The 72089-nt window shown below is 40.2% G+C and overlaps 2 protein-coding genes across 2 annotated transcripts in view; one reads left to right on the forward strand and one right to left on the reverse strand.

Annotated features, from left to right (window-relative positions):
* Nucleotides 1-564: 564 nt before the first annotated feature.
* Nucleotides 565-33701, reverse strand: RpL37A (ribosomal protein L37A). Its single transcript, XM_053776821.2, has 3 exons — nt 33646-33701; nt 33304-33432; nt 565-761 (listed from the first exon to the last, which is right to left on the reverse strand). The coding sequence occupies exons 1-3, from the start codon at nt 33646-33648 to the stop codon at nt 606-608; spliced, it is 288 nt and encodes a 95-aa protein (XP_053632796.2). The 5' UTR covers nt 33649-33701; the 3' UTR covers nt 565-605.
* Nucleotides 33702-66383: 32682 nt separating this feature from the next.
* Nucleotides 66384-72089, forward strand: part of LOC128688848 (zinc finger protein 585B) — a 96458-nt gene continuing 90752 nt past the window's right edge. Inside the window, exon 1 of the mRNA XM_070085648.1 lies at nt 66384-66567. The gene's annotated coding sequence lies outside the window, so the exon portion shown is untranslated. The remainder of the gene's footprint in view (nt 66568-72089) is intronic.

Raw genomic sequence — 72089 nt, forward strand, 5'->3', positions numbered from 1 at the left:
AGTGTAGAACAGCTTCAATTCCTGCACTCAGGATATTTTATCACACCATCTCCCTTGAAGTTGCAATATGGATAACATTACAGATGTATAAATATCACGATTTAATGGAAAGTTTAGAAAAAGAATATGCAAATTCATTTGAAAGATCAGATAAAATTCCTTGGATCAAGAGTCCCCTCACAGGTGAGACTACGTACTTGCACGCATTATTATAATAAAATAGAAGCACTAAACCCCTTGATCAGCATAACGTTGAAGGGAAAGCACTAAACCCATAGGGCTTATACAGAAACTTGGAATTAAGTGGCATTAAAGTTTAGTGTAAAGGAAGCATAGGTCCAATTCCTTTTGCCCCTCACCAGCACTGAGGAACTTGAGGGGCTTAGCCAGCATCAAGGTATTTCATGTAAATGAGTCTGCACTCTAAAAGACAACTGAATTTTTTCCATCAATGGTAGTAATTGTCACTATTTGTAATCTACAGCTACTAAACATGAAGTTTAAACTAGACTGCAAGAATGGCATGCCTAGAATAACCTAAAGGTAAGCTATTCAAGGAAAGAGTTGTCGTCATTGACATTTTATTTAAATACTCAACTTTTTATTTAAGAACCCTCCTTTTCCTTCAGATCCTTGTTTCTCCTAATAAAGGATCGTACACCAGCAGCTGCAACAGTTGAGTAGGTGTAGGCACCACCTGCAACTGTGCGACGGCAAGGCTTGCATGACCAAATACCTGTTGCTATACGCCTCATTGACTCCTGGAAAGAACAAGAAACCATGTTTAACTGCTGAACATAATTTTACATTTCCATGTCTATGTTATAACAAGAATTAAGTGTGAAATAACAAGGCTCATGCTAGTCAGTGTATCAATTTTATTAAGAGCTGGCAGATCACCAAGTCTCTACCGTTCCCTTATTAACAAAAGATCCCATGTATCTCCATTGTCTAGTGTGGTAGTAACAGAACAAAATATTATCAGAGCATCCGATGTACCATCACATGGCTTAGTTATAGCTTCAAGAAGTCATTTTACCAATCTACTACTAAAAATCAACAGCATCAAACCCACAATCAACGTTATGCTAGAGGAAGAACAGGATGCGACACCTCTGCTTTTTGTCCTAATTTGCAAATCTGGGGGACTGACTGACATAAATTAACCACAAACCAGTGAACAATGATGATCCAAAACATTTTTACCAAGACTATGACAAAACAACAAAACGTGAGGGTAGTCATCAAGTTTTTTCTTAGAGCATTTAGGATTTATAGCCCAGAACATCATGAGAAAGGCAGTTATATCCAACTGCAGGTGTTTGTGGTTTGGTCGAGTAGCGCCTCAGCTCTAGCTATTGATCTCGGCAAGGCAAGTTCCCTTATACCTGCTGCCCCCGTTCACCTAGCAGTAAATAGGTATGTGGGTGTTAACCGACTATTGTGAGTTGTAGCCTGAAAAACAAGATGAACATAAGTTGCCTGAAATGCTCTGCATAACCAGGGGGTTTCTATATAGCATGTCAATATCAGTTAGGTCTATAATAGCTGTATCATGTACTACTTGTAGAAATAAAGATTATATACAGGTATATCTCACTAATATAATGGGTTAGGCTCCAAACCACCACTGAAAAGTGAGTCATAGCCCTTTTCTTTCACTTGTCAGTGCACATTAAAACCTAAAAATGTGTTTCAACTATAATTTATCATCATTTATTAACCCTTTGAGGGTTTCGGACGTACTAGTATGGCTTACGACCCAGGGTTTTTGACGTACTAGTACGCCTAAATTCTAGCGCCCTCAAATCTAGTGGGAGAAAGCTGGTAGGCCTTCATATGAAAGAATGGGTCTATGTGGTCAGTGTGCACAGTCTAAAAAAAATCCTGCAGCACACAGTGCATAATGAGAAAAAAAAAAACTTTGACCATTTTTTTGGAATAAATCAGCGACTTTGCAGTGTATTTTCGTATGGTATTTATTGTTGTATTCTAGTTTTCTTGGTCTCATTTTATAGAATGGAAGACATATTACAGAAATTGAGATGATTTTGACTGGTTTTACAATGAAAGGTGCCTTGAAATTGAGCTCCAAGTAGCAGAAATGTTCGATTTTTACCAAATTTCAAAAGTAAACAAATCGTGCCAAGCGTGCAATACACGTCAACTGGTGAGTCTAATATTCTTTCACAAGTGCACCAATAATATTTATACCATTTTTTACACTAATGCAGTAGTCTGCATAACAGTAAATCTTATATTTTTTGTGAGAATAAAAATTCAAAGTGGAAAGCAAAAGAATATAAGAGGGGCCTTGAGACGTGACTAATGAACAGAGGAAATGTCATTTTAGAGCCAGGAATGTCTTTCTTTTTTATTCTGGACCCTATACGGAAATTGGCATCTTTTGAAATTTGTGTGAAATTGGCAAAATTGCTAAATTCTGACCACTGTACTGGATAGTTGAATTTCATAAATGGGTGGTTTCTTGCACCCATTCGATAGAAAAAATGGAGTTCTAGCGAAATATTCATGTTTTTTGTCGACTAGTACAGTCGAATTGGCCGAAAATGGGGCTCAAAGTGGGCAAAATCGCCGATGCGTAAACATCGCCAAGACCGCTAACTTTGCGAGAGCATAATTCCGTAAGTTTTTCATCAAATTTCAAACTTTTGGCGTCTTTATGATCGGGAAAAGATTCTCTATCTTTCCATAAGAGAATTTTTTTTTTTTTTTTAAATTTGGCCGACCCTGAGAACGAGTTTCGGAGAGGGCCTGTCGACCCTTTCAGGGTCCGTCCCGTAGATCTACGGCTTTACGTTCAGGGTCCAAACCGTAGATCTACGCCATGAGCTCAGCTCACTCTGATAAACTGTGAGTGGTACATTTGGGCCTAGATATGAGAGAATACATCTATATGGTATGTGTACACCACATAAAACAGATCCTGCAGCACACTGTGTATAATGAGAGAAAAAAAATGAAATCATGATTTTTCGATTAAAACAGCAAATTTGCAGTGTTTTTTCTTATGTTTTTTATAGTTGTATTTGCGATTTCTTGGTCTCATTTGATAGAATGGAAGACATATTACAGAAATAGAGATGATTTTGATTAGTTTTAGCATTGGAAATGGCTTGAAACTGAGCTCAAAGTAGCGGAAATGTTAAATTTTTGCCGATATTCAAGAGTAAACAAACGACCTCACACGTCTAACACACGTCAGCTGGTGGGTCTAATATACATTCACAAATATGGTGATGATATTTATACAATTATTACAGTATTGCATAACAGTAAATCTTCTATTTTTTGGTGTGAATAAAAATTCATTATGTGAATAAAAAATCAAAATGGAATTTATTTGTAAAGCCTCAAAACATAACTAATGAACAGAGGAAATGTTAGTTTAGTGCCAGGAATGCCTACATTGTTCATTCTGGACCCTATTTTGAAATTGGAATATTTTGAACTTTGTGTTAAATTGGCCAAATTAACAATTTCCGATCACTTTATTTTGTAGTTGAAACAGTTGAATTGGCGATTTCTTGTGCTCAATCGATAGAATAGAAGTAATACTAGTGAAATAGCTAAGAATTTGGTTGATTGGAATAATGTAATTGGCCTAAAATGGGAGTCAAAGTCGGCAAAATCGCCGATTCGTAAATATCGCTGACACATCAAAATTCGCGAGAGCATAATTTCGTCAATTTTCCACCAAATTTCGTACTTTTTGTTTTATTACCTTCACAAAAAGATTCTCTACGATTTCATAAGAAAAAATAACATTTTTTTTTTTAAAATTCTTGGACACTGGTGTGTGACTCCAGATTTGGGCCTTGGACCCTGAAAGGGTTAAGGGTGCAACTGCATTAAGCCTAAAAAGAAAATGCAAAGCAAAAATAATACGAGATTGTATTAACCTCAAAATATTTTCATCCTTTGCTTATGGTGACCAACAAAGGAACACTTTTAGAAGTAATTTTCAAAGGAAGGCTGAGGGGGATAGTGGGGCTTCATGGTGGCTGGTTTGATCTGCCCAGACCACTAAAACTCTCCATAGTAGCAACAAGGCTGTCTCACATTCTTATCCCTTTCAAGTTCACTGGAGTAGCACTTTTAATTTCTTTCAAGAGCTTCTTTGAGTTCACTACTGTGCTAACTCTTTGGAGAACCAAGCCTAGCTTATGGCCTATCTCAGAATTCAACACGCCTTTCTCATTTAGCTTGATCACTCCTAGCTTTTGAATTAAAACAAGAGGCTTGCAACTCCTCTTTTCACCAGCAATAATCTTAGAGGTCATTGTACTGTAGTAATTAAAATAACACCAATAACATGAATAAAAAGTTTGAATATTGCCAGAATACGACAAGACACCCAGCTCACAACTGTTATCAACAGATTGAGGGCAGGTTACAAAATGACGTTGGTCAGCTGCGAGTGTCACCACAAAAAAAAAAAAAAAAAAAAAAAAAAAAAAAAAAAAAAAAAAAAAAAAAAAAAAAAAAAAAAAAAAACCATTGAAAAGTGCAGTACACCTATCATCCGACTTACGACCTGCTCGACATACGACCATTCGACTTACAACCTTGTTATCTATGCCAAATTTCTGGGAAATAAACAACTGTGTTGTACACAGTGTTTATCCTAAACCTTACAGTATAAAATACAGTACTAACAGCATAAAAAGTAAAGTAAAAAATGAAATACTAAAATAAAACAATAAAATAAAGTCATTACAAAAATGTGATATTGATATTCAGTAGTAAGGTTCGACTTACGACCAGTTTCTCAGAACCGAACTCGGTCGTAAGTCGGATGGTACCTGTATTAGCAAAACACTTTAAAATGAGTGCCATATTTAACCCGTAAACGGTCCAAACGTATATATACGTTTTTACCGCTAATGCCCCAAACGTATATATACATTTTATTTGTCATACATTTAACATTGCCACGATAAGCCTGAGTCACCTAGACATGAGAGAATGGGTGTGTGCACTCACTGTGTGCCGTATTAAAATAATTGGGGATGCCTGGGTACCATATGCACTTTTTTCCTATTAAAAAAAAAAAAATTCTCAAAAAAGTTGGGGCACTACGGTAGAGAACGTGTATATACGTTTGGACCGTTTACGGGTTAAGAAGTACACGTGTGTGTGTGTTAGTTACCATTTGGTCCTAGGCACATGTCGATTAGACACCAGGCGGTGTGTGTGTGTGTGTGTGTTAGTTACCATTTGGTCCTAGGCACATGTCGATTAGACACTAAGCCTGTTGTATGTGCATGCGCGTGCGTGTGTGTGTGTGTGTGTAATTTTTTTTTTAACATGGTGGCCATCTTCCACCAGGAAGAGTGACCCAAAATATGAAATAACCACTTTCAACAATATACAGTGGACCCTTGACTAACAGCGGCATCCTCCAACGCCAACATCGACTAACGGCTCTCTTTGACGTCAAAATATTGGCTCTACCAACGCCGTCTAAAGGCTTTCGTCCTGAGCGGGTCCACTCACTCCAAGACTCCATGTATAGCCAGTGTCCTATTGTGTACAAGCCGATGTGGTCGATTCCATGTGTACATGTGATATATTTTGTATTATTCCATTGTTTTTTTGTGCTTGTAATTGCTAAATAAGCCACCATGGGCCCAAAGAAAGTTACTAGTGCCAGCCCTGTGATAAAGAAGGAAAGAAACACAATAAAATTCAAGAAAAAGGTCGTAGCAAAGTACCAAAGTGGAGGAGGAAGAGAGAGGGACAATGTGCCTTCTGCAGTGATTCTACGATATGTACGATACTAAAGCAGCAGGTATCGATAAAGGCTCTAGTGCCAGCCAGCGATAAAGTGTAGAATTAACAATGTAGCAAGTAAGTTAAGCGAGTAAGCAATAGAAAAACGATACCAAAGTAACTCTCCATTGTTGTTGGATGTTACCTGGAGGTTACCTGGAGGTTATTCCGGGGATCAACGCCCCCGCGGCCCGGTCCATGACCAGGCCTCCCGATGGATCAGGGCCTGATCAACTAGGCTGTTACTGCTGGCTGCACACAGTCCGACGTACGAGCCACAGCCCGGCTGATCCGGCACCGACTTTAGGTATCTGTCCAGCTCTCTCTTGAAGGCAGCCAGGGGTTTATTGGCAATTCCCCTAATGCTTGATGGGAGGCTGTTGAACAGTTTTGGGCCCCGGACACTTATGGTGTTTTCTCTTAGTGTACCAATGGCGCCCCTACTTTTTATTGGCGGCATTTTGCATCGCCTGCCCAGTCTTTTACTTTCGTAGGGAGTGATTTCTGTGTGCAGATTTGGGACCATTCCTTCCAAGATTTTCCAAGTGTAGATTATGATATATCTCCCCCTCCTGCGTTCCAACGAGTACAAGTCAAGTGCTTCCAAGCGTTCCCAGTAGTTAAGGTGCTTGACAGAACTTATACGTGCAGTAAAGGATCTCTGTACACTCTCTAGATCTGTGATTTCACCTGCTTTGTATGGAGATGTTAATGTACAGCAGTATTCCAGCCTAGAGAGAACAAGTGATTTGAAAAGGATCATCATGGGCTTGGCATCTCTCGTTTTGAAAGTTCTCATTATGTGTGTATATCTGCTGAACATATGCCGGCCTGCTATCCTCAACTACCCTAAACCTCTGCCAGCATCTCCTCCATCAAACTAACTAATTAAACTAACATCTCCTCCAAGGTAAGTGTAAATATAGAAGGACCCCAATGGAAATACATAAGTCACTCTTGACTTTTTTTGGGTTATCCTAGGTACTTTACACATATGCTGCTATGTATGATAATCTATATAACTATTTGTGTATACCTGAAAAAACTTACTTATTTATAAATTAAAATGTAAATATTTCTTATTTATAAATTAAAATGTAAATACTTTTTATTTATAAATTAAAATGTAAATATTTCTTCTTTATAAATTACATACATTGTTTAACTATTTAACTGTCACAGGCCCCTTTCTGAAACTGCCATTCTATGTCAAAAAAATTTTTTTGGAAAAAAAAAAAAAAAAAAAAAAATATGAAGTGGTAGAGAATCTTTTCCCAATGGTAATGACACCAAAAGTATGAAATTTGGTCGAAAACTCATGGAATTACGCTCCCACAAAGTTAGCGGTCTCAGCGACATATACGCATCAGCGATTTCACCGACTTTGAGCCCTGTTTTTGGCCAATTCCGTTGTTGTAGTTGACCAAACTCATAGCTATTTCTTTAGAACTCCATTTTTTCTACCAGTCGAGTACAAGAAACTGCACATTTACCAATTTGAACTACCCAATAAAGTAGTCAGAAATTGGCAATTTGACCAATTTCATGCAAATTAAAAGAGATGCCAATTTCAAAACAGGGTCCAGAATAAACAATGTAGATATTGTTGGCACTAAAATAACATATCCTCTGTTCATTAGTCACATCTCTAGGCCCCGCTTATATTACTATTGCTTTCTATTTTGATTTTTTTATTCATACAAAAAAAAATACGAAAATTACTGTTATGCAGACTACAGTGGACCCCTGCCTTACGATGGCATCGCATTAAGTTAAATCCTCCATACAATAGATTTTAACACAAAAATTTTGCCTCGCCTCACGCGATTCGTCCGGGACGCGTCCCATGTGTGGCCTCAGCTGCCCCATGCGTGCCAGTGTTTACAAGCCAGCCAGTGAGGTCGCATCCACGCATACATTCGGTACATTTCATATTATCGCAGTGTTTTTAGTGATTGTAGCTGCAAAATAAGTCACCATGGGCCCCAAGAAAGCTTCTAGTGCCAACCCTGCAGGAAAAAGGGTGAAAATTACTATGGAAATGAAGAAAGAGACAATTGCTAAGTACGAAAGTGGAGTGCATGTCTTGGAGCTGGCCAGGCTGTATACCAAACCCCGATCAACCATCGCTACTATTGTGGCCAACAAAATGGCAATCAAGGAAGCTGTTCTTGCAAAAGGTGCAAGTTTGTTTTCAGAACAGAGATCACAAGTGATAGATGTTATTGGTGTGGATAAACGAAAAACAGATAGCGGGAGATAGCCTCTCTCAAGCGATCATATGTGAAAAGGCTAGGAAGTTGCACGAGGATTTAATTAGAAAAATGCCTGCAACTATTGGTGATGTGAATGAAAATAAGGCCAGCAAAGGTTGATTTGAGAGATTTAAGAATTGTAGCGGCATACGTAGTGTGATAAGGCATGGTGAGGCTGCCAGTTCGGACCAAGAAGCGGCTGAAAAATATGTTAAGGAATTCAAGGATTACATAGACAGTGAAGAACTGCAACCTGAACAAGTGTTTAATTGCGACGAAACAGGCCTGTTTTGGAAGAAAATGCCAAGCAGAACCTACATTACTCAGGAGGAAAAGGCACTCCCAGGCCATAAGCCTATGAAAGACAGGCTTACTCTTCTGATGTGTGCTAATGCTAGTGGTGATTGCAAAGTGAAGCCTTTATTGGTGTATCACTCAAACTCCCAGAGCATTGAGGCAAAACAATGTCGTCAAGGCTAATTTGTGTGTGATGTGGAGGGCAAACAGTAAGGCATGGGTCACTTGGGACCTTTTCTATGACTCGTTACACCATGCATTTGCCCCCCACTGTGAAAAATTACCTAATGGAAAATAAATTGGACCTTAACCCTTTCAGGGTCCGTCCCGTAGATCTACGGCTTCACGTTGAGTGTCCAAACCGTAGATCTACGCCAAAATTCTAGCGCCGTCAAATTTAGCGCGAAAACGCTCATAGGCCTACATGTGAGAGAACGGGTCTGCGTGGTGGGTGTGCACCATAAACAAAAAATCTAGGCGCCCGCATAGCATTGTGGGAAGGCCGGCTCAGTTACCCTTGTTCACCATGCCTCGTCGCAAGTCACCTCTCACTCCCCGGAAAATTGGGACTCCTCTTCCTATCTGATAATTCTGACACTGATGGAAGTGGAAATGAAGACGAATTCTACGGCTTTGATCAGTTAGTGACCAAAAAGAATGACCAGGATATCGATAATAGTGCAGAAAACCCTGACGATCCTCAACCTTCTACCTCTGGTGTGGGCACTCGTGACTCACGGTCGGTTGTTCCTCAACGCAAGATAAAACTAATATTTTCGCGTGGCCAGGCCTCTGACTTCAGTAATGATGATGATAGTGACGTGGATTGTGATTTTATTGCGCTCGACGATCATTCGAGTAGCGATAGTGAGGAATAATATTCACCAGTGAAGCGTCGGTATGTTCGCCGCCGCATGCGCTCGGGTAGTGTACCCTATGCTGTGCCCTGGGGACGGAGTACATCCCGGAGTACATCCTGTGGCCCTACACCAGTTTTAGGTAGTGATAGTGAGGATGATGTGGCTACACTTGGCATGGATAGACCACAGGCATCAGTGGATGGTGGTAGTGGTGATGGTAGTGGCACCGCCATGCGTGACTCACCAGCCCATGCTGGGACCCATGCTGCTGACTCGTCAGTTCAAGGACAAAGCGGAGCGTCAGCCACCAGCCCACCACAACCACAACCACCCGCACAACCAGCCTATGATGTCCAGTATCCACCAGCAAACCGTATGTGGGACTGGCAGCAAAATCCCAATTTTGTTCCCAAGCCTCACCACTTTGATGACTCTCAAAGTGGAATTCTACCTACTTGTCCCCTTGGAACCACGGCCAATGAACTGGAATTCTTTGAATTATTCTTGGACCAGCCATTGATGGAAACTATTGTCAGGGAAAGTAATAAGTATTTTGAGTACACCATGGCAAATACGATCTTATCACCACAGTTGAGACTACACAGGTGGAAAGAGACGACTGTTGCAGAAATGTATTTGCTTTTTGCAACAATAATGCTTATGCCTCATGTGTATAAGCATAATATAAAAGCATACTGGTCCACAGATCGGCTAATTTCTACCCGTCTTCAGTGAAATCATACCAGTGAACAGGTTTATCTTACTCTTACGTATGTTGCACTTCTCTGACAAAACCAGGCCTGACAGAAGTGACAGGTTATACAAGATTAGAAATGTTTTCATGTATCTCAAACAAAAGTTCAGCATATACTTTCATCCATTCAAGAATCTTGTAATTGACGAGTCTTTGATTTTGTTCAAAGGTAGACTGTCATTCAAGCAGTATATACCGAGCAAGAGGAAACGCTTTGGTATAAAACTGTTTGTACTCTGTGATTGTGACAGTGGCCTGGTGTTGGATATTGTTGTATACATGGGTAGTAAAACATTGAAAGATACCAAGATGTTATTGGGTATCTCAGGTGACGTAGTGAGAAACATGATGGCACCTTATCTTGGTAAGGGGCATACATTGTATACCGATAACTGGCACACAAGCCCATTACTCAGTGATTTCATGCGAGTGAACAAGACAGATGTGTGTGGCACAGTGCGTTCTAATCGTAAACATATGCCCAGGCTCAACGCAGGTGCTCGTGGTGATGACATGCAGGTGTTTACTGCCAATGACATCATGGCATTACGGTGGCTTGACAAACGAGATGTCACATTGTTGACAACCATTCACCGTAATGAAATGCAAGACAGTGGCAAAGTTGATCAAGTGACTAATGAACGTATTCGAAAACCAGTGACAGTGATTGATTATACACAAAACATGAGCTTGGTTGACAAATGTGACATGCACATTGGTTTTGTTGACTGTGTTCGTAAGAGTTACAAGTGGTACATGAAATTTTTCTTCCATCTAATGTACATTTCAATGCTCAATGCATATAATATGTACCAAATAAAGACTGGCAACAGACCACCGTATGGTGAATTTTGTTTGTCTGTTGTCAGACAACTCATAATGAAGTACCAGGTAAGAACACCTGCTATACAACAAGGTCCTCGAATTACTCAGGATATACCCAAGCGTTTGAGGAGGGAAGGTGATCATTTCATAATACAACTTCCTTCAACTCAGAAGAAATGCATCGTCTGTGCACAAACAAAACGACGGCAACAAAGACGCAAAGACACTCGGTTTATGTGTGAGGAATGTAAGGCGCCTCTGTGCATGGTGCCTTGTTTCAAGGAGTTCCACAAGCTCCAGCAGTTCTAAAACCATGTCCAGTGATTGTAAATATATGATAGAACATTAGTATTATACAAGATTTGTGCATGTTTATTGTAATAAACAACAGTGGTAAACAATAATATGATAATAACTTTAGTGCGGTTATTGTGTTCAATACAGTGAGTTTATATATATACATTATATACAGTATTGGTCTCTCAGGCCCCAAATGTTAGTAGGAATAGAAAAAAATTGGAAAAGAAAAGAAAAAAATGTAAAAACCGCAAAATAATGTAATGCGCGTATGTGGAATTCGTCGATGTTGCCGCCACCACATCATTTTGGACAAACTTCTTGGCACTGTATCTCAGTAAGTACTGATCAGAATTTTTTTTTTTGTCTTATTACCTTCACAAAAATATGCTCTTTAATTCTGTAAGAAAAAATTATTTTTTTTTTTTTTTTCAAAATTTCTTGGACACTGGAGCACCACTTCAGATTTTGGCCTTGGACCCTGAAGGGGTTAAGTGCCTCCTGGTATTAGACAATGCTGCTGGTCATCCTTCAGACTTGGCAGAGCGACTTTCTAGGGACATAAGCTTCATTAAGGTCAAGTTTTTGCCTCCTAATACCACTCCTCTCCTGCAGCCCATGGACCAGCAGGTCATTTCAAACTTCAAAAAACTCTACACAAAAGCTATGTTTCAAAAGTGCTTTGAAGTGACCTCAGACACTTGATTGACTAAGAGAGTTTTGGAAAGATCACTTTAGCATCCTCAGTTGTGTAAACCTTATAGGTAAGGCTTGGGAGGGAGTGGCTAAGAGGACCTTGAACTCTGCTTGGAAGAAACTGTGGCCACAATGTGTAGAAGAAAGGGATTCTGAAGGGTGTGGGGCTAACCCTCAGGAGCCTATGCCAGTTGTGGAATCTATTGTGGCATTGGGAAAGTTCATGGGGTTGGAGGTTAGTGGGGAGGATGTGGAAGAGTTGGTGGAGGAGGACAATGAAGAACTAACCACTGAAGAGCTGCAAGATCATCTTCAACAGCAAGAGCCAGACCTGAGGAAACTGCTTCAGAGGAGGGGAGAGAGAAATTGAGGAAGTTGTCTACTTCAAAGATTAAGGAAATGTGTGCAAAGTGGGTTGAACTGCAAACCTTTGCGGATGAAAATCACCCTGACACAGCTACTGCAAGCCGTGCTGGTGACTTACAATGACACTGTTATGGCCCATTTTAGGAAAGTCTTAAAGGAACAAGAGGTACAAACCTCTATGGACAGATTTGTTGTGCGACAGAGGTCCAGTGACTCTCAAGCTGGTCCTAGTGGCATTAAAAGAAGTGAAGTAACTCCGGAAAAGGACTTGATAACTCAAGTCCTAATGGAAAGAGAATCCCCTTCTAAACAATAACAACTTCCACACTCTCCCCTCCTCCCATCCCATCAATCATCACCAGATCTTCAATAAAGGTGTCATGTATTCTATTCTTAGTAGAGTAGTAATTGTGCATGTCTTCTTCAGTTTGTATTAAAATTAATATTTCACGTGTAAAAATTTTTTTTTTCATACTTTGGGGTCAGGAACGGATTAATTTGATTTCCATTATTTATGGGGAAAATTAATTTGCCTTACGATAATTTCGGCTTATGATGAGCTCTCGGGAACGGATTAATATCGTAAGGCAGGGGCCCACTGTACTGCATTATTGTAAAAATGGTATAAATAATATCAGTGCACTAGTGAAAGAATATTAGACCCCCCAGTTGAGGTGTATTGGACGTGTGGTGTAATTTGCTTACCCCTGAACATTGGTAAAAATCGAACATTTCTGCTACAGTGGACCCTCAACCAGCGATGGCATCGATTAACGATAAATCTGACTAGCAATACATTTTAACGCAAAAATTTTGCCTCAACTAGCGCTTAAAAACCCGACCAGCGCTATTCGTTCCATACAAGACGCGTTCACTTTGGCCTGAGCGCGCCTCACTTGTCCCATGGGTGCCAGTGTTTACAAGCCAGCAGCCAGCCACCGTGGTCGCTTCCATACATACAACTGGAACATTTCATATTATCACAGCCTTTGTAGTGATTGCACCTGCAAAATAAGTCACCATGGGCCCCAAGAAAGCTTCTAGTGCCAACCCTACAGCAAAAAGGGTGAGAATTACTATGGAGATGAAGAAAGAGATCATTGCTATGAAAGTGGAGTGCGTGTCTCTGAGCTGGTCAGGTTGTATAATAAACCCCAATCAACCATCGCTACTATTGCGGGCAAGAAAACGGCAATCAAGGAAGCTGTTCTTGCCAAAGGTGCAACTATGTTTTTTAAACTGAGATCGCAAGCGGTAGAAGATGTTGAGAGACTCTTATTGGTGTGGATAAACGAGAAACAGATAGCAGGTGATAGCATCTCTCAAGCGATCATGTGTGAAAAGGCTAGGAAGTTGCATGACGATTTAATTAAAAAAATGCCAGCTATTAGTGATGTGAGTGAATTTAAGGCCAGCAAAGGTTGGTTTGAGAGAATTGAGAAGCCTAGTGGCATTCATAGTGTGATAAGGCATGGTGAGGCTGCCAATTCGGACCACAAAGCGGCTGAAAAATATGTGCAGGAATTCAAGGAGTACATAGACAGTGAAGGACTGAAACCTGAAAAAGTGTTTAATTGTGACGAAACAGGCCTGTTTTGGAAGAAAATGCCAAGCAGGACGTACATTACTCAGGAGGAAAAGGCACTCCCAGGACATAAGCCTATGAAAGACAGGCTTACTCTGTTGATGTGTGCCAATGCTAGTGGTGATTGCAAAGTGAAGCCTTTATTGGTGTATCACTCTGAAACTCCCAGAGTGTTCAGGAAAAACAATGTCGTCAAGGCTAATTTGTGTGTGCTGTGGAGGGCAAACAGTAAGGCATGGGTCACTAGGGACTTTTTCTATGACTGGTTACACCAAGCATTTGCCCCCAATGTGAAAAATTACCTAATTGAAAAGAAATTAGACCTTAAGGCCTAACCAACAATATACATACATACAGAGTCGAAGAATAACCTGAGGACTCCTGTTATTTATAATTCTTGATATGATCCCAAGAATTCTATTCACTTTATTTCGAACATTTATGCACCGTTGTCTTGGTTTTAGATTACTGCTAACCAGAACTCCTAAATATTTTTAGCAATCAGTGATATTAAGATCTCCATTATTTAACCCTTAAACTGTCCAAACGTAGATCTACGTTCGCTTGTGTAGCACTCCGAACATAGATCTATGTTTTTTTTTACACGCTTTCTTATGGAGAAAATCAAGGTTGGAGTGCTACGCGCACAAACATAGATCTACATTTGGACAATTTAAGGGTTAATTTGCAAGAGTCATGGTTATTTTTCTTTCCAATGCTTAGAATTTTGCATTTATCTCTGACCATCAGATCAGTTCATTCAGATCTTCCTGCAAGGCTCTAGTGTCCTCATCAGAATTAATCTGACAGCATATTTTGGTCTCACTGGCAAACTTGCTTATGCTGCTATTTATTCCTTAATCTATGTCATGTAAATTTCGAACAAAGGGCCCAACGCTGACCCCTCTGGAGCACCATTTGTTATGCGTCCCCACTCTTGATTTCTCCCAGTATGTGCAAACTCTGTTGCCTGTCAACCATGCCTCTATCCAGGACAAAATTTCTTCTATTCTATGAGCCTCTACTTTCCTCAACAATTTCTGATGTGGAACTAACATATTCATTACCCTGATCTACCTCTTTAAATTTGTTAATTCAGGAATGCCCCTCTGTAAAACAGTATATTCATTAATCAATTTATGCCTTTCAAGATGACTTCAAATAGCCACAGCAATCATTGATTCTATTAGTTTTCCCCACAATGGAGGTTAGCCTTATTAGCCTATAGTTTGCAGCTAAGGACCTGTCTCCTGCTTTGCAGACATGTATCGCATTTGCCATTTTCCACTTATCTGGCACTATGCCAGTTTGAAGTGCCGAATAGACGAACCAAAGGTTTGCTAAGTTTCTCCTTGCACATCATTCATTGGATTCCAGGGTTTACTTTGGTTTTAATTTACTTATTTGTTTGAAAACCACATCACTAGTGACTCCAAATGTGCACAGTTTATTTTTATCCTCTTCTACATAATTTATTATTTCTGGAATTTCACTAGTATCTTCCTGCATAAAAACTAAGAGGAAATAAGTGTTAACCCTTTCAGGGTTTCCAACTTACTAGTACGGATTACGCACCAGGGTTATTGACATACTAGAACGCCTAAATCCTAGCGCCTTCAAATCTAGCGAGAGAAAGCTGGTAGGCCTACATATGAAAGAATGGGTCTATGTGGTCAGTGTGCGCAGTATAAAAAAAAATCCTGCAGCACACAGTGCATGAGAAAAAAAAAAACTCAGTGTTTTTGGTTTAAAACAGCGACTTTGCACTGTATTTTCGTATGGTATATATGGCTGCATTCTAGTTTTCCTGGTCTCATTTTATAGAATGGAAGACATATTACAGAAAGTGAGATGATTTTGATTGGTTTCATAATGAAAAGTACCTTGAAATTGAGCTCAAAGTAGCATAAATGTTCGATTTTTACCAAGGTTCAAGAGTAAACAAATCATGCCAAGCATCCAATACACGTCAACTAGCGAGTCTAATATTCTTCCACAAGTGTACTGACATTATACCATTTCTATACTAATGCAGTAGTCTGCATAACAGTAAATCTTCTATTTTTTGCGAGAATAAAAATTCGAAGTGGAAAGCAAGAGAGATGTAAGAGGGGCCTGGGGACGTGACTAATGAACAGAGAAAATGTTATTTTAGTGCCAGGAATGTCCGTGTTGCTTATTCTGGACCCTATTCGGAAATTGGCATCTTCTGAAATTTGTGTGAAATTGGCAAAATTGCCAATTTCTGACCACTTTATTGGATACTTGAAACAGGTAAATGGGTGGCTTCTTGTACTCGCTCGATAGAAAAAATGGAATTCTAACGAAATATACAGCAGGGCCCCGCTTTACGGCGTTTCGCTTTACGGCGTTCCGCTAATACGGACATTTCAAATTATGACCAAAACTCGCTATACGGCTCCCCCCACCTGTCTTTCTAATACGGTCACAGCGGCCCACCGAGTTCGTTTACATTCTCCCTGAGCACATCTCCTTATTATGTCCGGAAACTTTCCAAAATTTCAAGTGTTTTAAAGTTATTGTATAACTTTGTATAACTTTGGGTAGTTTCAAATTTAAGTTGGATAAGTACATGAGTGGGAGGGGTTGGATTTGAGTGGGACTTGCACATCAGAGCTTATTTCTTGGGTAGCATTGAAAATTGGGTTCGTCAAATGTTTGTTAGAGGGATGAATTGTAAAGGACCTGCCTAGTATGGGCCAACAGGCCTGCTGCAGTGTTCCTCCTTTCTTATGTTCTTATGTTCTTATATGTATTGTACTTGATAATTAAACTTGTGTACACCTGTACCTAAATAAACTTACACACTGTGCTGGCATGTAGGTACACATTAAAATCACTAAAAGTCTCTCTACTCTTGATGCAATAATAATAATAATAATAATAATAATAATAATAATAATAATAATAATAATAATAATCCCTTGGGCGCATTAATGTCGCATATTACGTTAATATAGACATTTCCCTTAATCTATCTATGATATTTTTTTCAAAATTATATAAGAAACACATTATGTAACACACAAACATGATACATGCACCCACAGTATAAAAATTTATACAAATATATATGAGATGTTTACCAAACAGTTTGTAGAAGTGTCGGAAGAATTACGTTTTCTCTAGCCCGTCACCTGTTACTAGGGATAACTGTAGAAAAATATTCCTTTCATATGCCTTCACTTTATAGCTATAATTCTGTACTAACCTGTACACAGTGTAAGAGTGTATTTGTTTCGTGATTTAATTATTATAATAATAATATTAAAAATATTATAAGGTAAAAGTTTCACAAATTCTTACAAATGTACATGAATGAACTAAAACTGGACACGTATTAATACCGTCTATTTCGCCTGACCGAGTGATCGGCCACAACCTGTTCAGTTTGTTTGTTTACGCTGTCTGAGCTCGGTGTATCATTAAATGTTGTATATTACGTTAATATACACATTTTCATTAATCCATCCGTGATATTTTTTTCAAAATTATATAATAAACACGATACATAACATAAATACATAACATATGTGTAGAGAACCTAGGATAACCCAAAAAAGCCAGAGTGACTTACTTCCATTGCCTTCACTCAGAGCATCATTTCTTCTCAAAATGATGTTACATGAGAATGGGAGTGTTCTTCTTTATTTATTCTACCGTATCAATGTAGAGACAACCTGTACACAATGTAACTTGTACACAAACCAGACGTGTACACTTTGTTTACAAAACTTACCTTCGCCTGGTTTGTTTACATAACTCTGCGCCTGTCCTCTCTCATGCACTCATTCTTTCTCTCTGGTATGGTAGCCCGGCTGACTACCATACATACCACACTTGATTTTTTAAAATAAATACTACTCATCTCACCCTATATTTTAAGGTAAGTAATGAGTGAACTGTATATACATTTTATTGCTCTGGGATGCTTAAATATCATAGAATAGTATGTGTGGGTGGGGTGGCCTGGTATGGTAGCCTGGCTGACTACCATACATACCACACTTGATTTCTTACAATAAATACTACTTGTCTCACCCTAGATTAAGACTATAAATATTTTAAGGTAAGTAATGAGTGCACTATGTGTGTATTGTACTTTTTTATTGTTTTTTGATGCCTGGTTCTATTGCTAACATAATATATGTTAGTGTAAACTTGTTATCTAGTGTTTGTATGCATTTGTAAGTGGAAAAAAAGGGTGTTCCACTTTACGGCGGTTTCCGCTTTACGGCGGTAGCCTGGAACCTAACCCGCCGTATAAGTGGGGCCCTCCTGTATATGATTTTTGTCCACTAGTACACTGAAATTGGCTGAAAATAGGGCTCAAAGTCAGCGAAATCGCTGATGCGTGAATATCGTCGAGACCGCTAACTTCGCGAGAGCATAACTCCATAAGTTTTCCATCAAATGTCATACTTTTGGTGTCATTATGATCAGAAAAAGATTCTCTATCATTTCATAAGAAAAAAAAAAAATTCCGAAAAATTTGCGCCCGAGAAAAATTTTAGGAGAGGGCCTCTCGACCCTGAAAGGGGTAAAGGTTCTACACATTTCTTTGCCACTGTCAGTGAGCTGGCCTGAGGAGCTTTCGAGTGGGCCTATCTTATCTCTAATCTTGCTTCTATACACCTGAAAAAAACCTTTTGGGTTAATGTTCAAATTTTTGCAACTAGCTTGATTCTTTTTGCTTTTCTTATTCCGTTTTTAATTACTCTTTCTAATTGAATATACTGATTTCTTAACTGGCCCATCTCCCTTTCTGATTCATCTGTAAATGTCTCTCTCTTGTCCTATTAGATGCTTTAACCTACTGTTTATCGAATGAACATAAGAACATAAGAAAGGAGGAACACTGCAGCAGTCCTGTTGGCCCATACGAGGCAAGTCCTTTACAATTCATTCCACTAACAAAACATTTGCCGAACCCAATTTTCAATGCTACCCAAGAAATAAGCTCTGATGTGCAAGTCCCACTCAAATCCAACCCCTCCCACTCATGTACTTACCCAACCTAAATTTGAAACTACCCAAAGTCCTAGCCTCAATAACCCAACTAGGTACACTGTTCCACTCATCAACTACCCTATTTCCAAACCAATACTTTCCTGTGTCCTTTCTAAATCTAAACCTATCTAATTTAAATCCATTACTGCAGGCTCTGTCTTGGAGAGAGAGAGTGTGACGTGTACTTAGCTCTGTGAAGACCTGTTTGCGCGCTCTCTATGAATTGAAGCAAGATGCCCTCCATCGAGCAACTTTACCAACAGCTTAAGGAAGAATTGAGGATGGCGAAGATGGAGATTCGGCGACTGACCGAGGAAAACAAGAAGATTCGTAGTAGTCCTCCTGTTTTGAGTCCTCAGGTCAAGAAAGGAAACTGGTCAGTGGCTGGACAGCAGGGAACAAAGTTGATGATCAAGAAGACGAATGGAAAGGTAGGAACAATGAAGAAGAAAGAGACTGCCGTGGAAACTGTTGTGGAAACATCTAATACATTCTCAGTGCTACCCGACGAATGTGAGTCGACTACTGGGAACATCACGACGAACGACACCAAGGAAGGTAAGAATATTGTTGTGGTTGGGGATAGCCAAGTTAGGTATATGGATAGGGCGTTCTGCTTGAAGGAAAGGAGTAGGAGACAGAGGGTTTGCTTTCCTGGGGCTGGGATGGAGGATATTGTTAGCCGTCTGGATGACATCATGAGAGGTCATGGGAGCAATCCTATTATCTGTCTCAGTGCTGGAGGCAACGATGTTGGCAGACGTAGGAGTGAAGACCTGATAAGCAGGTATAGGTCAGCAATAGAAATAATTAGGAGGAAGGGTGGGAACCCTGTCATATGTGGTATTTTGCCAAGGAGAGGAGTTGGAAATGAATGGTTGTCCAGGGCAATTGGTGTCAATTGCTGGCTGGACAAATACTGTAAGGAAAATGCGGTAACATTCACTGACAACTGGGACCTCTTCTATGGCAGAAATGACATGTATGCCAGGGATGGGGTTCACTTATCTAGGTCTGGGGTGGGAGCACTGGCAACTGCAGTGGAGGGAGCTGTTAGGACTTTAAACTAGGAATAGTTAGTGGTATGGGTTTTGGCAGGAAAACAGTGAAGTCCCAGTGTAGTAATATTATGAGTTCTAGGGGAACTAGTAATAAGCAGAACGAGGTAGATATTGAAAAGCCAGTGACACTGAGTGATAAGGGCAGTAATAGGTTTAGTAGAAAAACAGAAATGAGCAGGAAGGGTAAAGAGAAAGGAGAGTCTTTCAATGTTTATTATGCTAATAGCCGTAGTGCTAGGAATAAGATGGACGAGTTGAGATTAGTTGCTATTGCAGGTAACATTGATGTATTTGCCTTAACTGAGACGTGGTTTAATTCAAAAAGTCGGGATATGCCTGCGGAATGTCACATTCAGGGTTTTAAATTGTTCCAAGTAGATAGAAGTGTCGGGGAGGGGGGTGGGGTGACATTGTATGTCCGAGATCGCTTGAACTGTTGCATAAAAACGGGTATTAAGTCTGAAGTAACACATACAGAGTCTGTTTGGATAGAATTTTCAGAGGGGCATGAAAAACTGATTTTAGGAGTGATATACCGTCCCCCAAACTTATATAGGGACCAAGGGAGACTACTATGGGAGGAAATTGTTAAGGCCACAAGGCACGATAATGTAGTAATTCTAGGAGACTAACTTTAGTCATATTGATTGGAATTTCTTGAATGGGAATTTAGAATCATACGACTTCTTAGTAGTAGTTTAGGATTGTTTTTTGAAGCAGTTTGTGACAGAACCTACAAGGGGAAATAACCTGCTTGACTTAGTTCTGGCAAACAATGAATCCCTTGTTAATAATTTAGAAATTTCGGAGGAACTGGGTGCTAGCGACCACAAATCAATTACATTCAGCATTGAATGGAAGTACGATAGTAGCGATAACTCAGTAACAGTCCCAGATTTTCGCTTAGCAGATTACGATAGGCTTAGATAACACTTATCATCTGTTGACTGGGGTAACGAAGAGAGATATCAATATGACAGTTTTCTGAACACTATACATGCTGCTCAAAGTACGTTTATCCCATATAAAGAAATTAGATCAAATAGAAATGACCCAAAATGGATGAATAATAGGCTCAAATATCTACTAGGGCATAAGAAAGGAATTTATAGGCGTATCAAAAGAGGTGAGGGTCATCTTATGAATCAGTATATTGACATTAAGAGGGACCTTAAAAAGGGGATAAGAAAAGCTAAAAGGGACTATGAAATTAAAGTTGCTAGGGATTCTAAAACTAACCCAAAAAGTTTTTTCCAGGTCTACAGAACAAAAGTTAGAGATAAGATAGGTCCCCTTAAAAATAACTATGGGCATCTTACTGACAAGAGAATGAAATGTGCTCAATTTTAAATAATTATTTTCTCTCGGTTTTTACACAGGAAGACACTAACAATATTCCAGTAATTAATTTTTATAGTGGGCTAGAAGAAGATAAATTATGTAACATCACAGTCACTAGTGAAATGGTTGTGAAGCAGATAGACTGAAACAAAATAAGTCGCCGGGTCCTGATGAGGTTTTTTCAAGGGTTCTTAAGGAATGCAAAATGGAACTCTGTGAACCATTAACTAATATTTTTAATTTATCGCTTCAAACAGGTGTAGTGTCTGGTATGTGGAAGATGGCTAATGTAATTCCTATTTTTAAAACAGGGGACAAGCCGTTACCATCAAATTACCGCCCAATAAGCCTGACCTCAATTGTAGGCAAATTACTAGTCAATTATAGCTCAGATTATAAGAAGCCATCTCGATAAGCATAGCTTGATTAACGATACTCAGCATGGATTCACAAGAGGCCGGTCTTGTCTAACTAATTTATTAACTTTCTTCAGTAAAGCTTTTGAGGCTGTTGACCACGATAAAGAGTTTGATATTATTTACTTAGATTTTAGTAAGGCTTTTGATAGAGTTCCGCACCAAAGACTGTTAAAGAAAGTGGTAGCTCATGGCATTGAGGGAAAAGTGCTCTCATGGATCGAGTCATGGCTCACAGACAGAAAGCAGAGTGTGTCCATAAATGGGGTTAAATCCGAGTGGGGATCTGTTTACCTGTTTACCTGGAGAGAGTTCCGGGGGTCAATGCCCCCGCGGCCCGGTCTGTGACCAGGCCTCCTGGTGGATCAGAGCCTGATCAACCAGGCTGTTGCTGCTGGCTGCACGCAAACCAACGTACGAGCCACAGCCCGGCTGATCAGAAACTGACTTAACAAGTGGCGTTCCACAGGGATCAGTCTTGGGCCCGTTGTTGTTTATAATATATACCAATGACCTTGATGAGGGAATTACTAGTGATATGAGCAAATTCGCCGATGACACAAAGATAGGGAGGATAATTGATTCAAACGTAGACGTTAGGGAACTTCAGGAGGATTTAAACAAACTATATTCTTGGTCAGAAAAGTGGCAGATGCAGTTCAATGTAGATAAATGCAAGGTTCTGAAGCTTGGGAGTGTCCATAACCCTAGCACTTATAAGTTAAATGATGTAGAACTTAGCCATACAGATTACAAAAAGGACTTGGGGGTTATGGTGAGCAGCAACCTTAAACCAAGACAGCAATGCCTAAGCGTACGTAATAAGGCAAATAGATTACTGGGATTTATATCAAGAAGTGATAAAGTTGGTAGGATTACCGACAATATGTAAAGTAAAAGGACACAAGTGCAACTAATGTGACATTTATTGTGGCAACGTTTCGCTCTCCAGGAGCTTTATCAAGCCATTACAAACAATACATGGACACAGAGGGTATATAAAGGCTCAGAGTGAGGTGAATACTAGTGAGGTACCATTTCGATGTTCACTAGTGGTAGTAGTAGTAGTAGTGGTAGTGACAAAAGTAATACAATATGGTAGAGCAATTAATTCGTACATGAGTAAAAGGATATAAAAGCTATTACTTGGGTAACATAAAAATAGGTTGGACAAATATAGACTGGAATGAGGCAGCTTGTTTCAGTGTTCACTCTCTGTGCTTTGTGTAGTATAACAGGAGAGACTATGTGATGGCAGGGTTTACTGTTTTCAGGAGGATTCTTGCTAAGACTTCGGAGATGGTGAAGCTGCCGTTGTTTTGTTTAATTGTATTCGAAACAGCGATCAGCGCTGATTCGAGGCACTTGCGTCTGCGGAAATTAGTTTCTTTGATCACTAAATGGGCGTCTCTGAATTTCATGAGATGATTGGTGGAATTTCGGTGTTGTACACAGGCGTTGTTCAGGTTATCGTTCCTACATGCGTAAATGTGTTCAATGAAGATCTACATTGAAGATCTACATTGAACTGCATCTGCCACTTTTCTGACCAAGAATAAATTAGACATGTGCAACTCTTGGGTATCTTTATTGAGGAAACGTTTCGCCACACAGTGGCTTCATCAGTCCATACAAAGGAGAATCTTGAAGAACAGGAGGAGAATGAGGTAATCAGTCCCTCAACCTTGAGTCGATGTGGTCAGTCCATCAAGGGAGATATTTATTTATTTATTTAAAAATTTGAGCACACATACAGAGGTACAAAAAATACAGATAAGAGCAGCATGCCAAAGCCACTTATACTATGCATAGCATTACGGGCTGGCTTAAAATTAACTTAAGATGAACTAAGCAATGATGACATCAGTGATAAAACTTTAATGTAAACAGATTACTATAAAGCACAAGTGAGTATTACAAAGACAGGTCATATGGTTGTATGCATTGTTGTACATTCAGTAGAATGGAGTATTCTGTTAGGTAGTGTATTTAAAAAATAATAAAGTTAGATTGGGTTTTAGGTTTAACATTTATGTGATATAATTGTGAGAAACATTTAAGATATACAATTTATAAGGTTCAGTTATTCAGTATTTATTTGGTTTTGGGTGAGTAAGTGATCTTTGAGAAGAGACTTGAATTTATAAACAGGTAGTGTTTCTTTTATATTTACAGGTAATGAGTTCCAGATTTTAGGGCCTTTTATGTGCATTGAGTTTTTGCATAGTGTGAGATGGACACGAGGAACATCAAAGAGTGATCTGTGCCTTGTGTTATGGTCATGTGTTCTGTTGAGGTTGGCAAGGAGATGTTTGAGGGGAGGGTTAATATCAGAGTTAAGTGTTCTATGTATGTAATAGGTGCAGTAATAAGTATGGATGTTTTGTATGGTGAGTAGGTTTAGTGTATTGAATATTGGTGGAGTGTGCTGCCTATAGTGAGAATTTGTTATCATTCTAACTGCAGCCTTTTGTTGGGTAATTAGTGGTCTGAGATGGTTACTTGTTGTTGAGCCCCATGCACAAATTCCATAGGTGAGATAGGGGTAAATAAGAGAGTGATATAGGGCCAGGAGGGCTGACTGTGGAGCATAGTACCGTATCTTCGATAGTATGCCTACAGTCTTGGAAATTTTCTTAGAAATTTGTTGTATATGTGTATGAAATTTGAGTCTATTATCAAGGTGGATTCCTAAGAATTTTCCCTCTGTTAGCTTTGTGATAGGTGATCCGTTTATCATTATGTTAAGAGGGACATCTGTAGCTCTGTTACCAAACTGAATGAAGTAGGTTTTGTCAATGTTTAGTGTAAGTTTGTTAGTCCTCATCCAGGTAGATATTTTCTGTAATTCGGTATTTACAGTATTGGCTAGCGTGACTGGGCTCGGGTGGGAGAAGACGTATGTAGTGTCATCTGCAAATAGTGTGGGTTTGAGTAATTGCGAAGCATTTGGTAGGTCATTTATGTATAGGAGAAAGAGAAGAGGGCCAAGGACACTTCCTTGTGGGACACCAACTGTAATTGGTTGTGCAGAAGAGTTTGCCCCATTTGCATACACATATTGGCTTCTGTTGCTGAGGTATGACTTGACGTAGTTGAGGGAGTGCCCTCTTATACCATAGTGTGACAATTTTACGTGGAGCAAGTCATGGTTAACTGTATCAAAAGCTTTACGTAAGTCAATGAAGATCCCCAGTGGGACTTCTTTTTTCTCTATTGCAGTGTATATATGTTCTAGCATGTGTATAATAGCATCATTAGTATTTTTATTTGGCCTGAATCCAAATTGGCAGGGGTCGAGTATGTTTTGGGAGATAAGGTAGGAGTAGATTCGTTTATGAATTAATTTTTCGAAGATTTTTGAGAGAGGGTGTAAGTTGGATATTGGCCTATAGTTATTCAACTCTGTTTGGTCTCCTCCTTTGTGGATCGGGGTGACCCTTGCTATTTTGAGTACTGTAGGGAAGGTGGAGGATTCAATGGATTTGTTAAAGAGTGTTGCAATGATTGGTGATAGCACTTGTGACACTTTTTTGTATATAAAGGGTGGTAAGGTATTTAAATCTCCTGCCTTGTTTTTTAGCGTGTTGATAATAAGGGAGACTTCGTATGGGTTAGTCGGAGCTAGGAACAGTGTGTTCGGGTAGTTGCCAGTGAGGTAGTCATTTGGTGGGGTATCTGAGCTTGGGATTTTATTGGCAAGGTTTTGTCCTATAGTGGAGAAGAAGTCATTGAGTCTGTTTGCTGTTTCTGTTGGTGGGAGTTGGGGTTCATCTGATTTTGCTAATTTTATTTCGCTATTTCGTGATATCTTTTTTGTTCCTAGAATTTCTGATAGGGTTTTCCAGGTCTTTTTTATATCACCTCGTAAGTTGGATAATCTGTTCTCATAATACAATTTTTTTGCCCTTCTTATCAGGCTGGTTAGGATTGACGAGTAACGTTTTGTTTGGTCTCTGGTTATGTGACCCATTCTGTACTGTTTTTCATATTGGTGTTTTGTATTTATGGATTTGAGAATGCTGGGTGTTAACCAGGGACTGTTCAGTCTCTTAGCTGTCATCTGTTTAGTTTTTTTAGGGCAGTGCTTGTTATAGAGGTATTGGGTCTTTTTTAGAAAATTATTAATACATTCGTCAATATCTGTATAGATTTCTAGCTCAGTGTGCCAGTCAATGTTTGCTACTGCTGTTGTGAAGTTATTAATGGCTGCCTCATTGTGAAGTCTGAAGGTGACTTTAGTAGTGTCTTGGGGTAATTTACCAAGAGTTGTTATGAGAAAAGTAGGGTAGTGGTCTGTGGTATTATCTGTAATTATGCCTGATTTTAAAGGGGATATGGTGTTGGTCCAGATGTGGTCAAGTAGGGAAACACTAGTCTCTGTAACTCTTGTAGGTTTTGTTACTGTTGGTAGCAACATACAGTTACTCATTGTGTTTGTGAATTCAGTAACGTGTGGGTCCTGGTCTTGCAGGAGATTTATATTGAAGTCACCTGAGAGTAGTAAGTGATCTTTGTTCATGCGTGCATCAGTTATCATACTTCCTAGGTTTTGACTAAATTGGCTAATGTTTGACTGTGGAACTCTGTAAATGTTTATCAATGTGAGAGGTTTTTGTAGGTATTTGGATTTGAATTTGGCTATTATATATTCCCCATGTTCATCCCTTGTGCAAGTATTAGTGATACATTCTAGTTGGTCTGAGTAGTATATGGCTGTGCCACCCCCTTGTTGGTCTGGCCTACAGTTGTGTATGGCTGTGTAACCAGGAATGGCATAGACATCTGTACTATCAGGCTTTAGCCAGGTTTCAGTTAGTGTAATGATGGACATATTGGCATGTAAGGAATTTAGTAATGCTATGAGGTCATCGTAATGCTTGCTTAAAGATCTGATATGGTAGTTAAAGATAGTTATGTTGTTGTTGGCACTGAGAAGTGCCTTTGATTGTTCTGCAGTGTAGTAATTACAGTAACTGTTTGATTCATTTAAGTCATTAAATAAGAGGTTGGTATCAGGATCAATGCTTGTAATCATAAGATTTGTAGTGAATCTATAGTTAGAATTAAGTATAAAACAAAGTAAATAGTCTTAAGCTAAAAAATAGCACCTGAATTATTTAACAAATGTAAAATAATGAGCTAAGGTAGTTTTTTTTTTTTTTTTTTTTTTTTTTAAGCTAAAATAAAGGAGACAATATAAAAGGGACTAATACAAATAAAGTGATAATCAAATAATGGAGCTTGGGAATATGATAGTAGGTAGTACTATAAAGGTAATTCTTTAAAATGCAGTATTATTTTCACCAACATGGCGCAGGCTCGCCGGCGCAGGGTAAATACAGTCTGCATTGTATTAACCAGTGGAGCTGTAACGGGGCCATCAATGGAGTTGCTTTTGCCTGCAATCATCAGAGATACCTACGGAATAGCCAAAGAGGAGATTTGTGGACTTGCATTGAACGGAACGAAGAGGATTTTTGTAAAATTTAGTTCGGCGACTGTGTATGAGGCAGTTGTGAATAAGTTTCAAGAGGTGGCCATACCAGTTAACCATGCTGTGACGGTGCGGCTGCATGATGTGTCCAGCTATTACACATGGGTTAAGATCAGGAATGTGCCGTTCGAGGCGGATGCATCTGACATCCGGTTCATTATGTGTAAATACGGCACAATACATACGATCACTGCAGGAAGGTGGTCAGTTGGCCAGTATATGGGGATACCTGAGGGTGCATTCTCTGTCAAGATGACGCTCAGACATCCAATTCCATCGTACGTGGTGATGGAAGATTTCAGGACTCAGGTTTTTGTAACATACGCTGGGCAGCGAAGCACTTGCCGTTTGTGCGGCTCGTATGATCACCTGGCTGCGCAATGTGAAAGAAGACGTGGTGATAGGGACCAGCAGCAACGACGTGATGTGGAGGAAAGGAGAGAGGATCAAGATCAACTGTTTTCGACTCTGCCTCAGCAGAGTTTGACATGGAGTGAGGAGGTTGAGAGGGCCGAAGAAAAGGAGATGGCGGGGGCTACGCAGGGGGACGACATCACTTCCCTGGACGTTGTACAAGTGCTTGATGAGGTCATCGCGGAAGCGAATGGTAGTGACGCGGAAACTACGATAGTGTCGACGTTTGAGAACATTTTGGATAATGAGAGTCCTTGTCTGGATGTTGGTACAGACCTGGATCATGGGTCTGCAGTTGAGGAGGGCGTGGTGACGCCAACCCAGACTGAAGTGTGTCGTAAGGATGCACAGTTGGTGAGAACTGTGGAGGTGGAGGTTCATCATGGCACTGAGCTGGATGACTTGATGCAGGTCGCGGGTACGACGCGAAAGCGCGCAGCAGTGCTTTCGGATTCCGACGACGTGCTTACGCCCGCACAAAGACCTGGGAAGAAAACATGGGCGGAAGCCATGCGGAGAGGTTCAAGTGGCGCCCAGGGGCAGGGGTTGGGTAAGGGTGGACAGAAAGGGGGGGGGAGGGAAAAGGGTGCAATGAAACGATCAGGTGATAAGTCGGTAGTGTCAAGAGGGAAACCCCCTTTGTCGGTTTTAAGTGCCTGACATTGAACATCAATGGCTTGAGGTCTCAGAGAAAGTGTGAGTGGTTTAAGGAATATTTGGTGCGTCATGACGTTGACGTTGTGTTCTTGCAGGAACACAATTATAGACCGGGTTATGAGTTGAAGGTAGATGGGTATAATGTGTATGTTGAGCATGCAGTCAGATTGAAAGGAGGTGTGGCCATTTTGGTGAAAGAAACTAGCCCGTTGGTTGTCAGGCATAGTGAGGGGGGAGAGGGGAGGGTGATTCGCGTGGATGGGTTATGGGGTCAGGTACAGATGACGTTGGTGTGTGTGTATGGCCCAGCAGAGGGAGATGTGAGGATAAAGAATAAATTCGTAAGGGACGTTCTGGTATATTATTTGCGTGGATTGCCGGGGGTTGCTGTGATAGGAGGTGACTGGAACTGTGTGATAAGGAATAAGGATGTTGAACCGAGAGGGGCAGGGCATTGTTTGGGGATATTGGGAGAATTGTTATCCGGGATAGGATTGACAGATGTTGAGGGAGGTGAGGTGGTGGAGCACACATTTATTAAACGTGGGTATGCGGCTAGGCTCGATCGATTATACGTTCCCAGGACAGTTGTAATACATAGTGTGAGGGTAATGGACGTAGTATTTTCTGATCACGGGTGTTTTGGTGGATATAGGTTGGGAGGGGTTGCCGAGAAGGTGTAAGGGGTTTTGGAAGTTGAATGTAAAGTTGTTGCAGCAAGAAGAGTATCAACAGTCATTTGTTCAATTGTGGGAGGAGTTGGTGGCGGAGGCGCCTGGGAATAGTGAATTGGTTAGTTGGTGGGACTCTGTGGCGAAATCTCGTATTAAGGAATTTTATATTCGTAGTGGGAGGGAATATAACAGGTTGAAGTATGGGTACCAATCTTATCTTGAGGGACAGTTGAGAGCTTGCTACGAGCGTGGGAGTGCTAGTCATCCGGTGGATGATATTGAGGGATTAAAGGAGCGTATCAGGGATTTGCAAAATGAAAGATTTGATGGCGCGCGAGTTTTGGGTGGGCTGGAAGAGGTGTTATGGGGTGACAGGCCTTCGGCATGTGTGTTGAGGAAACAGCGTAAGAGAAGAGTGGCGACGGAGATGATGGGATTAACTGTTCATGTGGGGATGGGAGGGTATAGAGAGGGGCAGGTATTAGTAACGACAGAGGGTATGAGTGGTTATCTAGATGCATGGTTTAGGTCATATGCACAAAACGGAGGTATTCGAGATGAGGCTTTAAAGGAAATGGGAGGTTTCGTGCAATGTGAGATTGATGGTATGGATAGGGTAACATTAGAAGGTCCGATCACGGAAAGTGAGATTTCGCAAGCTTTGTCTGGTGCAAGTTTAGGTAAGGCGCCAGGTGTAGATGGGTTGCCTAATGATTTTTACGTTAGGAATTGGGAAGTATTGAGAGGATTTTTAGTTAGGTTATTCAATGTAATGAAGGATGATGGGGAAATGGGGGAGCAGCAAAGGACTGCTGTCGTGGTATTAGTTCCGAAAGGTGGACAGACTACAGTAGAGGATTACCGAGCAATATCGCTTATGTGTGGCGATTATAAGTTATTTGCACGAATATTAGGGAATAGAATAAAAAAGGTGATAGGTAACGTAATTGACAGAGGACAATATGGGGTACCGGGTAGGACAATGTATGAAGGGCATGGAGTTCTTAGAAGTTTTATAGAAAAGAGGGGGGAGTTGGGGGGTGGGGGTGTGTTGGCATTGGATTGGCGAGCTGCTTACGATAGTGTGGAGAGGGATGCGTTATGGAGGTTCATGCGTTGGCAGGGATTCGGGAAGGAAATTATATCTTGGGCGAAAACATTGTATCAGGGAGCATCTATGAGAGTACAGGTTAATGGAAGGCTAGGTGTTAACATTCAGATGGGAAGGGGTTTGCGACAGGGTTGCCCTCTATCGCAAATATTGTTTGCGTGCCTCCAGGATCCCTTTTATAGGGCAGTTAGGTGGAGTATCGCAAGTGGAAGGGTTAGTAATGAACGAGAGGGTTGGCCGGGTATTGTGGGTTATGTGGATGATACAACTGTATTGGTGAGGGATGAGACGGATTTACACAAGGTTGGAAAGGTGGTAGATGTGTTTGGAGAGGCTACTGGGATGGAAATTAATGTGGCAAAGTCTAAGTATATGGACCTAGGCAATAACGTAAATAGAGATGGGACTGTAGGGCGCGGGTGGAGTGTGGTGGATCAGCTATTGATTTGTGGGATAGTGTACGCTAAGAATGATAGGGTCGCACAAGAGGTAAATTCGATGCGCACCGTGGATGGGGTATTGAAAAGATTGGGTGGTTTGAGGACGGCGCAGCTAACGTTGCATCAGAGGGTCATTGTGACGAACGTGCTGTTGTATAGTAAGATATGGCACGTGGTGGCAGTATACCCGCTGAGGCGGCGAGAGGTGCAACGGTTGCAACATGGGATTTTCCGATTTATATGGGGATCGGGTTGTGACTGGCTAAGTAGAGGGGTGGTGACGCTTCCCGTTAGCCACGGGGGGCTGGGGCTTATACATTTAGAAAAGCGTATGATGAGTGTGTATCTAAAACGCGGGTATTTGGGGGAGGTGGGGGCGAGGAAAGGGGGGCTAGAAAAACTGTGTATGGATATGCAACGATGGTGGGGGGGTAAGGATTTAATGATTGGTGAGGCCATGTTGAGGGTTTTAATGACGGTGAGGGATCCGAAGCACCTTAAATTGAGGATTCTTGAGAGGGTGGGGGGTGGGTCTGTGGTGGCGGCAGTTGAGGGGGCATACCCCATGTATGCGTGGGGGAATATCTGGAAATGTTTACGGCAATTGCGTATTAAACCAGGTGTAAGGGAGGTAATGTTTAGGTTTCTACATGGAATCTTGCCGTCTGGTGTTGTGTTATTTAATAGGAGACTAAGGGAGGGAGGGGAGTGCAAAGCGTGTGGATGTTCCGAGACTATTTTTCATGCGGTGTATTTTTGTAATTATTTAGAAGCTGTAAGGGTATGGTTAGGTAGGGTAGTTAGGTTAGTGGGTGGGGAAGGGTTACAGGTGTTAAGGGTGTTAAGTTTAGATATAGGTGGGATGAGTCAGATGGTGGTGAATGCGGTTGCGTATGTGGTTACTGATTTTATTTATACGTCTTGGGCTATGAGGGAAGTGGGTGTGGATGAAAGAATAAAGGTGTTAGCGGCCACCATTTATAGAACTAAGTGTCGCAATAGGGATGTTTATGGGGGAAGGTGGGAGACAGCGTTTACTGAGGGATACCGGAGTTTTAAGTTAAAGGATTTACGGGATTTAAGTGTAAATGGGTAGCGACGGGCTAGTTTCTTGAGCGGAGATGTGTGGATGGCTTTTAAAGTGTGTGACTGGATTTGCACTGATACATTTATGCTTTTCTGAGTAGTGAGTGTGGTGTGGGTGGTGTTTTTACACATGTGTTCCCTTTATGTTGTGAAGATTTTGGATAGTATATGTACGTAATGTATTGGAGCACTACATCATTGTGTGTATACAAGGTGAATGAAAGGGTAGAATCTTAAAGTTTTTGTGTGTGTGAGAATGACTGTTCGTTATTGTGAGAGTGCCTTCAAAGATGTTATAGAAAGCATATACTAAATGGTGTTACTAAGGTATGCCATATGACTGTATCGAATATGCTGTGATACAAAGTCCAGGGTTTCCCTTCTTGTTGGATGCATTCTGTAAGACACAATTTCTGTATTCAGAAGGTTCGAAGTTTACATAGCTGTAATGAGTAACGTGGTACAGTTTTATATTATGCGAGATTGTATTTTTGTACATAAAGCCTAACATATAATGTTTCAGCGGCCTGGTTAAGATTATATAGTACATGTCGTGTGACACTGTATGTGTAGGGTAGTGTTAAATATTTTAAGTACACGCTGTTGTTTTCCCTTTGCTATTTTATTGTTTAAAGTCACATATAAGAGTATATGTAAGGTAATATAAAAATGTATATTGATTTTGTGTAAATACGCAATTTCAGATGACTTTGTTGGATCAGGTGTGCATATGAGTTCAAGTAGCGGTGTATATTATGTATTAATACTGGTATAGGGTATATAGTGTATGAAGAAGTCTTGGGTGGATTGCACCCGTGCTGAGATATAGAGTATATTATCCTTGTATGCTAGGCAAAGTTTTCATAATTGTTACTTAGAGCAAGTAGTATCCTGCGCTCTTATAGTATGTCATTGTTTTGTAGGTATTTGATGGGGGGGGTACCTTTTTACTTCCAGAGCACATATGTACGACTTTATAAATGTACCTTTGGTGGGGGGTGGATGTATAGGTTTTAATGGTATGTGGTGAGGTTTTTACCTTTAAGAATTGTTTTGTATATAAAACTTGGCATAAGATGTTTAAGTGTGCTGAAGTAGATTCTCTGGATATGTTGTTGGTACACCTGTGCGAAGTTTCTTTTTCTTTTTTGATTGTGTATACGTATGTTGTACAATAATTTTGTTGTTACATGTTGATTGGTTTCGTAACATGTTTGCTTACACGTATAATGTATACTGTATTTTAAATACAAAAAAAAAAAAAAAAAAAAAAAAAAATGTATAGAGGATGAGGGACAGTTTGTGTCAGCACAAAGTTAAATGTTTATGTGTATTTTGACAATGTAATTTATAATTCTGGGTAAGAACTGATACTATGTTCTTTTATTTATTTAATGTATTGTATTGTTTTAAATAAAATATAAAAAAAAAAAATTCTTTAAAGTTAGAATTATAGTATAAAATAATAATATAAAAGGAGGTTGAGGTTGAGGTTGTCGAACCAGGTAAGAACCAGAAAGTTACCTCAAGCTGTTACGGTTGTACAATCGATCTAGTTATATTTTGTGTAAAGAAATTAATAATATTAAAAAAAACTAACTTTCCTAGAACTTATGCTTGAACCTAGGTTCAGTCAGACCGGGTTTAACTGATTCCAAAATATGAGCCCTAACCAAATTTGCCTGAAACTAAATTACCCATACTGCACAACAGGTAATATTGGAGAATTCACATAATACATCACTAGTATCAAAATGGAGCCCCTAAACTATACATTATACCTACGACAGTAGTGACGAGCCTATTAATGAGAACAAGACTGACCCTTACTGTAAAATTCTTACCTTTCCACAGAACGTGCAAATGTGTCTTTTGTGTTGAGTTATTTCCATCTTCTTCACCATCTTACGTAAGGAAGCACCATAACGGGTACCATATTTGCCCACGATGCCTACCTTCTTCGTTCTTTTGGCCTGAGAAAAATTTAAACGAAAATTAGCAGCCAGGCGATTACCAAAACAACCCTTCTTATGTCGTGAATCTTCAAATAACCGTGGAGAAAGCAAGCAAGACTAACATCATTAAATGTAGGAGACCTGTGTTTGCCTTTATATAAGTATTTCACAGTGGTATTACAAGTGGTGAAGCAGATGATGAAAGATAAAAAGGCAGTCCCAGCTACTCACCATTTTTATCCGTCTGTTTTGGAGCTGGGAAGAGCGGTGGCGTCTGCTGCACACCTCTACACAACACGTATATCCACACTAATAAAAAATATATGATTTATTGCAAGAAAATTAATATAGTAAGATAATACTGATAAAAATAATATTATTTTTATTATTATATTATTTTATTGAGGTAAGCGCTAAACCTGTAGGGAAAGATAGAATAGGTCCCACTCTAGTGGTACACTCTGTAATCATTATTTTACTACATGTAAACCACACAATAACCAAATTCTGTAAACTCAGCATTGTAATCCTTATAGAGAATAAACTTTGAATTGAATTGAATTGAATTGAACTCTTTTAATCAAGAATCCCTCACCGGCGTCAGTATAATAATAATAATAATAATAATAATAATAATAATAATAATAATAATAATAATAATAATAATAATAATAATAATATACTATCTTGATTTCTACAAGTACATGCACAAGGTATACAGGCCTAGCTGACATCAATGACATACTACTAGACAGAAAGCCGCTTGTAATGCAGAGCTTTAATAATAATAATAATAATAATAATAATAATAATAATAATAATAATAATAATAATATCTTTAATTACTACATGTTTACCTGGAGTTTACCTGGAGAGAGTTTCGGGGGTCAACGCCCCCGCGGCCCGGTCTGTGACCAGGCCTCCTGGTGGATCAGCGCCTGATCAACCAGGCTGTTGCTGCTGGCTGCACGCAAACCAACGTACGAGCCACAGCCCGGCTGATCAGGAACTGACTTTAGGTGCTTGTCCAGTGTATAGTATAGTATACAGGCCTAGCTGACATCAATGACATACTACTACGTATATAGAAAGCCCCTTATTATGCAGAGCATTTCGGGCAAATTAGGTCCTTGTCCCAGGATGTGACCCACACCAGTCGACTAACTCCTAGATTTGGGGTGCACAATAAACTAGCCACTTCGGTGGCAAAATCTAAATCAATCCTAGGTACCCATTTTACTGATGGGTGAACATAGACAACCGGTGTAAAGAAACACGCCCAATGTTTCTACCCTCGCTGGGAATCGAACGCAGACTTTCGCCGTATGAAGCGAGAGCTTTAGCGGTCAAGAGCCCTTCACCTACATCAAGACACCTGAGGGGAGGGTTGCTCCAGTTCATTATATTAAAACCCCTTCATCGACCCCAAGGCACCACCTCCATTGAAGAGACAAAATACTGCGTGGAATAGACAAGGTGGACAAAGACAGGATGTTCCAGGGAGGGGACACAGAAACAAGAGGCCACAATTGGAAGTTGAAGACACAAATGAGTCAGAGAGATAGTAGGAAGTATTTCTTCAGTCATAGAGTTGTAAGGCAGTGGAACAGCCTAGAAAATGACGTAGTGGAGGCAGGAACCATACACAGTTTTAAGACGAGGTTTGATAAAGCTCATGGAGCTGGGAGAGAGAGGGCCTAGTAGCAACCGGTGAAGAGGCGGGGCCAGGAGCTATGACTCGACCCCTGCAACCACAAATAGGTGAGTACAAATAGGTGAGTACACAGTAGAGTATCTAATTGTCTTAATACTATAATGAAACTAGTTGTACACCCTGTTAAGGAGTTTATAAAATCATAATTATTATTACATTCATGGAGAACTAAACTCGCCGGGCTCACACAGCGCCTGTGGTCTTTTTAGTATGATAATAAGATGTTATCTTCATTGTAGAATAATAAGAAAATATTATAACCTTTATATTATAATAATAAGGTAAAAGGACCTCAATGGAAATAAGTCACTCTGTCTGACTTTTTTGGGTTATCCTAGGTTCTCTACACCATTCTCTGCACCATCCCCCCAATGAAAAGCAGGGGTGTCACTAGCACGTTAAGAGACCATACAATAAGTGTCAGGGGCCCGAGACTGTTCAACTGCCTCCCAGCACACATAAGGGGGATTACCAACAGACCCCTGGCAGTCTTCAAGCTGTAAAGTAAAAGGACACAAGTGCAACTAATGTGACATTTATTGTGGCAACGTTTCGCTCTCCAGGAGCTTTATCAAGAATGGCTTGATAAAGCTCCTGGAGAGCGAAACGTTGCCACAATAAATGTCACATTAGTTGCACTTGTGTCCTTTTACTTTACATATTGTCGGTAATTCTACCAACTTTATTACAGTCTTCAAGCTGGTACTGGACAAGCACCTAAAGTCAGTTCCTGATCAGCCGGGCTGTGGCTCGTACGTTGGTTTGCGTGCAGCCAGCAGCAACAGCCTGGTTGATCAGGCTCTGATCCACCAGGAGGCCTGGTCACAGACCGGGCCGCGGGGGCGTTGACCCCCGGAACTCTCTCCAGGTAAACTCCAGGTCCAGGTAAACACATATGCTGCTATGTATGATAATTCTATGTAACTGTATTTGTGTATACCTGAATAAACTTACTTACTTACTTATATAAGGAAAATAGGAGGCTGAAGCTGGAGGTGCTGTCCTGGGAGACAGTAATGGTGAAGCTGGAGGTGCTGTCCTGGGAGACAGTAATGGTGAAGCTGGAGGTGCTGTCCTGGGAGACAGTAATGGTGAAGCTGGAGGTGCTGTCCTGGGAGACAGTAATGGTGAAGCTGGAGGTGCTGTCCTGGGAGACAGTAATGGTGAAGCTGGAGGTGCTGTCCTGGGAGACAGTAATGGTGAAGCTGGAGGTGCTGTCCTGGGAGACAGTAATGGTGAAGCTGGAGGTGCTGTCCTGGGAGACAGTAATGGTGAAGCTGGAGGTGCTGTCCTGGGAGACAGTAATGGTGAAGCTGGAGGTGCTGTCCTGGGAGACAGTAATGGTGAAGCTGGAGGTGCTGTCCTGGGAGATAGTAATGGTGAAGCTGGAGGTGCTGTCCTGGGAGACAGTAATGGTGAAACTGGAGGTGCTGTCCTGGGAGACAGTAATGGTGAAGCTGGAGATTTTGTCCAGGTAGTCGCTCGAATTATACGCAGGAAGGAATACATATAAATGACCTCATAGGGGATAGGAGCCGTAGTGGGGAAACAAGTGTAGTCAAAGATAAGATAAAACCAATATTGCAAACTAGAAATACCACAGGAAACAGCAAACAAGAGGACTCCACTAGCAATAGTGAGGATATATTACCAAAAACAACTGGTGGGAGCTCCATTGTTGGTGCTAGGGAGGATAGGAATAAGACAGGGAAACATGCACCAACAGGGAATACAGTCACAAAAACCCAAGGCAAACGGAAACCAAGCCTGTGCACATACTATGCACTTGGTATCTGCAGACATGGGAAATCTGGAAAAACAGACGGGACCTGCAACTATGAGCACCCTAGAAAATGCCATGCCCATATGACAACAGGAAAATGCAAACTCCCTTCCTGAAAGCTTTTTCACCCTGAAATGTGTACCTCTTCAGTACAGGAAAGACTGTGCTATAACTTAAATTGCCAGGCACACCATCTAAAGGGGACAAAAAGATACAAAACATCCAGGCCATGGGAAAACCTGGGTAGCCACAGCCACTCAAGAGCGAGAGGTTTTTTAGTGCCAGGAAGGAAAAAAAACTGGCAGGAAATGGCAGAAATCGTACACCAAATCCAGTCATTCCTGGAGTGGAGTGGAGGATCTCACCTTCAAGGACCATAACATTGTATCAATCGCATCTGCTAGAAAAATGACAGGATGGATAATGAGAACCTTCAAAACTAGGGAGGCCAAGCCCATGATGACACTCTTCAGGTCACTTGTTCTATCTAGGCTGGAATATTGCTACACACTAACAGCACCTTTCAAGGCAGGTGAAATTGCCGACCTAGAAAATGTACAGAGAACTTTCACGGCGCGCATAACGGAGATAAAACACCTCAATTATTGGGAGCGCTTGAGGTTCCTAAACCTGTATTCCCTGGAACGCAGGAGGGAGAGATACATGATTATATACACCTGGAAAATCCTAGAGGGACTAGTACCGAACTTGCACACGAAAATCACTCACTACGAAAGCAAAAGACTTGGCAGACGATGCACCATCCCCCCAATGAAAAGCATGGGTGTCACTAGCACGTTAAGAGACCATACAATAAGTGTCAGGGGCCCTAGACTGTTCAACTGCCTCCCAGCACACATAAGGGAGATTACCAACAGACCCCTGGCAGTCTTCAAGCTGGCACTGGACAAGCACCTAAAGTCAGTTCCGGATCAGCCGGGCTGTGGCTCGTACATTGGTTTGCGTGCAGCCAGCAGCAACAGCCTGGTTGATCAGGCTCTGATCCACCAGGAGGCCTGGTCACAGACCGGGCCGCGGGGGCGTTGACCCCCGGAACTCTCTCCAGGTAAACTCCAGGTAAACAGTCGATGGCCTCCACTCCAAACCAACAGATACAGATACTAATGCCGGAAAAAAATATCCCCCCAGTACCAACAATACCACCAGTCCGATGACATTCTTCTTTGCAAATATACAGGGTCTAAAGCCAGCAACAAACAACAAAATACCTTTCATCCGTGGACTGCTTGCAGAGGCAAAGGCAATGTTCGCGGCTTTCACTGAGACCCAATAACCAAAAAAGTATCCAAAACGGTTGGGATCCTCTCCAAGATACGATACTACGTGTCACAAAATGCCCTTCTCACACTATACCACTCACTTATTTATCCATACCTCACCTATGCTATTTGTGCTTGGGGATCAACTGCAGCAACACACCTAAAGCCAATAATAACCCAACAAAAAGCTGCAGTAAGAATAATCACTAAATCCCATCCCTGGCAACACACCCCCCCACTCTTCATAGACCTAAACTTACTCCCTGTTCAGTACATCCACACTTACTACTGTGCAATCTACATCTACAGGGCCTTAAACTCTAATATCAACCTTGACCTAAAACGCTTTCTTGATAGTTGTGACAGAACCCACAGGCATAACACCAGACACAAACATCTCTACGACATTCCCCGTGTCCGACTAAACCTTTACAAAAATTCAATGTATGTCAAAGGCCCTAAAATCTGGAATACCCTACCTGAGAACTCTAGAAGTGCAGACACATTCATCACCTTCAAAACTACCATTAGAAAACATCTTATCTCCCTGATACACCCTGTCAACTAACTACACGAATACCACCTGGTGGTTCACACTTACACTCACTGACTCATTTGACCATAAACAGAAATATTAATCTCAATCATAAAATAATGAATCCTGTGATACTCCAATGCTGAAACTATGTACTGTGCCAAAACAAAAGCATTTACATTGCTAAACTCACAAACTAGTATTTAGTCACTTAGCCATAATACCAACTTACCTCATAATTTGTAATATTTTACAATTAAGAATAAAACTAAGTCTGCCCGAAATGCCTAGCCATGCTAAGCGTTCTAGTGGTACACTCTGTAATCACTATTTTACTACATGTAAACCTCTCAATAACCAAATTTCTGTAAACTCAGCATTGTAATCCTTATAGAGAATAAACTTTGAATTTGAATTTGAATTTGAACAAATAATATGTCTTTGCCAAAACTCCCAGAACTATGTTTATCTGTATTTAATCCTAGTGAAAATTGGGAGGAATTATGGTAAATTTTTAAAGCAGCTGTGCATGACAGGAGTGACCTAGCCTGTGTAACTAAATTATTTTACCTCAAAGGACAGGTAAGAGGAGATGCTCACATGCTGATACAAGCCTTTCCCAATGTAGATGACTCTTACAAGGAAGCAGTTGACTTGTTGAAGGTCACTTATGGTAATATAGAACAAAGTAGGTTGGATCTAGTGAATATCATTGTTAATTTAAAATCTCCAGATCACACTTACAAAGGTTTACAGCAGTTTGGAATTAAACTGGAGAGCACTCTCAAAACTTTAAGTAATAAATATAATCTGAAGGAATCAGACTGGTTATGGAGTGCCATTGCACAGAATAAATTAAGCTGTAAAACACTTGAATGGTTCTCAAACAAATATCACAAGGGTTATTTTGGACTGGAGGAAATAAGACTAGGTCTACAAGAATTAATTGTGCAGTTGCAGACCAGCCAACTAACTCATTTTAAAGATGCAACACATAATAACTCTGAGGTATCTGTCAAGTTTCACAAAGGGAGAAATTATCCCAATGTTAATAATCAAAATTCATTTCCTAAAAAGAGTTGCATAGATGCATATCAATTAATAGGAATCAGAAATAATGATTCTCCACAAGGTAAGAAGAATAAGTACCCTCCTAAGAGCAGCCAAGTTAATAAGAAACCAGTCAAAGAAAGGAGAGATTGTCTCTTCTGTAAGGGTACTCATTTTTCTAAGAATTACAATGCATACAATTCATGGAATGATAAAGTTGAAAGATTGGAGGAACTTGACAGATGTATCAGGTGTTTAGGTAATCACAATGTAAAGGATTGTCATGCTAAATTAAACAACTGTTATCAATGTCATAAAGGAAGACACCATATAGTCATGTGTAAGGGTCTATATGACAATGTTGATAATAATGATAATGTTGACAATCCTGACACAACAGTAGCTAATGTAAAATTGCTGCTAATGTTAATAATGATGGTTTTGCTGAAGTAGCCTTACCTGTGTTACAGGTAAAAATTGATGATAAAAGGCATAAATCAAAAAATGTAAATGCATTATTGGACCAGGGATCCCAGCGTACTTTCATAAAACGTAAATGTCTTGATGGGATGAAAGTACAGATGGGAGATCCCACAACTTTAAAATTATCTGGTTTTCTCTCGGATAAAAGGTCTCAATTGTATGACACTGTTTATGTAACTGTCAGGTTGGGCAATGAGAAAAAAGTGTTAATGCAGTAATTGTAGATAGACTTCCAGAGAAAATAACTACAGTAAGGCTTAGTAAAGCTACAGAAAGACTTTCACATAATGTAAATTTAGCGCCTTCAGGTGTAAGTGATGATTCTGTAGGCCCAATAAATATTTTGATAGGTAGTGACTATTAAGCCTCCTTTGTAAAGGGTATGGTAAAGAAATGTGGTGTTACCCTTTTGAAGACTGCAGGAGGCCATGTAATGTATGGTAGGATTCCTCGTAATAATAATTCATGACTAGAGAAAACTACAAATACCATAACTGTGTGTCTTACTCATGAAATCGTACCCCAGTATAACTTCCATAGAGGATGGTGTTGAGCCAGTGCATAAATTGTGGGAATTGGACAGCAATGGAATAAATGTAAATGAAGAAAGTCCAGACGATTCTTTTACTCAGGAGCAATACCTGAGAGATGTAAAATTTGAATCTGGACAATACTGGGTACGACTTCCGTGGAGACTGAACCATCCAGAATTGCCCACTAATTACAGAATGGCATATGGACAATTAAAGGCTCAGCTCCGCGAACTGAGTAAGACACCGGAATTGTTAACTGCCTATAATGATATAATTGCTGAACAATTAATTAATAAATTTATAGAAGAGGTACCTCCTGAGCAAGCCAAAATTTATGGTCACTATTTGCCACATCACGGAGTGAAGAAGGATTCTAAGACCACTCCTTTGAGGATTGTGTTTAATTGTAGTGCCAGGAGTAACAAAAATGTACCTAGTTTAAATGACTGTTTGATGACAGGTCCGTCGTTGACAGAAAAATTAGGAGATATCTCATTAAATTTCAGAGTGAAGAATTATGCCTTTACGGCTGACATAAGTAAAGCTTTCCTAAGAGTGGGTTTACAAGAGGCTGACCGGGATTGTACCCGCTTCTTATGGCCTGAGAATCCTAGTGACCCACTTAGCCCTCTGAAAACCTTTCGCTTTAGGAGCATATTATTTGGTGCTACATCCAGTCCGTTCCTACTTCAAGCAACGATAAATGCACACCTTAAACGTATGGGAAGTCCATTGAGTAAAGTAATGAGCAAACAATTTTATGTGGACAATTTCCTGGGTGTGACGTCAACTGAAGAGGAACTGTTAATGACTTATGGAGAGGCTAATAAAATAATGCAAAGTGCAAATATGCCTCTGAGGGAATGGAATAGTAATTCGTCCAAATTAAAGGACAAAATAAGTAAAGGTTACCCTGGAGATGAAGTCCCAAAATGTAGTAATGTATTGGGATTAACTTGGGATACTGAGAGAGATTTGTTAATGTTAAAACCTAATAATTACAGTATGCCCAACAAATTAACTAAGAGAGTTTTGCTTGCTGAAGTTTCCAAATGTTTTCATCCACTAGGTTTAGTGTCACCCCTTACTATAAGAGGGAAATTATTAATTCAGGAAGCATGGAAACTTAAATGTGCTTGGGATGAAATTCTACCTGAGGAATTCATTAACAGGTGGGATGAATTAATTGGTGATTATGAGAAAATTCCAATGTTGGAGCTCCCACGCCAGGTGGCCAATCCAAATGGGAAAAATGTACTCCACATTTTTTGTGATGCTTCAAAATTGGCATATGGAGCAGTTGCTTACCTTCAATGTAATAGTGTTATTTCTCTTGTTATGTCTAAGGCTAAAGTGTCTCCAATTAAATCACGTACTTTACCTCAGTTGGAATTAACAGCCATTTATGTAGGTGTCAAATTAGCTAATTATATAAGAGATAAGTTGCAGGAGGTAAATATTAGCAACACTGTAATTTGGTCTGATAATGAGGTATCCTTACAATGGATTCGCAATGGAAACAGTAAAATTGTGTACGTACAAAACAGAGTCGCTGAAATTTATCAGAGGCAAGAGAAGTATAATAGTTTGGGTCAGCATATGTTAACATTTAATCATATACCTGGTGAGGAGAATCCAGCTGATTTCTTGTCTCGAGGTTTGCCTTATGCTAAATTTGTAAATGCTGTATCATGGTTTAAAGGACCGAGCTGGTTGGTAAATAAAGCTAATTGGCCTGTACAAAAGGCGTATATTGCTCCTGTTGAAATTACTGTGACCACCACTACAATAGTTTGTCCTCCCTTAGCCATTGATATAAATAGGTATTCTTCTTTACCCAAACTAATCAATGTAACTAAGTTGGTGTTTAAATTTCTAAACAAGATGAATATTTCATTTAAGTTTTCACATCCTCTTGAATATTGGATAAAGAGGGTACAGGAGGAAATCTATGGAAATGAGATTAAATTGATGATGGAAAGAAAAATTGTGAAAGGTTCCATAATAGAGAAACTGGGGCTGTATTTAGAGAACAATGTAATTAAGTGCAGAGGTAGGTTACAAAATGCTGAATTGGATGATTATGCTAAACACCCTATCTTACTGCCCAAAACTCATCATCTAACAAATTTAATTGTTCTAAATGCCCATAAAAATGTAATGCATGGTGGGGTACAAGATACCTTAAATTGTATTAGGGAAACTTTCTGGATTCCACAAGGACGGCAAAGTGTAAAAAGGGTGATTAAATCTTGTGTAATATGTCGCCGTGTGGATGCCAGACCCTATATGTACCCAGGTCCTCTACCCAAGTCCTACACCTAACAGGTGTAGACTATAGTGGTCCAATAATTTTAACAGGTACGTCAAATGGTGTTCCACTGAAAGTGTATGTTTGTTTGTTCACCTGTACTGCTACCTGGAGTTTACCTGGAGTTTACCTGGAGAGAGTTTCGGGGGTCAACGCCCCCGCGGCCCGGTCTGTGACCAGGCCTCCTGGTGGATCAGCGCCTGATCAACCAGGCTGTTGCTGCTGGGTGCACGCAAACCAACGTACGAGCCACAGCCCGGCTGATCAGGAACTGACTTTAGGTGCTTGTCCAGTGCCAGCTTGAAGACTGCCAGGGGTCTGTTGGTAATCCCCCTTATGTGTGCTGGGAGGCAGTTGAACAGTCTCGGGCCCCTGACACTTATTGTATTGTATGGTTCAATTAGAAGTGGCACAGGACTTGTCTGCAGAACAGTTTATACAGCTGTTTCGAAAATTTGCAGCTAGGAGATCCTGTCCGAGGTTGATGATTTCGGATAACCTGGAGTTTACCTGGAGAGAGTTCTGGGGGTCAACGCCCCCGCGGCCCGGTCTGTGACCAGGCCTCCTGGTGGATCAGAGCCTGATCAACCAGGCTGTTGCTGCTGGCTGCACGCAAACCAACGTACGAGCCACAGCCCGGCTGGTCAGGAACCGACTTTAGGTGCTTGTCCAGTGCCAGCTTGAAGACTGCCAGGGGTCTCTTGGTAATCCCCCTTATGTATGCTGGGAGGCAGTTGAACAGTCTCGGGCCCCTGACACTTATTGTATGGTCTCTTAACGTGCTAGTGACACCCCTGCTTTTCATTGGGGGGATGTTGCATCGTCTGCCAAGTCTTTTGCTTTCGTAGTGAGAGATTTTCGTGTGCAAGTTCGGTACTAGTCCCTCTAGGATTTTCCAGGTGTATATAATCATGTATCTCTCCCGCCTGCGTTCCAGGGAATACAGTTTTAGGAACCTCAAGCGCTCCCAGTAATTGAGGTGTTTTATCTCCGTTATGCGCACCATGAATATTCTCTGTACATTTTCTAGGTCAGCAATTTCACCTGCCTTGAAAGGTGCTGTTAGTGTGCAGCAATATTCCAGCCTAGATAGAACAAGTGACCTGAAGAGTGTCATCATGGGCTTGGCCTCCCTAGTTTTGAAGGTTCTCATTATCCATCCTGTCATTTTTCTAGCAGATGCGATTGATACCATGTTATGGTCCTTGAAGGTGAGATCCTCCGACATGATCACTCCCAGGTCTTTGACGTTGGTGTTTCGCTCTATTTTGTGGCCAGAATTTGTTTTGTACTCTGATGAAGATTTAATTTCCTCGTGTTTACCATATCTGAGTAATTGAAATTTCTCATCGTTGAACTTCATATTGTTTTCTGCAGCCCACTGAAAGATTTGGTTGATGTCCGCCTGGAGCCTTGCAGTGTCTGCAATGGAAGACACTGTCATGCAGATTCGGGTGTCATCTGCAAAGGAAGACACGGTGCTGTGGCTGACATCCTTGTCCATGTCGGATATGAGGATGAGGAACAAGATGGGAGCGAGTACTGTGCCTTGTGGAACAGAGCTTTTCACCGTAGCTGCCTCGAACTTTACTCTGTTGACGACTACTCTCTGTGTTCTGTTAGTGAGGAAATTATAGATCCATCGACCGACTTTTCCTGTTATTCCTTTAGCACGCATTTTGTGCGCTATTACGCCATGGTCACACTTGTCGAAGGCTTTTGCAAAGTCTGTATATATTACATCTGCATTCTTTTTGTCTTCTAGTGCATTTAGGACCTTGTTGTAGTGATCCAATAGTTGAGACAGACAGGAGCGACCTGTTCTAAACCCATGTTGCCCTGGGTTGTGTAACTGATGGGTTTCTAGATGGGTGGTGATCTTGCTTCTTAGGACCCTTTCACAGATTTTTATGATATGGGATGTTAGTGCTATCGGTCTGTAGTTCTTTGCTGTTGCTTTACTGCCCCCTTTGTGGAGTGGGGCTATGTCTGTTGTTTTTAGTAACTGTGGGACAACCCCCGTGTCCATGCTCCCTCTCCATAGAATGGAAAAGGCTCGTGATGAACACAGAGTTCCATGAGTCTGGCCCTGGGGCATAGTGCACGGGCATGTCATTTATCGCCTGTTCGAAGTCATTTGGCGTCAGGATAACATCGGATAGGCTTGTGTTAACCAAATTCTGTGGCTCTCTCATAAAAAATTCATTTTGATCTTCGACTCTCAGTCTGGTTAGCGGCTTGCTAAAAACTGAGTCATATTGGGACTTGAGTAGCTCACTCATTTCCTTGCTGTCATCTGTGTAGGACCCATCTTGTTTAAGTAGGGGCCCAATACTGGACCCCAACTTAAACAAGATGGGTCCTACACAGATGACAGCAAGGAAATTTTGTAGCAGGTGCTCAACACTTGATAGAATTAAATAATAGTAACGATGTTCAATCTCTGTTAACCCAGCGAGGGTGTACCTGAAAATTTATTACTCCTAAAGCCCGTTGGCAGGGGAGGCTGTACGAAAGACTGATAGGCACAGTGAAGAGGTGTCTCTGCAAAGTACTACACCGGAAGAGAATTAATTTGGAAGAATTCCGTGCAGTGTTAGTGGAGGCAGAAAATCGTATAAATAATAGGCCTCTCTCGTACATGAGTGATACACCTGATGCAGATGTATTAACACCTTCTCACCTATTATGTGGAAGGAAATTGGAAGCTGTCCCTGTCTATAGAGATAATCCGGAAGAAAGTGATGAAGATTACAATGATGCGGCAGTGTTGTGTAATAAATTTAAAATGTTAAATAAAGTAATTGATCATTGGTCTAATGTGTGGCATAAGGAATATCTTACACTACGTGAACACTTTTTGTGGTGCGACAGAGGCAGTAAATCGACAGACCATTCAACCAGGTGACATTGTGTTAATTGACACTGAACAACATCGAACATTGTGGCCTCTGGGCAAAGTATTGACATTGTACCCAGATGCACAAGGTGTTGTCAGGAATGTCAAAGTGTTGTGTCGTGGCCAGGAAAGTTTACGCACAATTAATAAATTGATTCCCTTGGAATTAGGTGTTCAATCAAACGTAAATGAAAATCTCAGGGAAAGTGACACGAGTGATATGGAAGATAACGCAGACCAAGTGATGCCGGAAGATGAAATCGTAGTAAGACCTACTAGGAGAACAGCCACTCAAGCCAGAACTGGCTGGAATCGTCTCCTAAAGGAAGGAGTAATTTGAATCGTTTAGCAACGAACTCTGGCCGGCCGCAGTGCGGAAAATACTGTATATATTTTCCAGAAATTCAGTATTTATATGTAAATAGATGGCCATACTGTATTTAATAATATTGATGTCATAGAAAACGGAAAGCCTGCGTCTGCACAGACGAGACTCGCCATCTTGGTTTTGAATTGGATACAACGTTAATGTAATGGGAAGAATTTTTCATGCTCTAGAGGTTAAAATTGGATTGACACCTCTCAAATAGGAGGCAAAATTGGTGGATGTGCATTCCTGCATAACTTGAGATATCAGACGACTGGACAAGACAGCTCCAGGAACCTCAGATAAGCTCTCTAGATTTGTGTGTAATTCTGGCCAGTATTATTTTCATAGATTTAGTTAGAGTGAGGTTTTCTGAGTATGACACACATTAATCTCCAGTCAAACTGGTGAGTGATATTAAGATATATTTTCCTTCTGTTATGTAATTGTGTGTATATATATAACCTTTTTATTATTTTTAATATACAGTCCACAAATTTATATATTTACCAGTATTCCTGGTGTATGTATATTTCATTTAATTAATAGGTCCAGAGCAACTTGTGGTTATGACAGTGGTAGGTATCGAAGGGGGACATTTTTTTGCGACCTAGGTGTCCCAAATTCCTACTTGTCTATGTAACATTGATAAATAATAATTATCTTTGTTATCATTTACTGTTATGTACATAATTAGTTACATTCAGATAAATGCAATTTTCCACACTACAGTTAGAAAACACCTTATCTCCTTAACGTATCCTAGCCCATCATAAATAAATATGTAAAAATTATACATGCATTTGCTCAATATCATTAACATAGATAAAACATTATAATCTATTTATACTTACTCTCAATATCTGTAATCTTCTCAAATGTTAATCATTCCATTATGTCCACCTAAGGTTAATAATCAAAACTGTAATTCTTCTCTACCAAACATATTAAAGCCATATAGCACGAACTAATAGAATATTCAGTTTTCTTGTATTCATTGTAACTCACCTAATGACCGTATGTACAATTATTGCACTGCTATTGCCTTATTAATCTTAAGTTAGTCTTAAGTTTGCCCGAAATGCTTTGCATATAGAGGGGCTTTTGACACGTACGCCCAACTGTTATATTCCTTTGTACAAACGTATCATGCTAAAATAAAAATTATTATTATTATTAAATTAATTAATTTGGAAAGGAGGCGGTTACCTTGATACTGATGAAGAGCTCTTATCCAAGGAATCTGAGCTGCCCTTCCATTTTTAATCAAACAAGTGAATACTAACAGACAGCAATACGTCTCTATTTAAGGACACAACCTCTTCAAGAAGACCTCTCTCGAGACTGGCGTTCCACCGGAAAGTGACCTTGGCCCCGTATCTCTTACTAGCTGCTTGTGTAAAACATTCGAGAGGATGATTCTTAATCGTCTCATGTACAGAATTAAGCAATTTTTGTCTCCCCGGTTGCATGGCTTCATGCATGGAAGGAGCGTGCATCATTGCATAGCCACCTTTCTCATCCTGCACACTGACACCTCATACACTACCTTCCTTGACCTTAACTCTGCTTTTGATGTAGCCAACTGACATGTAATCATTAGTGAACTTGCCATAATGGATGTTGGAGGATGGCTTCTCCGCTGGATTAAAGGCTACCTGTCCAACAGAAAGTCTTCTGTGTTGTTCCAGGGGCATAGAAGTATAGCTAAAGACTTTAAATTAGGAACCCCACAGGGAGGTGTGCTCAGTCCCACTCTATTCAATATTCTAATTAATGCCTTACTCAATGCTATGCCTAGCCAGCCCCATCATTATATGATTTGTTTTGCTGATGATACAATGATTCACACCACCGGATTCTCCAGCACCCAAAACATCCTTAACCATGTACTAGCCTAGTGTCAGGACCTGGGGTTGATGATCTCTACTGATAAAACAAAGATACTCAATAGGCGTCCTCCCCGACAGAGAGGCACAGTTCGTCAGATCCAGTTGTACCATGGATCTCTTCTAGAATAAGTAAGCAGATACAGGTATCTAGGCTTCGAGGTTCCACTACTTGGACCCGTTGTAACGAGACTTTGTCGCCAATACAAAGAAAGGTTGAGAGTTGTGGCAGAGTTTCACCCCAGGTATGGTGCTAATGTTAAAATTGTGAAAATGATGTATCTTGCTTATACTAGATCATTATCTGATTATGCTTCCCCACTACTTGCTCTTGTGTCTGACTGGAAGCTTGGAGGGCTGGAAAAACTGCAGAACGAAGCAATGAGGATCATTTTAGGATGCCCTCGTACTGCCAAAATTTTAAATATGCAAAAGGAACTTGATATACCAAGCATCAGAGATCGTGTTACTGAAAGAAATATCCTAATTAGGGTTAATATGCTCAGGCAAGCCCATTCAAACCCTTGTACAGAAGCCCTCCAAACTTTCCTCAGCACTGGCGAATACCCTTCCAGATGGATCGAAAAAACTGGAACCGACCTCCGCATGAATCAGATACATGATCTATGTCAAGTAAGGCAACATCACACTTCTCCGCTCCATGAGATATTACCCTATTCCAAACTACCATTCCTCTATTTCCCCCCTAACTACTTCTTAAATAGCAACCAAAACTTTGCCTTGAAGCCAAACATAATGCCATAAGCTGTAATGATAACTTAGTCACACAGCACACACTCTCAAAAATTATTTATGTTGATGGTTTTGTTCACCAATCCACTGGTGCAGCTGGTAATGCTGTCCTTGTCATACAGAGTGATGGCTCTCTTAAAGAAGTTGGAGCACGCATCAATAATTGGGCCTCTACCCTTCAAACAGAATTCAAATTCAGATTCAAAGTTTATTCTCTATAAGGATTACAATGCTGAGTTTACAGAAATTTGGTTATTGTGTGGTTTACATGTAGTAAAATAGTGATTACAGAGTGTACCACTAGAGCGCTTAGCATGGCTAGGCATTTCGGGCAGACTTAGTTTTATTCTTAATTGTAAAATATTACAAATTATGAGGTAAGTTGGTATTATGGCTAAGTGACTAAATACTAGTTTGTGAGTTTAGCAATGTAAATGCTTTTGTTTTGGCACAGTACATAGTTTCAGTATTGGAGTATCACAGGATTCATTATTTTAAGATTGAGATTAATATTTCTGTTTATGGTCAAATGAGTCAGTGAGTGTAAGTGTGAACCACCAGGTGGTATTCGTGTAGTTAGTTGACAGGGTGTTGTTGTGATAGAAACACAGGCCTTATCTCTAGGCTTTATTGAACATAGAATCTTCATAGTACTTCTGCAACAACAAAATATAATGACTAGTACATCTAATAATGGCTTCTACAGGGATGGTGATGTCTTGCATGTGTCAAGAGAAAAGTTATAACTACAGGCCACATATTTAAACTCACCATGTAATCTGCATCGCTGATAAATGGATAAAGTAGGAGAGAATCACACACCATGTGTTAGTGCCCATGACACACACCAAACTGTTGTTGTTGTTAAGGGCCCCTAGAGGTGGCGCAGTATTATCCTGCTGCTGCTCCCCACAGGACCAGTATCACTACAATCTCCCCCTTCTAAAATATCAGAGACAGTAATCTCCCAAACTGTTAGGTGGGCGACGTACACGTCCCGACCTTCGTAGCCCTTGAGCCTCTTCACCAGGTTCGATATTTTCCAGCGGGGTTTGATTAACTGCTGGAGCAGAATCCTCTATTTCCATAGCGGTAGTCTCAAGGGGCTTTCCAGGAGAAAACGAAGCATCTTTCACATCTATTGGTGTATCTTGAGATTCCACACTAATAGGGATTTCAACTGGGGCTAAATGTCTTGTAGATACTGTAGTCTCTTCACCATTTTGGTAGCGAATGTGGGCGTAATGTGGATTAGCTTGCAGGAGCTCTACCTCTTCCACTAAAGGATCCGTCTTGTTCATCCTACGGTGACTCTTCAGGAGAACGGGTCCAGGATGACATAACCAAGTGGGCACGGAGGCTCCCGTAGAGGAACGACGTGAATAGTTGAGGAGTCTTTCATGAGGGGTTGCATTAGTAGCTGTGCACAGCAGTGATCTAATAGAGTGAAGAGCATCAGGTAGGACAGTTTGCCAGTGTTGAACAGGTAGATTGCGCGACTTTAATGTCATTGTAACTGCCTTCCATATAGTACCATTGAACCGCTCCACTTGACCATTGCCTTGAGGGTTGTAGCTTGTTGTTCTGCTGCAGGCAATACCTTTGCTAGCCAAAAACTCCTGAAGTTCGTTACTCATGAACGAGGATCCCCTGTCTGAATGGATATAAGCTGGCATACCAAAAATAGAGAACAACTGTGAAAGACAACTAATAACAGTTGAAGCAGCCATATTTGCACAGGGGAATACAAAGGGAAACCTTGAATATTCATCTACTATGTTAAGGAAATACCTATTCTGATTTGTGCTTGGTAGAGGTCCTTTGAAATCTATATTCAATCTTTCGAAAGGCTGGGTGGATTTTATGAGATGAGTCTTCTCTGGCTGATGAAAGTTTGGCTTGCACTCTGCACATACTCTGCATGCTCTGATCACTTGTCGCACATCTTCCACTGAGTAGGGCATGTTCTTTGATTTGACAAAATGGTACAGGCGTGTAACTCCTGGGTGACACAAAGCCTTGTGGAGAGCTGAGAGTGATTGCAAATCATGACATGCTGCTCCACAGTGGGACCTAGAGAATGCATCAGGTGAGATGTTCTCTTGACCCGGTCGGTACAGAATATCAAAGTCATAACACGATAGTTCCATCCTCCAGCGTAATATCTTGTCATTCTTTATCCTACTTTTGTGCCTCTTGTCGAACATATACATCACGGACCGTTGGTCAGTCCTTATGGTGAAATGTCTACCAGTTAAATAATGCCTCCAGTGGCGAACTGCTTCTATGATGGCCTGGGCTTCCTTTTCTACAGCAGCATAACATTTCTCTGATCCTTGAAAAGTTCTCGAAAAGAAGGCTACTGGTAGTCCTGCCTGAGATAAGACTGCAGCAATGGCAATGTCAGATGCATCCGTTTCCACTTCGAATGGTAGGGACTCATCAATGGCTTGAACTACTGAGTTTTCAATGTCCTGTTTGAGAGTATGGAAAGCGGCTTCTGCTTCCTTTGTCACAGGAAATGTGGTAGCACTCAATGGGCGGACTTTACTTGAATAGTTGTAGATCCATTGTGAGTAATAAGCAAAGAGACCAAGAGTTCTTCGGAGTGACTTTTTGTCTTGAGGCATTGGAAGTTCCCGTAGAGGTCGTAGTCGTTCAGGGTCTGGGAATATTGAACCTCCTTCCACTACATAACCAAGGATGCTAAGCCTTTTAGTTGAAAAAGTGCACTTTTCCTCATTGTAACTGATATTTTTCTTCTTGGCGGCTTCCAAAAACTTATCAAGGTTTGCATCATGTTCCTCCTGGGTCTTGCCACAAATGGTAACATTATCTAAATACGCGTAGGTTCCCATGAGTTGCTCTTCCTGAATGAGTGAATCCATAATTCGTTGGAAGCAGGCTACCCCATTGGTGACTCCAAAAGGGACTCTGGTAAACTGATACAGGCCATCACTAGCCTGAAACGCTGTGTATGGTTTATCTTCATTCCTTATAGGGACTTGATGATAGGCACTCTGCAGATCAATTGTGCTAAACACGTAGTACTGAGCAATTTTGTTCACTGTATCGTCAATTCGAGGTAGAGGGTACCCATCAAGAAGTGTAAATTTGTTGATTGTCTCAGAGTAATCGATAGCCAGTCTCCGTTTCCTATAACCATCTTTAACAACAACAACCTGTGCACGCCAAGGGGAATCACTCGGTTCTATAATACCCTCCTTCAGCAGCCTCTGAGTTTCTTTTTCAATGAACATCCGATCCTCATAAGAATAGCGGCGTGACTTAGCTGATATAGGATGGCAATCCGCGGTAAGATTTGCAAACAGCTTTGGTGGGTCTACCCTTAAAGTGCTAAGTCCACAGACAACAAGAGGAGGCAGTTCACCTCCATATGTTAAGGTGACACTACCATGCAGCTTCTGAAAGTCCTGACCAAGGATAACATCAGAGCACAGTTGTGGCAGAATAGCTAAATGTACATCTTGATAATCCTTTCCATTAACTCTGAGATTTACCTTACAAAACCCTAAGGTCTGAATAGAGAGAGATGTTGATGCCATGGAAACGGTACCTGATGAGTGATGTAGAGTCAAGGAGAGCCGTTTAACTAAGTCAAGGTTGATGAAACTCTCTGAGCTGCCACTATCAATAAGACCATCTACTTCTGTTCCTTTGATGAATACTTTCACAACTGCCTTTGACAGTGAATTTGGAGTAGCCGCAGAAGTCACTGTTGCTAGAGTCGCATGATCACTGGAATGTGTGGAGGCACTAGCTCTTGTTGATGCATTAGCACGACATACTTTAGCAAAGTGACCTTTCTTGTGGCATTTATGGCACATTGCTTCACGAGCAGGACACTTTGGACGTGGATGTCTTGAAAAACCACAAAAGAAACACACCGTACCTGCTGCTGCTGTCACTGAGGCAGGTTCCCCAGTAACTTCATTGCAAGAGTCTTGGTCAGGAATTGCAGCACTTACCACTCGAGAAGGCTGAGTGGTACTGTATACTTCAGAATTCTTCTGGGCTGAATCTAGAGCTCTTGCCTGGTCAAAGGCAGCGGCTAAGTCGAGAGTTTTATTCTCCAATAAACGCTGCCTTATTATTGGTGATTGCAGGCCACTGATAAAAGCATCCCTGATGGACTCTTCACAATACTGAGCAGCTGTCACTGCTTGGAAGTGACAGTCCTTACCTAAAATTTTCAGTGCTTGAAAGTATTCCTCTAAGGACTCATCAATCTGCTGGCGGCGAGTTGCAAGGCGATAGCGTGCAAAGATTTCATTTGTAGGTTTAATATACTGAGACTTGAGGGTTTTGATAGCATCTTCGTAGGTATTACACTCAGAAATAGCCTCATATATCTTAGGTGACACAAAATTGATGAGCAGACTTAGTTTATCTAGATCTTCTTTAGGAAGGGCTCCCAAGAAGTTTTCGAAAGTCTTAAACCAGTGCTTCCATTCCTGAGCAGCCGTTGATAAGCTGGGGTCACAGTCTAGCCTCTCAGGTTTCAGTAAACGCTCCATGTTGTGATGTAGTCTAGCGCAGGATCACCACCAGGTAGCCCAGGATTCTATGTTCAATAAATTGTTGTGATAGAAACACAGGCCTTATCTCTAGGCTTTATTGAACATAGAATCTTCATAGTACTTCTGCAACAACAAAATATAATGACTAGTACATCTAATAATGGCTTCTACAGGGATGGTGATGTCTTGCATGTGTCAAGAGAAAAGTTATAACTACAGGCCACATATTTAAACTCACCATGTAATCTGCATCGCTGATAAATGGATAAAGTAGGAGAGAATCACACACCATGTGTTAGTGCCCATGACACACACCAAACTGTTGTTGTTGTTAAGGGCCCCTAGAGGTGGCGCAGTATTATCCTGCTGCTGCTCCCCACAGGACCAGTATCACTACAGGTGTATCAGGGAGATAAGATGTTTTCTAATGGTAGTTTTGAAGGTGATGAATGTGTCTGCAGTTCTAGAGTTCTCAGGTAGGGTATTCCAGATTTTAGGGCCTTTGACATACATTGAATTTTTGTAAAGGTTTAGTCGGACACGGGGAATGTCGTAGAGATGTTTGTGTCTGGTGTTATGCCTGTGGGTTCTGTCACAACTATCAAGAAAGCGTTTTAGGTCAAGGTTGATATTAGAGTTTAAGGCCCTGTAGATGTAGATTGCACAGTAGTAAGTGTGGATGTACTGAACAGGGAGTAAGTTTAGGTCTATGAAGAGTGGGGGGGGGGTGTTGCCAGGGATGGGATTTAGTGATTATTCTTACTGCAGCTTTTTGTTGGGTTATTATTGGCTTTAGGTGTGTTGCTGCAGTTGATCCCCAAGCACAAATAGAATAGGTGAGGTATGGATAAATAAGTGAGTGGTATAGTGTGAGAAGGGCATTTTGCGGCACATAGTATCGTATCTTGGAGAGGATCCCAACTGTTTTGGATACTTTTTTGGTTATATGCTGGATATGGGTGCTGAAATTCAGGCTGTTGTCAAGGCATAAGCCTAGGAATTTGCCCCCATTATTTCTGGTAATTAGAGTGTTGTCAATCTTAATGTTAATTTGTGCATCTCCTGCTCTGCTACCAAACATAATATAGTAGGTCTTGTCAGTGTTAAGCGTAAGTTTATTGGCTGTCATCCAAGTCGATATTTTGATCACCTCCTCATTCACAGTGGTGTTGAGGGTGGCAAGATTAGGGTGAGAGATGACATAAGTCGTGTCATCAGCAAAGAGAATGGGTTTCAGGTGCAGGGGACCAAGGACACTTCCCTGTGGAACTCCAGTATCAAGTGGCCGTGTTGCTGATGCTGTGTCTTTAATGGTGACATACTGATACCTATTAGTAATGTAAGATTTGAAATAAGCAAGCGCATGGCCTCTTATACCATAATGATCAAGTTTGTGGAGTAGGATGTCGTGGTCTACTGTGTCAAAAGCTTTTCTTAGGTCAATAAAAATTCCTAGTGGATATTCCTTATTTTCCAATGCTGTGTAAAGCAGATCTAGCATTTTTATGATTGCATCATTAGTGCTTTTATTTTTCCTGAATCCAAATTGGCAGGGGTTGAGTATGTTTTGAGCTGTTATAAATGAATACAGTCTCCTGTGCACGAGTTTCTCAAAGATTTTGGATAGCAATGGTAAGTTAGATATTGGCCTATAGTTGTTTAAGTCTGTAGGGTCACCACCTTTATGTATTGGTGTAACCCTTGCCATCTTGAGTAGTTTCGGGAAGGTGCTAGTCTCTAGTGACTTGTTAAAGAGCAATGAAATAGCATGCGAAAGGACATGGGCCGCTCGCTTGTACAGTAATGGTGGGACATGAGACAGATTCCCCGAGTTATTTTTAAGTGACTTTATAATCTCGGTGACTTCCGTGGGTTCAGTTGGTGCAAGATAGAAGGAATTAGGGAAATTCCCATCTAGGTAGTCCCCGGCATGGGCATTGGTATGTGGGATTTTACTGGCGAGATTAGATCCTATGGTTGAGAAGAAGTCGTTTATCTTGTTAGCTGTGTCAGTGGGATGTAGTGGTGTTTCATTAGGTTTAGTTAGGACAATATTCTTGGTTTTTCTCAGTTTGTGGGTCCCTAGAATCTGAGAGAGTGTTTTCCAGGTCTTTTTTATATCTCCTCTAGTGTCTGTGAATCTACTGGAGTAGTATAGTTGTTTGGCTTTCTTTATTACTTTGGTGAGAGCTGATGAATAGTGTTTAAGAATATCTTTGTGTATTAAGCCTTGTCTATATTGCTTTTCATATTGGTGTTTCTTGTCAATGGATTTCAGAATGGTGCTGGTTAGCCATGGGCAACCAAGCCGTTTGTTTGTGATCTGTTTTGTTTTTATAGGACAATGTTTGTTGTATAGTCTAAGTAATTTGTTAAGAAAAATGTCTGTCCAGTCATCAATACCATTGGCCTTGGAGAATTCTGTAGGCCAGTCAACAGTCTCTAGGTCAGCTGTGAACTTCCTTACTGAGGCCTCGTCATGGAGTCTAAATGAGACTTTGTTGTATTCAAGTGGTGGTTTACTAATGTTTGTCAGGAGGAAGGTAGGGTAGTGGTCTGTAGTGCTATCTGTGATTATCCCTGATTTAAGGGGGGCTAATATATTGGTCCATATGTGGTCTATTATGGTTGCACTTGTCTCAGTGAGCCTGGTTGGTTTAGTTATTGTTGGTATGAGAAGTGTGTTGTTCATATTGTTGATGAAATCAGTTACAGGCTGATCATCTAGTAAGCCAAGGTTGATGTTGAAGTCTCCAGCTAAGAGAAGGTGGTGCTTATTCATTTGTCTGTTTGTTATTAGTGACTTTAATTTCTCACTGAAATTTGGGATGTTTGTGTGAGGTATCCGGTAAATGGCACCGATTGTTATAGGCGTCTTAAGGTTTTTTACAGTAAAATTAGCAAAAATGTATTCCCCATATTCATCACTAAAGCAAGTGGTGCTAATACAAGATAATTGGTTAGAGTAATAGATTGCAATACCACCCCCAACTTGGTTTGGTCTGCAGTTGTGAATTGCTGTGTATCCTGGTAGAGGGTAGATATCTATTGTGTCCTGCTTAAGCCAGGTCTCAGTAAGAATAATGCAGGAGAAGGGTGTCTTTAGTGATTCAAGGAGTGCTAGGAGGTCATCATAGTGTTTGCTTAAGGACCTGATGTTGTAGTTAAGCACTGATAGACTTTTAGCATTGTTTAGGATAGTGCTGGCTTGTGATGCTGTGTAATAAAGGCAGTTACTTTCCAATAGGTTTTGATTGGGTGTCAGATTATGGAGGTTTAGATCAGGGTCAACGTGATCAATCATCTTCTAGGTTTAAATTATGGTTATTTATATCCTGAGTTGTGTGTTGAGTTCTAGTACTGATATCTGTAGTGGTAGGAAGTTTGGACAAGTATATAGCTAGAGTATTTTGGTCATGTAGAGTATAGTCACTACTACACATAATGAAGTTGATGTTGTCTATGTGTTGTGCTGGAATGAACTAAAGTACAACTAGGTATAAACTAGTAATATAAAAATACAAATTAGAAATAGAACAAGACTCTCACTTGTAATTGCACTAAGGTCTAATAATGACTTTTGTGGAGTCTATGTTTTGAGCTAGAATGAGCTATAGTACAATAGGTTTAATTTAATAATATAAAAATACAAATTAAAACTAGAACTGTTTGCCATACTCCTTGCACTGAAATGCATCCATGTATCTAAGGTTGACACTTTAGTTGTAATTGATTCTCTGTCATCCATAAATGCTCTCAACTCATTAAGTATAATTGTGGCATGCTTGTGTCAGAAGCCAGACACAGGTATGGTAAGATTGTGGACAGTGGAGTCAGAGTGCACGTGCTGTGGATTCCATCTCACATTGGTCTTCAGATGCATGATAGAACTGATGACTTGGCTAAGCTGTATGCTTTCAAAGAGGGAGTAGATTACAATCTTGGGTTGTCAGTTAGCAGTTTGAGAACAATAATACGAAAAGAACTTCAACTGAATTATATTGACTTAAGACTGAGGGAGATTGACACAAGTCAGTCCATCTGTCATCATTCTATCATGTAGGAGGAGCCACATGTCTATGGTGCATCCAACAAAATAAGCAGACTCTTGGATGTCACCACTGCCCGGCTCCGGCTGGGTTACAAGTATCTTTGGCAGGTTAAATCACCACCACCAGATGTAGACTAAGCGAAATGTAAACTTTGCCAGATGGACTATTGTCACACCTTGCGTTATTATGTACTGGAGTGCGATAAAATTAATGAATTTAGAGACAACTCACTTAGAAATGTTCAAGATATGTCTAAGTATTTAATCCACAGTGGTATATTACAGACCATTCTGGAAAAATACCCTGACTTCGCTCCATGTAAATAAAGCATTACCACGTGTGTGTGTGTGTGTGTGTGTGTGTGTGTGTGTGTGTGTGTGTGTGTGTGTGTGTGTGTGTGTGTGTGTGTGTGTGTGTGTGTGTGTGTGTGTGTGTGTGTGTGTGTGTGTGTGTGTATGTGTGTTAGTTACCATTTTGTCCTAGGCACATGTCGATTAGAAACTAGGCCTGTTGCATATGCGTGTGTGTGTCAGTGTGTGTCAGTGTGTGTGTGTGTGTGTGTGTGTACTCACCTAGTTATACTCACCTAGTTGAGGTTGCTGGGGTCGAGTCCAAGCTCCTGGCCCCGCCTCTTCACTGGTCGCCACTAGGTCACTCTCCCTGAACCATGAGCTTTATCGTACCTCTGCTTAAAGCTATGCATGGATCCTGCCTCCACTGCATCTCTTCACAAACTATTCCACTTCCTGACTACTCTGTGGCTAAAGAAATACTTCCAAACATCCCTGTGATTCATCTGTGTCTTCAGCTTCCAACTGTGTCCCCTTGTTGCTGTGTCCCGTCTCTGGAACATCCTGTCTTTGTCCACCTTGTCAATTCCTCTCAGTATTTTGTAAGTCGTTATCATGTCCCCCCTATCTCTCCTGTCCTCCAGTGTCGTCAGGTTGATTTCCCTTAACCTCTCCTCGTAGGACATACCTCTTAGCTCTGGGACTAGTCTTGTGGCAAACCTTTGCACTTTCTCTAGTTTCTTTACATGCTTGGCTAGGTGTGGGTTCCAAACTGGTGCCGCATACTCCAATATGGGCCTAACGTACACGGTGTACAGGGTCCTGAACGACTCCTTATTAAGATGTCGGAATGCTGTTCTGAGGTTTGCCAGGCGCCCATATGCTGCAGCAGTTATTTGGTTGATGTGCGCTTCAGGAGATGTGCCTGGTGTTATACTCACCCCAAGATCTTTTTCCTTGAGTGAGGTTTGTAGTCGCGCGCTCGCGCTCGCGCGCGTGTGTGTGTGTATGTGTGTGTACTCACCTATTTGTGGTTGCAGGGGTCGAGTCACAGCTCCTGTGTGTGTGTGTGTGTGTGTGTGTGTGTGTGTGTGTGACTCGACAGTCAATATTTGCACCAATAACTCATTACAGTTGTGACCGGGTGTAGACGTGTGAATTGTTCATTACTCTAAAATATGTTCATGATTGTAACCTTGTATAAACGTAAGTAAGTAAATTTACTTACAGGATTCTTTACCTTTGTAACTTGTGAGTTCATTACCTTTGTACCTAGTTCACCTATCAAAACTTTGGGGGCCCAGTCCCTGGACCCATTATGTACCTCTGTAATCTGTAAATACCTTTGTAGCTTGTCATGATTGTGACCAGATCTATCTGGAGCTCATTACCTTTGTAACTTGCTCAGCTATCAAAACTTTGGGGCCCAGTCCCTGGACCCATTATGTACCTCTGTAATCTTTTGACTACCGCCCACAGGATGGGTATGGGGTGCATATTGTGCAAGACAGGTATATAATATCGACAAGATGAAAGTTAAGACACTTGTGCAACATCTGGTTATCTTTATTGTAAACGTTTCGCCATCCAGTGGCTTTATCAATACAGATTCTTGGACATAATTAGAAAACAGAAGAACTATGTACAAAAGATGAGGTAATCAGTCCCTCAGCCTTGGAGGTGGTGTTTACAGCACCATGGTTTAAACACCACCTCCAAGGCTGAGGGACTGATTACCTAATCTTTTGTATGTAGTTCTGTTTTTTAATTGTGTCCAAGAATCTGTATTGATAAAGCCACTGGATGGCGAAACGTCTACAATAAAGATAACCAGATGTTGCACAAGTGTCTTAACTTTCAAGGGGTACATAATAAACGTATTAAACTAAACCCCGTACTTTTCATCCTATACATCAACGACCTTCCAAATGAATCGCAACAACTCTGACCTATTCTCTTTGCTGACGACAAAATTTTTGTCATCTCCCACCCAAATTCAGCATCACTCAAGAACACTGTTAATGAAGAGCTCTTAAAATTTCAACCTGGATAACTACCAATAAACTCACACTTAACATTGACGAAACTTTCTACATTATGTTTGGGAGCAGAACAAGTAATGTCCAACTAAACATTATGATTAACAATACCATTATTGCTAAACATAATGTGGGAAAATTTCAGGGCATAACCTTGGCGCATACACCTTAACGCCCAGCAACTTGAAATCCAACACCCACATCCAACACAAAAGAAGTGTCCAAAACAGTTTGCATCCTCTTTAAGATACTTTGTTATGTACCACAAACAGCACTACTTACATTATAGTATTCACTGATCTACCCCATCTCACCTATGCTATTTATACCTGGGGATCCACAACAGCAAATCACCTCAAGCCTAAAATAACTCAAAAAGCCGCAGTACGATGGATCACACAGTTCACTGCTAACAAACAAAGAAAAAAAATTTATTTCTTTGCAAGATCACATTGAGATTATGAAATTACAATAATGAGTTGCAGTGCCAAGAGAGCCACTATCATGCCTAGGCATTGTGAGTAGACTTAATTTAATGGCTTACAAGACTACTTAATACTAAAGAAATTGATCATAGTTCGTTTAAGTTGTACATCATTTTTTTTTATTTATAATAGACAGTAATTTTACTCTAATTATAATAGTTTCAATAATAAATATTGAAATTATATTATGGGAATATAACATTGTGAGTTGTTGAAAGTAGTTCACAGTATGAGAATGCTACAATTGGGAATAAAGCAGTATTGTTTTGGGCAGGTATTTATACTACAATGTAGTATATTAATAATGTATGAACTTTGGCCATCTAGATTTGAAGTTCAAGATTTAGGTAATTGCGAGATTTGTGGTAAAGCTAAATAGTGAGTATTGATTATTTAGTTTAGGGTGAGTAGGTGGGTTTTAAGAAGAGCCTTAAATTGGTGTTCAGATTTGGTTACTTTGGTATTAACTGATGATGAATTCCAAATATTGGGGCCTTTTATGTGCATTGAGTGTTTAAACAGTGAGATATGGACACAGGGTACATCAAAAAGAGATCTGTGTCTTGTGTTGTGGTCGTGTGTCCTGTTAAGGTTGGTGAGGAGAAGTTTGAGTGGAGGGTTAATGTTTGAGTGTAGTGTTCTATGTATGTAGTAGGCACTTGAATAAGTATGGATGTTCTTAATGGTGAGCAGATTTAGACTTGAATGTTGGTGGAGTATGCTGTCAGGAGTGGGAATTTGTTATCATTCTGACTGCTGCCTTTTGCTGGGTTATTAGTGGTCTTAGGTGATTTAATGTTGTTGATCCCCACGCACAAATTCCATATGTGAGGTAAGGGTAGATGAGTGAATAATACAGTGCAAGGAGAGCTGATTGTGGAACATAGTACCGTATCTTTGATAGTATGCCTACTGTCTTAGAGATTTTCTTGGATATTTGTTGTATATGTGTCTGGAATTTGAGGCTACTGTCAAGGTGGATTCCTAGGAATTTACCCTCTACGAGTCTTGTGACGGGTAATCCGTTTTAGCGTTATGTTAAGTGGAACATTTGCAGCTCTGTTTCCAAACTAAATGAAATAGGTTTTGTCAGTATTCAGGGAAAGTTTATTAGTCTTCATCCAGACAGCTATTTTCTGTAATTCAGCAATAACAGTGTTTGCCAGTATGACTGGGTTTGGGTTGGAGAAGACGTATGTATTGTCATCTGTAAATAGTATGGGTTTGAGTAGCTGTGATGCATTCGGTTGGTCATTGATGTAAATGAGAAAGAGTGGTGGTCCAAGGACACTTCTTGTGGGACACCAACTGTGATTGGTTGAGTGGAAGAGTTTGTACCATTTGTGTACACATATTGACTTCTGTTACTAAGGTATGACTTTAGGTAGTTGAGGGAGTGACCTCTTATACCATAGTGTGTTAATTTAATGTGCAGCAAATCATGGTCAACTGTATTAAAAGCTTTACGTAAATCAATGAAAATTCCTAGTGGGACTTCTTTCTTCTCGAGAGTGGTGTATATTAGTTCTAGCATGTGTATGATAGCATCATTTGTGCTTTTATTATTCCTGAATCCAAACTGACAGGGGTTTAGTATGTTGTGTGAGACGAGGTAGGAATAGATTCGTCTATGAATTAATTTTTCAAAGATTTTAGAGAGCAGTGGTAATTAAGATACGGGTCTATAGTTATTCAAGTCAGTTTGGTCACCTCCTTTGTGGATCGGGGTGACCCTCGCTATTGTGAGATTTGCTGGAAGGTGGAGGAGTCAATGGATTTGATAAAGAATGTTGCAATAATTGGTGACAATACTTGAGATGCGTTTTTCTACATAAAAGTTGGCAAGTTGTTTATGTCTCCTACCTTGTTTTTAAGGGTGTTGATGATGAGCGAGACTTCTGTTGGGTTGGTAGGAGCTAGGAACAGTGTATTCGGGTAGGTACCCGTGAGGTAGTCTGATGAACGGGTGCTTGAATTTGGGATTTTACTCGCTAGATTTTTTCCTATGGTGGAGAAGAAAACATTGAATCTGTTTGCTGTTTCAGTTGGTGGGAGTGGGGGTTCATCTGATTTTGTTAATTTGATTGTTTTGTTTTTTGATATCTTTTTAGTTCCTAGAATTTCGGATAGGGTTTTCCAGGTCTTTTTCATATCACCTTTTATGTTATGTAATCTGTTTTCATAATACAATTTTTTTGACCTTCTTATCAGGCTGGCAAGGATTGACGAGTAACATTTAGAATGGTCTCTAGTTATTTGACCCATTCTGTACTGTTTTTCATATAGTTGCTTTGTGTTAATGGATTTAAGGACAACATTCCCTCCCCCACTCATCGAAGACCTAAATCTACTGTACAAAACATTAACTCTTACAATTGTGCATCCTACATATACAGAACAATAAATTATAATATTAATCCCGACCTTAAGCACTTTCTTGATAGCTGCAACAGGACCCATAGACGATACTAAGCACAAAAATCTCTTTGACATATCCCATGTCCGACTTAAGCTTCGTAAAACTTCAATGTAAAAAAAAGTGCTCAAAATCCGGAACTCCCTACAGGAAATCTCCAGAGCCACTCTCAGCCAGCATCTTCAAGTTCAAAACTACTTTTAAAAAAACATTTCTCCCTAACATATCCCAACACCAGCTAAATATGAGAAAACTATATATCTATATTCTCACTGTCACAAACATATAGAAAACAGTACTTTCTTATTTTCAATATTTGTAATCCTTACAACCTGTGGAAATTTTTTACATAATTTCCTAAATGTAGAACATATAAATGAATAATATAATAACTGTGTATTAAAATGTGATGCTATTTGGACCCTTCGAGAAATTTCGAGTGAGGGGGAGGAGTACAAGAGCTGCGGAGTGACGCCGGGGAGAGACGCGATATTGAATTTAATGTGTGAACAGTAATCAGGCTTTCTCGAAGGCCAGTTGGTGTATATCGGCCTCAATCCGTAATTTAGAAATTGTTGACAAGTTCCTGCTGAAGAATTGAGATAAATAGTGTGGAAAGCCCTTACAATTCTGCAACCAGGATGGAAAAATAGAGGACTTCAATGAATCCTCCCTAACAACACTTTAGTTAAGTGAAGCTTACCCATAATGTACAGTGGTTTTTGCCTTGGCCATTGTAAATCCTAGCTGGTAGGGTAATGTTAGGGTGTGTTCCATCAGCATTAAATGTCTTCCAGTAATTAAATGATAAGTGTTAATACCTGTGGAAAATACTGTATATATTTTCCAGAAATTCAGTATTTATATGTAAATAGATGGCCATACTGTATTTAATAATATTTATGTCATAGAAAACGGAAAGCCTGCATCTGCGCAGACGAGACTCGCCATCTTGGTTTTGAATTGGATACAACGTTAGTGTAATGGGAAGGAATTTTCGTGCTCTAGAGGTTAAAATTGGGCTGACACCTCTCAAACAGGAGGCGAAATTGTTGGACATGCATTCCTGCATAACTTGAGATATCAGATGACTGGACAAGACAGCTCCAGGAACCTCAGATAAGCTCTCTAGATTTGTGTATAATTCTGGCCAGTGTTTTCATAAATTTAGTTAGTGAGGTTTTTCTGAGTATGATACAACTAATATCCAGTCAAATTGGTGAGTGATATTAAGATATATTTTCCTTCTGTTAAGTAATTGTGTATACATATAACCATTTATTATTTTTAATATACAGTCCACAAATTTATATATTTATCAGTATTCTTGGTGTATGTATATTTCATTTAATTAATAGGTCCAGAGCAACTTGTGGATATGAGAGTGGTAAGTATCGAAGGGGGACATTTTTGCGACCTAGGTGTCCCAAATTCCTACATGTCTAACTGATAAATAATAATTATCTTTTCATTTACTGTTATGTATTTAATGATACATTCAGATAAATGCAATTTTCCACAATACCAATTTCTTTAGTGTACCCAGCAAGCCTAATCATATACCTGGAGTTTACCTGGAGAGAGTTCCGGGGGTCAACGCCCCCGCGGCCCGGTCTGTGACCAGGCCTCCTGGTGGATCAGAGCCTGATCAACCAGGCTGTTGCTGCTGGCTGCACGCAAACCAACGTACGAGCCACAGCCCGGCTGATCAGGAACTGACTTTAGGTGCTTGTCCAGTGCCAGCTTGAAGACTGCCAGGGGTCTGTTGGTAATCCCCCTTATGTGTGCTGGGAGGCAGTTGAACAGTCTCGAGCCCCTGACACTTATTGTATGGTCTCTTAACGTGCTAGTGACACCCCTGCTTTTCATTGGGGGGATGGTGCATCGTCTGCCAAGTCTTTTGCTTTCGTAGTGAGTGATTTTCGTGTGCAAGTTCGGTACTAGTCCCTCTAGGATTTTCCAGGTGTATATAATCATGTATCTCTCCCTCCTGCGTTCCAGGGAATACAGGTTTAGGAACCTCAAGCGCTCCCAGTAATTGAGGTGTTTTTATCTCCGTTATGCGCGCCGTGAAAGTTCTCTGTACATTTTCTAGGTCGGCAATTTCACCTGCCTTGAAAGGTGCTGTTAGTGTGCAGCAATATTCCAGCCTAGATAGAACAAGTGACCTGAAGAGTGTCATCATGGGCTTGGCCTCCCTAGTTTTGAAGGTTCTCATTATCCATCCTGTCATTTTTCTAGCAGATGCGATTGAAAAATGACAGTCCACATTATTTTATAATTTACCCTTATTGGCATTAATGTTTAATATTGTAATTATTAAATAACAAAAAGGCACAATACCATGACTGGAACAATACACAAATAACCCACACATAGGAGAGAGGAACTTACGACGATGATTCGGTCCTACTTGGACCATTTACAAAGTCACACGTCGTCGTAAGCTCCTATGTGTGGGGTATTTGTGTATTGTAATTATTAATCTAATGTCAGGTCTAGCTTTTTGTGAGAGTGGTAAGGAGTGGGCATTGAGGGAGTTCCAGTTCAGTGACCTGCTGTGACTTAAGTCCCATTTACCTCATCCAAATTAGTTACAGGTAATAATTAAGGTAATGCCTTGTATGCCTCCTGCAGATGATTTGCTCACATAATAATTCACAATACAATCTACAACCTACAATCATTAAAATATTGAAGCTGCGGCAGGTGACAGAACTGCACTGTGCTACTCTGAGAAAACTTCTCCTCCTTGCAACATTGCATAGCTCCTGATGATGCACTGAAAAGTGTGAAAGTGCTTGAACTAAAGATTTCCACTCCTTGTGGCTTAGCAAGAACTACTTTAAAATTAAGTCCTTTCTAAAAAAAATTTTCTCTTATACATTTAAAGACATATTTTTTTTTTAATTTACATTAATGTAAAAAATAATAATTTTGTACCAAATGAACCTTAGAAAACTTACCTAACCTTATTATAACAAATGCAATTTAATTTAGCCTAATCTAACTAGCAATAAACAAACAATGACATATTTTTTTCGTTAGACTCGGAATGATTTTTGCGAAATTACTGCATGCACAAATTTTCTCTTGCCTTATTCGGCAAGAAGAGCGTTGCTATTTAAGCCGAAATCACAAGTTTTACCTATTCGGCACAACATAAATATAATATATAGGTACATACACACTGTATATATCCTCCATCCATTAAAACACAGACCCACGATGTGGCAACGCTGGAGACCATAGTGTTGTCATTCATAAGAAAGATTTAATTAATAAAAATATATTTCTGAAGTCTCTAGTACAGAATACGAGTAGTAAAGATATGCATGTTTCTTACAGGAGGATTATAAGTCGCATGGAAGTATAATGCCATCAATGTGTTTCCCCATAAGAAAAAAAAGTGACGTTAGAGTTACCATGTTACTCATTTAATAAGAAGGAGAGTAATCATATAGGTGTATATATATGATTGTGTTTATGCAGAGGCTCAAAGGTGTATGAAGGGTGTATGTGTTGAGTAGTAAAATGCGGGAGTTAGATAGTAATAAATGTGGGTAGTTAGAGTGTGGGTGGGAGGCGGCAGCGGCGGCACTGCCGCCCTCACACAGCCTACTAAACAAAGATACAGTACCTCTACCCGTCATAACATTAACCAAGTGCAGCCTCCTCTCCTAGGCCTCCGTGGGCCGACCTACTCCATGACAGTGACCGGAGGTGTGTCAAGGTGAGAGGCATGAGATATAAACGTTAGACGAGGATAATACCGGCCACAGCCACCTCTTGTCACACCTGCTACTCAAGCTTACTCTTCCTCTAGTCTTATTTCGGACCATCATTATTCCTCTTGTTAACTAAGCATTTCTAGACCCAGCTCGTATCTAATTTTACAGTCAGTTTAGACACAGTACAGATTGTGTGTTGGTATATTTTGTCATGTTTGTCTCAATTACACCAGGAAATGCTTTCCTTACATAATTTTAACTTCCAAACAGTTATCATTGAGTAAATCTTGATTGTTTAACTATATATATATATATATATATATATATATATATATATATATATATATATATATATATATATATATATATATATATATATATATATATATATATATATATATATATATATATATATATATATATATATATATATATATATATATATATATATATATATATATATATATATATATATATATATATATATATATATATATATATATATATATATATATATATATATATATATATATATATATATATATATATATATATATATATATATATATATATATATATATATATATATATATATATATATATATATATATATATATATATATATATATATATATATATATATATATATATATATATATATATATATATATATATATATATATATATATATATATATATATATATATATATATATATATATATATATATATATATATATATATATATATATATATAAACCACACTGGACCAATACCTTGGCGTGTAGCATGAGCTACACGTTTGATCCAAGGCAGCCAGCTTTCAGGGAGAAGGCTTACAGCTTTTCATCTCATCCCCTGCATGCTCTCGCGAATTCCTTGCATTGTTCAAATCTCTAGTAAGGCTGATGCATGCAGGGGATGAGATGAAAAGCTGTAAGCCTTCTCCCTGAAAGCTGGCTGCCTTGGATCAAACGTGTAGCGCAAGCTACACGCCAAGGTATTGTCCAGTGTGGGTAGATTGGTAAAGCACTGCGTACCTTGTCCTAAGGTTCGTAGGTTCGAGTCTCCTTCAGCCAGAGATCAGTGTTTATATATATATATATATATATATATATATATATATATATATATATATATATATATATATATATATATATATATATATATATATATATATATATATATATATATATATATATATATATATATATATATATATATATATATATATATATATATATATATATATATATATATATATATATATATATATATATATATATATATATATATATATATATATAAGATAAAACCAATATTGCAAACTAGAAATACCGCAGGAAATAGCAAACAAGAGGACTCCAATAGCAATAGTGAGGATAACTTACCAAAAACAACTGGTGGGAGCTCCATTGTTGGTGCTAGGGAGGATAGAAGTAAGACAGGGAAACATGCACCAACAGGGAATACAGTCACAGAAACCCAAGGCAAGCGGAAACCAAGCCTGTGCACATACTATGCACTTGGTATCTGCTGGCATGGGAAATCTGGAAAAACAGATGGGACATGCAACTATGACCACCCTAGAAAATGCCATGCCCATATGACAACAGGAAAATGCAAACTCCCTTCCTGTAAGCTTTTTCACCCTGAAATGTGTACCTCTTCAGTACAGGAAAGACTGTGCTATAACTTAAATTGCCAGGCATACCATCTAAAGGGGACAAAAAGATACAAAACATCCAGGCCATGGGAAAACCTGGGTAGCCACAGCCACTCAAGAGGGAGAGGTTTTTTAGTGCCAGGAAGGAAAAAAAACTGGCAGGAAATGGCAGAAATCGTACACCAAATCCAGTCATTCCTGGAGTGGAACCACAGTCGATGGCCTCCACTCCAAACCAACAGATACAGATACTAATGCCGGAAAAAAAATCCCCCCCCAGTACCAACAATACCACCAGTCCGATAACATTCTTCTTTGCAAATATACAGGGTCTAAAGCCAGCAACAAACAACAAAATACCTTTCATCCGTGGACTGCTTGCAGAGGCAAAGGCAATGTTCGCGGCTTTCACTGAGACCCACATAAAGGATCACTTGGACAACGAAATATGGATCCCAGGTTACAACCTATACAGATGTGACAGAGTGAACAGGCAAAAGGGGGGGGGTTGGCCTGTACATTGCAGAGTCACTTGTTTGCACAGAACTGCTTAATGCCTCAAATGACGTAGTGGAAGTTTTAGCAGTAAAGGTCGAGAACCAAAACCTAGTCATTGTGGTAGTTTACAAGCCTCCGGATGCAACATCCCAGCAATTCCAGGAACAGCTGTTAAAAATTGACCACTGTCTGGAAAATCTTCCAGCTCCTGCACCCAACATCTTGCTCCTGGGGGATTTCAACTTAAGGCACCTAAAATGGAGGAATATAGCAAATAATATTGTTGCAGTAATAACACCAGGAGGCAGCTCTGATGAAAACTCACACTCACACGAGCTTTTAAATCTCTGCACAAAATTCAATTTAAACCAGCAAATAATAGAGCCTACTAGACTGGAGAATACACTAGACCTCATCTTCACTAACAATGATGATCTGATAAGAAATGTCACCATATCAAAAACAATATACTCAGATCACAACATAATTGAGGTTCAGACATGTATGCGTGGAGCCCCAGACCGACAAAATGAGACTAGTCACGAGGGAGCATTCACCAAATTCAACTTCAATAACAAAAACATAAAGTGGGACCAAGTAAACCAAGTCCTAACCGATATAAGCTGGGAAGATATACTAAGCAACACAGACCCAAACTTATGCCTAGAACAGATTAACTCGGTGGCACTCGATGTATGCACAAGGCTTATTCCTCTAAGAAAAAGGAGGAGTAGATGTAAAATAGAAAGAGACAGGCGCTCCCTTTACAGGCGACGGAAAAGAATAACAGAGCGGCTAAAAGAGGTCAATATATCTGAAATGCGCAGGGAGACACTGGTCAGAGAAATAGCAAGCATCGAACTTAAGCTAAAAGAATCCTTTAGGAGTCAGGAATCGCGGGAAGAACTAAAAGCTATAAATGAAATCGAAAGAAACCCAAAGTATTTCTTCTCCTATGCCAAATCAAAATCGAGAACAACGTCCAGTATTGGGCCCCTACTTAAACAAGATGGGTCCCACACAGATGATAGCAAGGAAATGAGTGAGCTACTCAAGTCCCAATATGACTCAGTTTTTAGCAAGCCGCTAACCAGACTGAGAGTTGAAGATCAAAATTAATTTTTTATGAGAGAGCCACAAAATTTGATTAACACAAGCCTATCCGATGTTATCCTGACGCCAAATGACTTCGAACAGGCGATAAATGACATGCCCATGCACTCTGCCCCAGGGCCAGACTCATGGAACTCTGCGTTCATCAAGAACTGCAAGAAGCCCCTATCACGAGCCTTTTCCATCCTATGGAGAGGGAGCATGGACACGGGGGTCGTCCCTCAGTTACTAAAAACAACAGACATAGCCCCACTCCACAAAGGGGGCAGTAAAGCAACAGCAAAGAACTATAGACCAATAGCACTAACATCCCATATCATAAAAATCTTTGAAATGGTCCTAAGAAGCAAGATAACCACCCATCTAGAAACCCATCAGTTACACAACCCAGGGCAACATGGGTTTAGAACAGGTCGCTCCTGTCTGTCTCAACTACTGGATCACTACGACAAGGTCCTAAATGCACTAGAAGGCAAAAAGAATGCAGATGTAATATATACAGACTTTGCAAAAGCCTTCGACAAGTGTGACCATGGCGTAATAGCGCACAAAATGCGCGCTAAAGGAATAACACGAAAAGTCGGTCGATGGATCTATAATTTCCTCACTAACAGAACACAGAGAGTAGTCGTCAACAGAGTAAAGTCCGAGGCAGCTACGGTGAAAAGCTCTGTTCCACAAGGCACAGTACTAGCTCCCATCTTGTTCCTCATCCTCATATCCGACATAGACAAGGATGTCAGCCACAGCACCGTGTCTTCCTTTGCGGATGACACCCGAATCTGCATGACAGTGTCTTCCATTGCAGACACTGCAAGGCTCCAGGCGGACATCAACCAAATCTTTCAGTGGGCTGCAGAAAACAATATGAAGTTCAACGATGAGAAATTTAAATAATTCAGATATGGTAAACATGAGGAAATTAAATCTTCATCAGAGTACAAAACAAATTCTGGCCACAAAATAGAGCGAAACACCAACGTCAAAGACCTGGGAGTGATTATGTCAGAGGATCTCACCTTCAAGGACCATAACATTGTATCAATCGCATCTGCTAGAAAAATGACAGGATGGATAATGAGAACCTTCAAAACTAGGGAGGCCAAGCCCATGATGACACTCTTCAGGTCACTTGTTCTATCTAGGCTGGAATATTGCTGCACACTAACAGCACCTTTCAAGGAAGGTGAAATTGCCGACCTAGAAAATGTACAGAGAACTTTCACGGCGCGCATAACGGAGATAAAACACCTCAATTACTGGGAGCGCTTGAGGTTTCTAAACCTGTATTCCCTGGAACGCAGGAGGGAGAGATACATGATTATATACACCTGGAAAGTCCTAGAGGGACTAGTACCGAACTTGCACACGAAAATCACTCACTACGAAAGCAAAAGACTTGGCAGACGATGCACCATCCCCCCAATGAAAAGCAGGGGTGTCACTAGCACGTTAAGAGACCATACAATAAGTGTCAGGGGCCCGAGACTGTTCAACTGCCTCCCAGCACACATAAGGGGGATTACCAACAGACCCCTGGCAGTCTTCAAGCTGGCACTGGACAAGCACCTAAAGTCAGTTCCTGATCAGCCGGGCTGTGGCTCGTACGTTGGTTTGCGTGCAGCCAGCAGCAACAGCCTGGTTGATCAGGCTCTGATCCACCAGGAGGCCTGGTCACCGACCGGGCCGCGGGGGCGTTGACCCCCGAAACTCTCTCCAGGTAAACTCTCCAGGTATATATATATATATATATATATATATATATATATATATATATATATATATATATACACATACATATATATATATATATACATACATGTATACATATATACATACATACCATACATACATACCATACATACATACATACATACATACATACATACATACATGCATGCATGCATGCATGCATGCACGCAACCACAAATAGGTGAATACATATATATGTATGCACTGACCTAGACATATACATACATACAAAGTGGAACAATCTGGAGTGAAGTAGTAGGGGTAGAATCTATACATAGCTTTAAGAAGAGGTATGATAAGGCTCTTGGAGCCAGGAGAGTAGACCAGTGATGAGGCAGGGCCAGGAGCTGTGATTCGACTCCTGCAACCACATATAAGTGAGTATGTACATTATACAGTACATACACATATTATTTTTAAAATAATGTGCCTAATATTTATTTATTTATTTATTTATTAATTTGAACATGATACAGTGAAGTACAAAAAAATATAG

This window comes from Cherax quadricarinatus, chromosome 16 (assembly GCF_038502225.1).
Source record: "Cherax quadricarinatus isolate ZL_2023a chromosome 16, ASM3850222v1, whole genome shotgun sequence".
NCBI classification, from domain to species: domain Eukaryota; kingdom Metazoa; phylum Arthropoda; class Malacostraca; order Decapoda; family Parastacidae; genus Cherax; species Cherax quadricarinatus.

Excerpts from the sequence above, each read along its gene's own strand:
- RpL37A (XM_053776821.2), bottom strand. Across the intron at positions 762-33,303 it reads TTTGCACGTTCTGTGGAAAG|GAGTCAATGAGGCGTATAGC; the intron begins GTAAGAATTTTA and ends TGTTCTTTCCAG.